Below are 72,089 nucleotides of genomic sequence, written 5' to 3'. Positions count from 1 at the left end.
CACCGCTTCTTCAGGTTCTTCCTGGGTTGTGAGAGACAATTCTTCCTGAGTTCTCAGTAGATGTGGACACAATTTTAGATGGTCCCTGGACACTGTAGCAGATGTTCTTCCTCCATCACGACTAATTACGCAGGTCTTTTTGTTGTCAAACCTTGACGGTAACACAGTGTAGGGGTCTTTTTCCCACTGGTCGTCGAGTTTGTGGTTGCGTCTTTTCCTTTTTAGTACTGTTTCACCTGGTGTGAAAGGTTCTGCGGGTGCGTTTTTGTTGTATTGAACTTCCTGCTTTTCTCTCACCCGAGTAAGACTGTCCTTGACACAAGCTTGTACCCTTCTGTACTGCTCTTGTCTGGTCTTGTCCCAGTCCTCAGTGGTCATATCAGCTTCAGGTTCAACAACACCAAGCTCCAGATCCATGGGCAGCTTTCCTGGCCTTGCCCGCATGAGATATGCCGGAGTGCAATTGGTGGAACTGACTGGTATATGATTGTACAGATCCACTAGGTCTGGTAGTAGGTCTGGCCACTGGTTTCTCTCCTCAAGTGGTATGGTCTTTAGCAGGTCGATGATGATGTTGTTCATCTTTTCGCAGAGACCGTTTGTTTGTGGGTGGTAAGGTGTAGTTCTTATCTTTTTACACCCGTAGAGATGGCAGAACTCCTTGAACAATTCAGCCTCAAAGGCCGGGCCTTGGTCAGTCAATACTTGCTCAGGATATCCATGGGGTCTGCAGAAGTACGCTTGGAACGTCTTTGCTGCTGTCTCTGCCGTCAGGTCTTTGACAGGGGCGACCACCAGGAACCTGGAGTAGTGATCCACCATGGTCAGGGCATAGGAGTATCCTGACCGACAACTGGTGACAACTTGACATGGTCCAGGGCCACGATCTCCAGGGGTCGAGTCATCTTGATGGGCTGCAGGGGTGCCTTCTGGCTGTTGAAGTCTTTCCTTCTTAGGCCGCAGGGTCCACAGTCCCGGCACCACCTCTCAATTGAGCTGCGCATTCCTACCCAGTAGAATCGACACTTCAGCAGGGTCTCTAGCTTTTTCCAGCCAAAGTGCCCCGCCTGATCGTGGTAAGCTTCTAATACCATCTGGATGTCTGTCTTCGGGACCACTATCTGCCATACCATCTCATGGGTTCTTGGATTAACGTACCTCCGGCACAGCTTCTCACGGTAGATAAACAGCCGGCTTCTCTCGTTCCACAGCTGCTTTGCTTGCAGAGACGCATCTTTCTCCAGGGAGGCACCTTCTTGGGTTATCAGCTGTTAGATGCGGCTGACAACCGGGTCGCTGTCCTGGGTCTCTTTCCAGCTGTGGTAAGGCAGGGGGTTTAACGTCTTTCCATGCTGCTTCCTGGAAGCTCGTTGCTCATAGATCATCCCACTCCGGTGAAAAGCAGGTAGCTCTATCTCTTCCAGGTCATCCACTTCTTCTTCTGTGTCTGAGTGGTGAGGCATCCTAGACAGAGCATTGGCGTTGGCGTTCTTGCTGCCCGCCCGGTATTTAATTGTAAATTGGTAGTTTGACAGCCGAGCCATCCACCGTTGTTCCAGTGCCCCCAACTTAGCTGTTTCAAGATGGGTCAAGGGGTTGTTATCAGTAAAGGCAGTGAACTTGCTGGAGGCCAGATAGTGCTTGAACCGTTCAGTGATGGCCCAGACCAAGGCCAGGAACTCCAACTTGAAGCTGCTATAGTTCTCTGGGTTCCTCTCAGTCGGACGGAGCTTCCTGCTTGCGTATGCGATGACTTTCTCTTGCCCATTCTGCTTCTGACTTAAGACAGCGCCCAGCCCTTCGTTGCTTGCATCCGTATACAGCAAGAACGGTTGGCTGTAGTCAGGGTAGGCTAGGATCTCATCACCTGTCAGGATCTCCTTCATCTCCTGAAATGACTCTGCTTGCTCCTTACCCCAGTGGAATGGAGGGTTATTGCCTTTGGGGGACTGCCCTACCAGGAGGTCTTGCAGAGGAGCTGCTTTCTTTGTGTAGTCCTTTACGAACCTCCGGTAGTATCCTACTAGTCCCAAGAACTGACGCACCTCCTTGAGGTTCTTCGGCTCCGGACACTTCTGGATGGCTGTGACTTTCTTCGGGTCTGGTGCTACGCCTTCCAGACTGACAATGTGTCCCAGTTACTGTACCTTCTTTTTGAGCAGGTGGCACTTTGAGGGCTTCAACTTCATCCCGTACCGGGACAGTGACTCAAATACCTCTGCCAGGTGTTTCAAGTGGTCCTCGTACGTTCTGGAGTACACTATTACGTCATCCAGGTAAAGTAACACAGTCTCGAAGTTCCGGTGTCCCAGGCAGCACTCCATCAATCTATGGAACGTTCCGGGGGCATTGCAGAGTCCAAACAGCATGCTGTTGAACTCGCAGAGTCCCATCGGGGTGGTGAAGGCCGTTTTCTCTCGATCCTCCTCAGCCACAGCTACTTGCCAGTATCCACTAGTGAGGTCAAGGGTGGAAAAGTAATTTGCAGACTTCAAGGCAGCTAGGGACTCCTCTATGCGTGGTAAAGGGTATGCATCTTTATGTGTAATGCGATTTACTTGACGGTAATCTACACACATTCTCATGCTCCCGTCCTTTTTCCTAACCAGCACTAGGGGAGCTGCCCAGGGGCTACAACTATCCCTTATCACTCCCGCCTTCCTCATGTCATGCAGCATTTCTTTTGCCTTCTGGTAGTGAGCTGGGGGTATAGGCCTATAACGTTCTTTGATTGGGGAATGGTTGCCTGTGGGGATATGATGTTGAACCCCCTTAATCCTCCCGAAGTCTAGTGGATGTTTACTGAACACCTGCGAGTATTCTTGTACCACCCGGTGTACACCCTGTTTTTGATGGGCAGGAGTGGTGTCCATCCCAACATGGAGCTGTTGACACCAATCCTCCACCTGGGTTGCAGGGTCATTATCCTCTACTTCATCTGGTGAGGTTAAGGACTCCGCCTCATGGATGCCGTTATTGTTGACAGCATGTAATTTGGCAACAGTGGCATAACGTGGCAGTTTGACCTCATCTTCCCCTAAGTTGAGAAGACGGACGGGCACCCTCCCATTGCGTACATCTACCAGTCCCCTGGCGGTTAAGAGCGTGGGTCTATGCTCGGAGCAAAGGGGTTCTACTACCGCCTGGTAGCTCTGTCCTCTAAGACCTATGGCAGCTCTACACCAGATGAGCATTTCACTCATTGGGGGGATGACAATGGGTACGGGGTCTGTTACCCTCATGTTACCGATTTCACCATCTGTCAACCTTACTTGCTGTTGATACATCAGGACGCGGATCTCTCTCTGCAGTGCCCTCCTTTGTCTCAGTCTGGCAGTGTCAGCGATCTGTTGGAGTAAGAACACAACCTCTCCCAAACAGTTACCAACAACATTAGTGCCTAGTACCATATATGGGTTGCTGTCATCAGGGTTAGTCTCCACTACAATTAGTCCCTGGTCCTTCAGCTCCACTCTCCCCACCTTTACAGTCACATTCTTAACCCCGAGTAGGTTAAGGGGGAGTCCATTTGAAGCATATACAGACAAATTTGGAGCTGGCAGACGTAGATCGTGCATGGACCAGAACCTCTTGTAGAGGACTTCAGGCATGATGGTTACCTGAGATCCTGTGTCCAGCAGGGCATGCGTCGGTATCTCGTCCAGTACAATGGACAGGAAAGGTCTTCCTCCGACGAACCTGTTGTACCAGTCTGATGGGCCTGGTGAGTCTACTACTGGGTGTCGGCCCTCGGACCCAGGGTTTTCTTGTTTAAAGGACACTTCTGGGCGAGGTGTCCGGTCCTGCGGCATCGGTAGCAGGTTGGTTCCCTCGGTGGGCGGCGCTGGTCACTGGTCCTTGGCGAGGGTGGTGTTGGTCTCCTCCTCCTCCTCATCCAGGGGACATCCTCAGGGCTGTCGGCTAGCAGGATCTTCCCTCCTTCCTCGGGCTCTGTCCGCAGCTGCAGAGCACTCAGCATGGTGGTCAGAGTTTTGCTCAACTGACGCACCTCAGAGCGCAGTTCTTTAGGGGACGTTGCTGGAACCTTAACTTTAGCAGTCACTGGGGAAAAGGTGGGCGTAGCAGGCACTGGAGTAGCCCCACCCTGGTAACGTTGGATGGCATTTGTTTCCAGGGGCTGCAGTCCTTTTATAGCCATGTCCTTAAGATTGTCAAAGGTGGCATCCGGATGATCCAGGGACCACCAACGCACAGTCCTGCTCTCCTCTGGAGACTTCAGTCCCCGGACAAACTGTTCCTTCAGCATTATGTTCTCATTCTCAACGCTGGTTGGACTAACCTGGTTCAGAGCCCGCAGGGCCCCTTGGAGACGCCAGGCGTAGTCCCGAACATTGTCCTCTGGTTGTTGGGAGCAGCTGTAGAACCTCATCCGGAGGTCCGCCTCAGTAAGGTCCTCAAATACAGTCTGCAGTTTTTGGAATATTGCGGACACTGACTCCTGGTCTGCGGCTGACCATGTTTCCACTTCTCGCTCCGCAGCACCGGTCAGTTGTCCTAATACAACGGCAGCTCTTTGTTTGCCGGTCATAGAGTACATGTCTAAGATACCACATATCTTCCGCTTGAATCCAGACAGGGTATCTGGTTTGCCGTTGTATTGTGGGAGCCACTTTGCTCCAGGAATGTACGGTAAAGTCATACGAATAGCAGGTGTTACAGGCGCTGCTGGTGGAGCGGCCGCTTCGGCCTGCCCATTATCGGGTGCGGGCTGAACTTCAGGGACATTGACCGGTAGGTCGGCGTTCTGCTGTTCGACGGACATCTTAGCGCCCCCCTAGGTAACCGTGGCCTACCTTCTGGTTTTTCTTCCGGCAGGCTGCAGCTCCGCAGGTGACGGTTATCTTCCGAACCTTGCGTCGCTTGCGTCCTACGTCAGAATGTTTAGCGACGCTCCGTACAGGACCTGGCGCTTCCTGCTTTGACGTCGAGGCGTGGGGCGTGTCCGAGACTTCGCGCTCTTTTGCAGGTACGCCCCTTATTTTCCCGCGGTTACGCCCTTCTTCTTGCTCAACGGCCCAACAATGACGGCTATCTTCACCACAACTTTACGTACACAGTTCAAAATAAAGGCGCACAGTACCCGGTGGCAACAGGCAAAACACTTCGTCGTTGCAGCAGGCACGCAATCCTGTTCGTGACGCCAGAAGAGAGATGACTAGCCCAGGGGATGGGGATGACTCGGTTACCCGGGCCTTTAGCCTTAAGGAGGTCGCGGTGGTCGGCTCCCGGGCCCGTACTCTGGGGTCTCTCTTTAAAAAGGCGTTGATAGATGTTAAGTTTTATTAAAAAGTTTGTGACGCCACCTATGGTTTCTGATGATATTCACCAACGCTGCGCAGTCCACTGAGGCAGGTGATAAGGCTGCTAGATGGTATGGCTCCCCACAGGTGGAGCTAGGCCTCAGGGCAGGGTACGGACGGGGTATGCAGGACGGAGAGACTCAGCCGGGTCAGAGCAAGAACAGGAACGGACACAATAGTCACTTCAGTACCTTTTACTGATGGAATTTCAGGCACTCCCCGGAGCACTGTAGGGTGAAGGGTGTATGTCCGGATCCTCCCCAATGAGCAGGTTTTGGGCCTCCTGGTTCTTGCTGCTGCGTAATAAGTTTCTGACCTGCCTGGAGCTAGGTCTAACTTTGTCTCTGTCCTGCGCTGGCTGACCTTGTGGTAGGGCCTTCTCTTGGAGTGCACGCTCCCGACCTACGGGGCCTATGTGTCTCCTGGCTCTGGTACGTATCAGCACTTTAGCGATCCTGGGACCTGTAGTTCTCCAGGGATTCCGGTTTATCTTACTGGGTCGTGGAGATCCCGGCAAGCTTCGGCCCCGGTGAGCTGCTTCTTCGGGGTGAGCTAGTTAAGCTCCTCTGCCCCCTATGAACTAACTCTCTCTACTCTTCGCCTTCAGCCTACTCGGACCCTCAATAGGCTACTCACACTAACGGCAGCGTGCCGCTCTTCACCGATCTTATGGCGCCGGCACACCTAAAGCTCACCTCTCTGAGCTACACCGAGTCTCGATCTGGATAAGCTCCACTGCAGGATAGCAATTGCAGGAGCTGAACAGGCTTTTGTCCTCTGAGGTAACTCTTCTCAGACTGCACTGGACTCACTGCTAAACCAGACTGAACTCTGACTCCAACCGACTTAGACTAACTGCTGCCTGGCTCCACCTTCCCTTATATATCTCCCTAACGGGCTCCCTCTGGTGGTCTGAGGTGGAAGGTGGAGATGTGTGAATGGTTATGGGGGCCTCTTGTGGAGGAATCCTTCAATACACCCTTCTAGGATCTGTGATACCAAGCACAGCTGGGCGTCACAATAATGTCTCTCATTGTGGTTTGTTGGAGTCCCAAAGCTTTAGAAATGGCTTTATAATCTTTTCCAGACTGATAGATCTCATTTTCTCATATGTTCCTGTATTTCTTTGGATCGCAGCATGAAGTCTATCTTCTGAGGATCTTTTGGTCTACTTCACTTGGTCAGGTAGGTCCTATTTAAGGCCTCTACCTGTGTGACACATCTGTGCCAACCGCATGCCACTCGTGTGCCGCATCAGGATGACACTTACCAGCTCCTGGGAATCAGCAGTACCGTTAGCGCTGTTCCCAAGCACCGGGTGCTGAAGTGATCACTCATCATTATCCCCTGCTTGTGCTATGATCAGCGCTAGCAAGGGACAATGTTGAGAGTAGTATTAAGCCCCCGCTGTGTCCAAAACCTGCAAAAGTAAGAATAGAATCAAAAAATCCTTCTACTCACCTGACTTGAAGCGACCGCACACGCCGAGGAGCAGAGCAGAATGACTCGCTCCAGTGAGCGGGTCCCGGACCTGCGCTGTGCTCTGAGTGGTGTCGTGTCACTCACCGAGCTCAGCCCCCTAACTATAGCTGAGGAAGCCAACGCGAAACGCGAGTTGGGGCTCTCAGCGTGGTACCACACAATTGGATAACAATGGGTAAGAGCTCTGCTGTTTGTGTATGTGTGGATGCAGGATTATTTTTAATACTATCAATGCTGAAATTATAGGGAATTCAGGATTAAGTACAAATGTAATATTAGTCCTGTCATATCTTATCATACAACAGATAAGGAAGCTTATATGTGCATTTGCATTTTATAGAATTATGAATTGAAATATATACTCACTCAGCCCTAGATACATGTGTAGTACACATGTCTTGGTACCCGAGTCTCTGTTCTAATTGATTTTGTATTGATACATGATTACTGAGATATATCTGTGTATGCCTTTTTCTATATTAAATAAAGCTTTTGGAATTTTTTATGGACTCTGACTCCATGGCTTTAGTAATTATTCCATTATAAGAGGTTCAAATAAAGATATAATGAGTAGGCCTCTTAACGAAGGTATTGGGTCTTCTATATACTTATTTTGTTAAATATGCTTTCTGTTTTGAATATACTGTTTATAGTGGTTGAAGGATGTAGCTTTATTTTTCAGCTATGAAAATGAGGCAGGACTGAAGTCCCCCATACACTTTAGATATCTGTCCCATGAACCATTATTCAGCCGACTTCTGTCTCTCAAAAGTCTCCCATACTTACGAATGCTCAGCTGGCTGGGTGCTCCTGTGTTCTCTTTGAAAGAGCTGCTTCCAGACTCCTCTGGCGGTGGCTTATGTCTTAGAGAACAAAAGGATTGTCAGTCCACATTCAGACATGTCAAATCCTTCTGACCCAACAATCCCATCATCATCTATACGGGACAGGCAGGGGACCTGACAGGTTCCCTTTAAAATAGGAAAAAATATATTGTGAGCCCCATTGTTAGCAGAAACAGGTGTGATTGGTGACAATCTCTGTACAGAGCTTCAAAATATGTTGGTGCTATATATTCGGGTAATAACAATATGTGGACAATTTCCCAGCAGTTTTGTTCACCTTCAATAATGACGGCCTACTTGTAGCTTCACTAATGATCTGTCTGACCAAGCGAGTGGTGGTAATTTACATTTACTGTATATATGTATATTTTTGTCCAGAAATAACTGCCCACACCTGGGTAGACTTTGTTCTAGATCTGGCACCCTCAGAAGAGCAATGCGTTCTCCTGGACTTTTCTGACAAATTAAGTCATTAAAACTCATTAACGAGGCCTTCAAAAAAACGACTGATTAAGTAACGCAGAACAGCACGTCCTATAATACCATGTCCAGTATTGTGGACTTCGCAGGAGGGATTGTTTGTCATTAGCGCTGAATCAAAGCTGCAGAATTTTGCTTTGAGAACAGCGATGAGGGAACCCATAGATATCGTGTGATGTTTGTGTGATCACCGGCTACAGCCTTGAAATAATTATATCATTTATCATACAATTGAAGTCAGAGAGTGTAAAAGAACTGATCCACAGCTGTTAACTACAACCAAGGGGATAAATTCCAGCTCTGATCTGGTGCAACATGTTTTGGGTCTCTATTCTTTTCCAATTTTTTTGTTGTCTCTTCAATGCCGGGAATGGATCACACAATGAATCACACGAGGAGGAAGAAGGAACAACTTCCCAAAGAATTGGAAATACATTCAGTGGCATAAATAGAAGAGGTTGCGCCCCTTGGCAAAAATGCAATACATACCAATACATGGAATAAGGGATTTTCCGGCATTAGGCTACAAGTCTACAGTCACTCTATGTGACTGCAGACTATTGAATTCTCACATTACGAGCACTGCGTGCTGTGAGGATTCTCCTGTGCCATCGCTGGTAGCCAGATGTCTTTTGATCGCAAGTTTGGGATTTACATACTTCCAGCCACATTCCGACTGTATCCGGCCTCGCTTAATTCACTTGCATTAAGTGATACTGTGCCCATCCAGGCGGCATGTGACTGCATATATGCAAATCACTTACTTGCAGTAACACCCACCTGGCTCCGGAGAATCCTTGCAGTTCGCAATGCACACAATGCGAGGAGTCACAAGTCTGTAGTCACATTGAGTGACAGCAGACTTGTAGCCTAAGGCCAGAAAACCCCTTTAAAATAGTATTTCACTGCAGGATGCAGACAAACCTCAATGGAGAAGATAGCAAAGTTGCAAAATACTGGTGAACATCCACTCAAACGTATTTACCCCCATTGTAAATTAGGGGTCTGATTCATTATTGCATTTGCACCTGTTTTTTGTTCAGTTCTTGGTTTGCACCAAATTAACCTTTCCCTTTTTTGAAGTCTATGGGGCCGATTCATCATGACGCTCACTCCAGAAATCTGGCTTAAACACCTCAATAAGTCGTAATAATTTTGTGCAACTTGGCAGTTGAGCAAAAATATTGCGGTTTTTGGCATTTTCACACCAGCCTGCTATGCCGATATGGGCGTGACATGGTAGAAACAGGCGTGGTCATACCTGCCCATCAAATTCCTGTGCAATGGCACACGCTGGTTACCAGACACCAGATTCATTAAGTGGTGCCTGCCGCTTAATGAATCAGGTCACTGTACTCCAGTGAGCGCATCATTATGGCTGATGTGTGCTAAGCCAGTCTTAATGAATGGTCCGTATGTTCTATGTGTTCGCTTGATGGATTTATTTTTAGTTTGTCACTGTGGATGAGTTTAGGGATTTCAGATGTTTTTGCCAGATTCAAAATTTTACGCAAATGTACTTCAGTCCCCACCTAAAGAGATTCTATGTAAATGAAAGATGTTTGCACATTCTTTGTAAAAATTTTGTGAGACATGCGACTTTATGCACTGAAAAGTCGCAAACCCGGTTAAAGGCAAAAAAAAAATAATTTTTTTTCTTTGTGAAAAATTCATGAACTGCATGTGCCATATAAAAAAGTCAACAAAGACCACAAGATAAAAAAAAAGTGACAACCTGCAAATGATGAATCGGGCCCTTTGTTTATTAGCAAAATTGACAAACTTTCTGCTGTCTTCAGTAATCCAATGAAACAAGAAAAATTTAAATAGTTCAACACGACTAATATATCAAGGGGTTTCTCCAAATTCACCACAAAATTACACTTTTACTGACAACTGCGTCTGAGAATTATTCATCTCTTCATGACAAGCTTCTTTAGTCCTCAGTAGAGCCTCTCTGGCTGTTATGACCTGCTACAAACGTGATGCATTGCAAGACACCAATTTTGGAGGAAGCTTACCAAATTCCTCATGGGTAATGGCCAGTTGCCAAAAATCCAACATTTTGAGACTCCCTGTTGGCAGTAGCTTACACATTGCAATGGAGCCCCATTTACTTGCATCACTGTGCTCGACAAGGTCGGCGCTCGGCGAGTATTTCCGGGTTGCTCGGGCGGGTGCTTGGGTCCCCGCCCTGCATGTTTGGTGCTCTTTAGAGAGCCAATGAACATGCAGGGATTCCTTGCCACGCACTGTAATGCTGTAGCCATGTTGGTTGTGGGCATTACAGTGATTGGCTGGCCACAGAGCGTCCTCGGGTCTATTTAAGACTCGGTGACGCTAGGCTCGGAAACAGGCAAAGTAGGGAGAGCTGCTGCTGAGTCAGGGAGAGATTTGCTTGTTTATAGTTAGTAATTGTAAAAGTATTCCACAGTATATCTATATATCCATCTGAATTAACAGTCCTTCTGAGGACTAATCCAGCTGCATATATTCAGTGGTGATTCTGACTGATCCTGCTGTTACAGATATTTGTAGACATAGCCTCAAATATCAGGGGTTAGGGCTAATTTTTTTTAGCTTAATCCTGGTTATTTGCTTAAAAAGCAAGGCAGGCAGGGTTTGTGGCAGACAGTGTATACAACACAAGAGGGTCTATTGCACGTTCTGACTGATCCTGCTGTTACAGATATTCGTAGACATAGCCCCAGGTATCAGGGGCCAGGGCTAATTTTTTTTATCTTAGGCTTGGTGTGCACGTTCAGGATTTGAAGCAGAAATTTCCTGAGCATTTCTGCATCTCCTTGTCAGGAAAAACGCTGCGGAAAAAACGCGCGGTTTTGCTGCGTTTTTAACTCCTTTTTTTATGCAGTTTTTGAAGTGTTTTTGTACATCAGTGAATGTCTTTTGGAGCTAAATAAAGTTATTTGGTGGGGCATTGTTTAAACTCTTGGATTACCGTCAGAACTGGGGTGAGTATATTGGTTAATTTATTGTTGTGTTTCAAACAAAGTGTTTGCTCTGTGTCTGTTGTGTTTATTTCAGTGAATATGAATAGCGGTACCAGAGCGCCAATAACAGGGCAAAAATATTAAAAGGACTGATTTATTAATACACACACAACGCGTTTCGGTGGACACAGCCACCTTCATCAGGTGTGACAAGCAGCAAACAATTGATCCTTATATACATTTGACTAGGTATACAATTACTTAAAAGGGGCGGGGCCAGATACAGAGTAATACCTCTATATTAACCCCTTAAGTTCATATATGCTCAATAGAGTAAAAAGGATTGTTATAAAATAATGCCTAATGAAGCATATAGGGTTCTTATAAAAAGGATTCGCTGTAAAAAAACAACAACTTGTGAATCCTATAATCTTAATACTTCATAGGATATATTGTCATCTACCACCCTATATTTTAGATTATATAAAAAAATAATAATAATAATTTTTACATACAACATAAAACAATGCATAAATATAAAGTATAAAATTACAATCAGTTTCTATCATTATAATTAGGAAAAGTAGACGAAGAAAGGAAAGAGAAAAAAAAAAAAAAAAAATTCCAAAAAAAAAATCCCCCCAAAAAATAAAAAAAATAAAAAAAAAATTTTTTTTTTATAAATTTTTTCTCCCTTCTCTCTCTCTCCTCCCTCCTCCCCTCCCTCTCTTCTTTCCCCTCTTCCCTCCTTCTCTCTCTCCTCCCCCCTCCTCCTCCATATAAAAGATATATATAATAAATTTGCTAAAATATGAAAACAATTATTTAAAAAGTTGTCTTCTCTATATTAAGGTTCAAACCTTCAGGAGACAAGGTTCCCATTTTGAAAATCCAATAATTTTCACGTGTAATGAGACGATTTAGTCTATCAGGGTGTGTATCAACTATATGATCAATGATAGTTAGTTTTAGGTTATTAGGATTTTTTTGATGTTCTTTTAAGAAATGATTAGAAACACTATGTAGGGGAAAGCCGTTTCTAATATTTTGACGATGTTTATTTAATCTGGAGTGCATTTCCTGGATAGTGCGGCCAATGTATTGCAGGCCGCAGGTGCACGGGAGCAGATAGATCACATATGAGGACTGACATGTAAGTCTAAAGCGAATGGGATATATCTCTCCAGTGACCGCAGAGACGAATGTTTTGCCTCCGTTATCAATGGATTGACAGCATAAGCATTTAGGGACATTACATTTATAACATCCATTATTGCTAATAGGAACTGAATGGTTCGGTCTTCTACCAATTGTTGTATTGCTAGGGGCTATATAGTTTCCTAGATTTTTACTCCTCCGATATATGACATGAGGAAATTCCGGTAAATGACCAGTTAATATTGGATCATTACTTAAAATGAACCAGTATTTTTTTAATAAACTGGATAACACTTGCGTAGGTTTACCATAAGTAGTGATCAGATTTAAACTGAAATCGTTGTTTGGCTCTTGGCTGGTATTCTTGGATTTGTTGCGCCTTGTTCTCTCCTCTCTTTACATGTTGTGTTTATTTAACTCTTTACTTTACTTTAATTAGGTTTGGTGATGAAAGGGTTTGATTGACACCTTGTCATCACCAAACAAAAGAGCTAGGTGTCAGCTAATCCCATTCGCCCAATGTCATTAGCATTTCCATTCATGTAATTTCTGGGTCAGCTGTGAGTTGCTATTTTTAGGCTAGGAAGGTGCCATTAGGCAAACATAGTCCCTGGCCATTATTAACAGCTCACAGCTGTTTCGTAAGCCGCTACATATCCACGAACAGCAACAAGCAACGCTTTGGACGAAGCGTATTTTTTCTTCGTCCAAAACACGGTGTTCTATTTCTGCACTTTTGTTGTCAGTACATGTGAATCCACTGCATATAATGACACTTCAATCGGTCAAAATCTGCAGCAGAGACCAGCATGTCCGTTACAGAAATTGACATGCTGTGGATGAGTTTGGATACGTGGCCACAGTCAGGAGCCACTGCAGGTTTAACGCTGCGTGTTTATACAGCATCAAACCCGCAGCATCCAGATGTTACAGCATAGTGGATGGGATTTCTAAAAATCCCATGTCCACTATGCGTGCATCAGAGGCTGCGGATCACCCGTGGGCACTGACACGCGGCGCATCTTTCAGGACCGAAGCATGTCAAAAAACAGAAATTTGACCACTAGAATGTATCGATTGCAGTGAATACACATGGTTCAAGTGAACACATGTGGATTTACCTGCGTTCAATAGAATGCAACGTTTTGTACGCAGCAAAAAGTATGCGTCCAAAGCGCTGCTACGTCCGGATCGTGAGCACAGAGTCTAAAATTTAAAAAAAAATGGCGTGGGCTCCCGCATCATTTTTATAACCAGCAGAGGGAAAGCCGACCGCTGGGGGCTGATATTAGTAGCCGGGGTAGGGGCCAGTAGCCAACAATGTTCCCTGGCTTCTAATAACAGCCCACAGCTGGAGTGAGGTCACTGGGGTTCATCAGCTGAAGATCAGTACTTTTCTTGAGAATGTTCCAATGGTGAGGTCACGTGAGCGATCAGCTGATCGCTCACGTGACTGCAGGTCCTGGCAGCGCAGTACACTGCTGGGAGCGAGTGGCCGCTGGGCTGAAGACATTGCCGGGGACCGAGGACCAGGAGGACGCCAGACAGGTGAGAATAGTTGTTTGGGTTTTTTTTACTTTTTTTTCTTTTTTTTAACCTCGTGGTACCGGGCTCGGCTGAGGAGACTACTGCTCCCCCTAGCCGCGCCGCTCTCGCTGTTATCAGCGGGAGCGACGGTCAGATGAGAGGAGTAGTAGTCCTCCTCCGCTGACCTGGGTACCACCCGCAGCGCGTTTCCACCGCAAATTTGCGCCCATTGGCTTTAATTGAAACGCAGCAAATCTGCAAGTATAGATATTATACCTGCGAATTTGCTGCGGTTCAATCACAGATAACTGCAGTCGTATCACATATAACTGGAGTCCAAATTCAGCCATTTCTGGCCTCCATTTACATTTTGTTGCAGTGTGTCAGTGAAGCTATTCACACTTGGTCGCTGTGAAGAGTAGTATTAGTAAACTACAGGCCCACTATTTAAAACCGTAGTTGTCCGTCCGACGTGTCACATATAACTGCGGTCCAAATTCAGCCATTTCTGGACTCCATTTACATTTTGTTGCAGAGAGTCAATGAAGCTAATGAAGCTATTCACACGAGGTCGCCATGAAGAATAGCATTAGTAAACTACAGGCCCACTATTTAAAACCGTAGTTGTCCGTCCGACGTATCACATATAACTGCGGTTCAAATCCAGCCATTTGTAGTGAACGTGGAAAATATTGTCCTCCATTTAAAATGGGCAAGGCACGTGGCAAGGGGCAGGGAAGTGGACGTGATGGTGATGATGCATGCAGAGGCCGAGGCCGTGGGCAAGCTGAAATTGTGCCACAACAAACACCCACATCTTGTCACTCGACCTTCCTGTCCCAATTACTAGGGGACCGCAGAACACCACTATTGAACACAGAGCAGTGTCAAAAGGTTGTTGGTTGGATAGTAGATAATGCTTCCAGTCACTTTGCCACCACCACCACCAACCTGTCTTCCAGACGGTCAAGTCTCAGTAGCAGTGAGTCTGGACCGCATGTTCCTCACTCTGATCCTCCTTCCTCCCACCATGCCGAGTGCCCGGACACAACTGATCCCACACTTGGCCACTCAGAACAGCTGTTCACTTTTCCATTTATAGATTCGCCCGGCCAGCTTCAAGCGGGTCAAGAGGAGAGCGCGTGTAGTGATGTCCAAATATTTGAGCAGCCACGGTCACACGAAGGCAACGGTGGGGAAGTGCAATTACTGTCACAAGAGGTGGATGATGATGAGACACAATTTCCAGAAAGTCAGGAGGAGGACCAGGGTGCGGAAGTGGAAGATGAGGTGGTGGATGCTATAGTAACTGACCCAACCTGGCAGCACCACAACAGGCAGGAAGAAGCAGTGTGGTGGCTGCAGACACAAGGCGGGAAAGCATTCCCCGTAACACTAACACGACGGGAGTTGCCAGTACATCTGTTAGGTCTTCCCGAGTCTGTTTGTTTTTTAAAGACACTGCAGATGACCCCAAAAAGGCCATTTGCACCACCTGCCAGGCCAGTATCAGCAGGGGTAGCAAAACTACCAGATTGACCACCACCACCAGCATGATCAGGCACATGGCAGCAAAGCACCCGACTAAGTGGGCCAACCCCAGTGTCCAGAAACAGTGTCTGCGGGTGATACCACTGCTTCTTCCGCTGTTGTTCGTGCACGCCAATCCCCTGTCCATGGCGCATGCGAAGATGCCTCCTGCCCTGCACCTGTCATTACACACTCTCAACTAGCACCATCAGCAAGCACGTCCACATCCTTGTCCCAGCGCAGCATTCAGTTGTCCCTACGCCAGTCCTTGGAACACAAGTGCAAATACGCCACCAACGCCCCACAGACCACACTACTAAATTCACACATTTTGCGAATACTTTCGCTCAAAATGTTGCCTTTTAGGCTCGTGGAGACTTAAGCTTTCCGCAACCTGATGGCGGCGGCCGTCCCTCGGTACTAAGTCCCCAGCCGCCACTATTTCTCCTGGTGTGCTGTCCCTGCATTACACAAGCACATGTCCCACAACATTAGCTGTGCCCTCAACAACACAGTTACTGGGAAAGTCCACCTAACCACGGACGCGTGGACAAGTGCTTGTGGACATGGACGGTAAATCTCGCTGACGGCACACTGGGTTAATATAATGGAATCTGGGACCCAGTCGGACCTTGGGACGGAACACGTCCTCCCGACGCCGAGGATTGCGGGCCTGGGTCAGTTAGGGTTGCCCCCACATTCTACAGCTTCTGCACCTCCTCCTCCTCTTCAGCCTCCATCTCCGAAATGACCACATCAGTCACAAGCTGGAAGCACTGCATCACTGCCTCGGCCAAGCGACAACAGGCTGTGCTGAAGCTAATATGCTTAGGTGACAAACCGCACAATGCTGAAGAGTTGTGGACAGCTCTGAAAGAGCAGGCAGATCTGTGACTGACACCGCTGAACCTACAGCTAGGCATGGTCGTGTGTGACAATGGCCGGAATCTGGTGACGGCTCTGAGGCGAGGCGAGCTCACACACGTACTATGCCTGGGCCATGTGCTTAACCTCGTGGTTCAGCAGTTTCTCAAAACCTACCCGGATCTGCTTGTCAAAGTACGCCACGTGTGTGCCTATTTTAGAAGGTAAGCTACAGCTTCCCCTGCCCTTCCCGTGCTTCAGCAGCGTTTGCAGCTTCCAGCTCACCGACTGGTGTGTGATGTCCCCACATGTTGGAACTCTACATTGCAGATGTTGGGAAGGATTTGTGAGCAGAAGAGGGAAGTTGTTGACTACCAGCAGCAACATGGCTGTGGGTATTCAGGTCAGACTCCACACATAAGACCTCAGGAGTGGACATGGATGTCAGACATCTGTACCATCCTCCAAGACTTTGATGGTGAGCGGCGATGATGCCATAATTATAGTCACCATCCCACTTCTCTGTCTTCTGAAAGGCTCTCTGCTCACTATTAAAGAGGATGCATTGCAGGCGGAGCACAATGAGATGTAGCAAGGAACCATACAGGGTGATTACATACAGCCCAGCTCATCTCATCCCAATGTGGATTGGGTGACAATGAGAAAGAGGAGGAGGAAGAAATAGAGCTAGTTTCCTGCGCTATAGACGGTACTACCTGCACAACTGTCATACCGTCTGTTCAGGGTGGATGGCCTGAGGACAGGGAGGAGGAGGAGGATGACAAGGAAAGCATGGTCAGTCGTCCTCTTGGTGAGGACATGGAAGTCTTGCCTGTTAGCAGTCTGGCACACATGGCTGAGTTTATGTTACGCTACCTTTCCCGTGACCCTCGCGTTGTCCAAATTTACTGGTTGGTGACACTTCTAGACCCATGCTACAAGGAGAACTTTCTATCTCTTATTCCTGCAGCGGACAGGCCTAATAAAATTGGGCAGTATCAGAAGGCCCTTGTTGCGGAATTATTTAAAAAATTGGAAGTGGAATTATAACTGATAGACTCATCCGCCTGTCAACTGAAAATACTGACAGGCTGACTCTTCTAAAAATGAACAAGGGCTGGATTGGGCCAGACTTTTCAACACCACCAAATGATAGCAGCGTAACATAAACTCAAATCCAGTGGTTTTTTTTTGAGAGGTCTATTTCCATGCACCTCTTCACACCCAGACATGGGTATACCCATCCTGATATTGTCTTTTTGCTCTTGCCCTCCTCCTTCTCCTCATCCTCCATCACCATATCATTCACCACCATATCTACCATATCACCTCCTCTACGTCTATTGCAAGGGATATTGGAGAAATTTTTGGCAACCATTGCATTCACTGCATAGGCAAACAATATGTGAGACCCACTTCCTAATAATGGGAACATTTTTTTCAGGGGGCCCTTCTCTTTGTCTCTTGCAAGGGGCATTGGAGTGCCTCCAAATTTTTGGCAGCCGTTGCATTCACTGCATAGGCAAACAGTATGGGAGACCCACTTCCTAATAATGGGAACATTTTTTCAGGAGGCCCTCCTCTATGTCTCTTGCAAGGGGAATTCGAGTGCCTCCAAATTTTTGGAAGCCATTGCAGTCACTGCATACACAAGAACAGTATGGGAGATCCACTCCTTTCTAATGGGAACATGTCGTTACTGAGGCACACCTCTATGTGTCTTTAAAATGTTATTGGAGTTTTTCCTAAATTTTGGCAGCCGTTGTACTCACTGCATACCCTATAACTGTATAGCAGACCCGCTCCTTTCTAATAGGAACATGTCGTACTCGTTACTGAGGCCCACCTCTATGTGTCTTTAAATTGTTATTAGGGTTTTTCCCAAATTTTGGAAACCATTGCAGTCACTGCATACGCATTACCACCATAGGAGACCCACTCCTTTTTAATGAGAACATTTTTTTTTACTGGGGCCCTCAAAGGGGTATTGTGGTGCGTCCAAATTTTTGGCAGCTCTTGCAGTCACTGCATATGCAATAACCGTGTAGGAGACCCACTCTTTAATAATGGGAACAACAAAGCCGCCGGAAAAATGCTCAAGTTTCCCATAGACTTACATTGGGCTCGTTGCTCGGATCAAGCACTGAAGCATTCCAATTTGCTCGACTCGAGCAACGAGTACCCGAGCATTTTAGTGCTCGCTCATCACTAGTTGCCACACAAATTGTTTCGAGGCCAAAATCATCATGTATCCCCATTCTGAAGCGTAATTATTGCACAATAAAAAGTAATGCAACTTTCTGTTTTATTTTGCACATCTTGCTTGCTGGCAGTAAATGAAAATTTTTTTATTTACGATCAGAGTCCAGAAACTTGGGCTGCAAATATTCACCTCGTTCAAGGCTCTTTGTGGTATAAGAGTAAAATAACACACAGATATCATTGCGAGGACGGGATGTAAGTGGGATGTGATCACTTCATGAAAGTTGCAGTAGCGTTCTACGGGATTATTAGAAATTCAGTGGAATTTTATCACATATTGTTAATTCTCATAGAATTTTCTAGTAAACTATGTAAAAGTCACTGCGATGTGGGCACATTTCCATGGGCTGACTGCCATGTGTGATCCTACCCTATCAGAGCTCTCCTAACTAGCCTTGCAGCTGAGTCAACAGGACTTAATCAGAAGAGTTTTTAATCTATAAGGGTACATTTACATGTCCGTACTTCATGGTCCAAGTACAGAATGCAATCCCTGGGCCGAGGATCCCGGGGATTGCAGTCCGTACACAGACATGTAAATGAGCCTTTATAGTAGGGTCCATTTACTCAAAATGGGGTCACTTGTGGGAGTTTTCTGCTGTTTTCGCATGTCAGGGGCTGTCCACATGGCATGCATTCACAATTTATTGCAGACAAATAGCGCTTTTTCCTAGCCCTGCCATGTGCCCAAACAGAAGTTTTTGACCACATATGGGGTATCATCTTCACATTCAGGAGAAATTGCGTAACAAATTATGGGGTCCATTTTCACCTATTATCCATTGTGAAAATTGGGGCTAAAACAACATTTTCATGAGAAAAATGAAAATTTTCCATATGATGACCTAATGTTATCAAATTCTGTTTAGTACCTGTGGGTTCAATATGCTCACTATACCCCTGGATAAAATCCTTGAGGGGTCTAGTTTCCAAAATGGGGTCAATTGTGGAGGGTTTCCACTGTTTAGGCACATCAGGGGCTCTCCAAATGCGACATGGCGTCCGCTCTCATTTCCAGCCATTTTTGCGTTCAAAAAGTCAAAATGCTGGTCTTTCCCTTCCAAGCCCTGTTGTACGCCCTAACAATAGTTTTTCCACACATATGGGGTATCAGCATACTCAGGAGATATTGCACAGCAAATTTTGGGGTCCATTTTTTCCTGTTACCCTTGTGAAAATAAAAAATTAGGGCTAAAAGTAAATTTTTGTCGGAAAAATTTGATATATTTTTTTTTTACGGCTCTACGCTATTAACTTCTGTGAAGCACCTGGGGGTTCATGGTGCTCATCACACATCTATATACATTCCTTGAGGGGTCTAGTTTCCAAAATGGGGTCACTTGTGGGGGGTTTCCACAGTTTAGGTATGTCAGGGCTCTCCAAATGCGACATGGCGTCCACTCTCAATTCCAGCCATTTTTGCATTCAAAAAAGTCAAATGGTGCTCCTTCCCTTCCGAGCCCTACCGTGCGCCCAAACAATAGTTTTCCCCTACATATGGGTTATTGGCGTACTCGGGGGGAAATTGCACAACAAATTTTGGGGTCCATTTTACTCTGTTAAAAAATTGGGGCTAAAGTAAAATTTTTGGGGAAAAAAGTAAAATGGTAATTTTTTCCTTCCACTTTCCTTTAGTTCCTGTGAAGCACCTTGAATGTGGTTTTGATGACTTTGAGGGGTGCATTTTTTAGCATGATGTCACTTTGGGGTATTTTCTGTCATATAGGCCCCCCAAAGTCACTTCAAATGTGATATGGTCCCTAAAAAATGTTTTTGTAAATTTTGTTGGAAAAATGAGAAGTCAACTTTTAACCCTTCTAACTTCCTAACAAAAAAATATGTTTAAAAAATGATGCTGATGTAAAGTAGACATGTGGGAAACATTATTTATTAACTATTTTGTGTGACATAAGTCTCTAGTTTAAGGGCATAAGAATTACAATCTGAAAATTGCGAACTTTTCACCAAATTTCTGATATTTTCACAAATAAGCGCAAGTCGTATCAAACAATTTTTACTATTATCATGAAGCACAATATGTCACGAAAAAACGTTCTCAGAATCACTGGGATCCGTTGAAGCGTTCCATAGTTATTACGTCATAAAGTGACAGTGGTCAGAATTGTAAAAATTTGGCCTGGTCATTAAGGTCAAAATTGGCTCCGTCTAGTGGGTTAAGCAAGGTCCACCTGTGTTAGCAGACTATTAATCTACCACCGATCGGTAAACATTTTCTTATCAGCGGTCATTTAATGCCACATGTCAGGTGGTGTAAATCCACCTCAACTGATGGCTTCTAGAGTAGGATAGCCCCAAAATATGATGGCGCATGACACAATTTTTTGTCAGAATCATCCTGAAACCAGCAGAAACTGGGGCATATAGGGGGTTGATCCAGGGAACTAGTCTGATTGTCGTATGGAGTCGGGAAGGAATTTTTTTCCCCAATGTGGAGCTTAGTGTTTGCCACATAGGTTTTTTTTGCCTTCCTCTGGATCAACATGTTAGGCTATGGGTTGAACTAGATGGGCTTAGTCTTCCTTCAACCTTAAAACTATGTTACTATGTTACATAGGAAGGTACAATAGGAGATACAGAAAGGCCGCGTAGAAGTCTCCCCTCTGTACAACTGTGTACTTGTGTCCCACATTTAATGCAAGAAAAAAGAAACAAAGTGCAGAAACCTGTTCACATGAGCGCACACTAGTGATGTGCAAATAAAGCACTGGAACTATATCAAAGTTTTATTTATTTTGAAAGCAACACATGTTTAATTTGTGATTGCTACATTGTATACATATATACAAGGACACAGAAAATGGATAGCACATGCATTCCCATCATCATCATCACTCAATTCTTTACTTTTAAGGTCACTTTGTTATCGGTGACATTCCTTTGACATGTGGCCAGGTCAAAAGTGACTTCCAATGAAAGAAATACACAGTGGATAAGGATTGGAATGTGAGCAAATGAGCAAAGGTCCAATCCAGTAACAACAAAACCTTTCAGCACTCGTGTCATCCTTATGAACAAGCAGAGATGCCGGGTAGCATATTTATAAAAATGTTGCTGTTGGATTTGTGGTGGAAATAGTGAAGATTTCGATAGATGTAGGATGCCATAGTCACGCTGTATGGGACTTTCTGACCCGTGTTATTTATTAATGTGGACCCACCCTAAATCATTAAAGGGGTTTTCTCATCTTAAATGGGTAAAATTGCAAAGCGCTTGTAAAAACAAGCAACTTTGCAGTTTACATATTTTTTAAAATCCTCTCCATTTTCAAGAATGGAGGGATCTGTGATTTTGTAGCGTATGGCTTGTTGCTTAGATTACTCTGCAATCTATCAGTGGTGGCTAGTCTTATATCTAAGGAGTGCAGCGCTTCCAAGTTCATTGCTATAGGCTATAGCACTTCCAAGCTCTGCTCTAAAGCTGGCATGATTGCTGCAGTCGGCCAACTTCGGTGCATCTCCGATGTTGCAGAGTTAAAACTGCCTCCACTTGCAGAATGGGAGAGCGCACAGTTCGGGCCAGTGGCACAGCCATTCTACTGGTCCGAATTGTCAGTCCCATCAGCTCTTGGTTCAAATTGCTTCTACTGAAGACAGAAGATGTGACAACCCCTTTAAAGAGATCCTCTCAATTTTCCCTTCCTAAGGTTGTTTTCACACATCCATTTTTGAGTGGAAAAAACTGATAGTTTTTTTACATGATTTTTCGTCCATGTGTCCATTTTACCATCAGTATGACATCCAATTTTTTTTCTCAAGCAAAAAAAATATATAAAATTTCCAAGCTTCTCCTACCCAATTAATGTAAAAAACTGACAGCACTCAAATGACACATGGATTGTATTCAAGTGCTGTTCGTTTTCTGTCACTGATCCATTAACTTCAATAGGTAATTTCAATCCACAAATGGGACACATACCTTTATTTTTTTAAAGGACATGTGAACACACCCATAGACTATAATGACTACATGTTCTATACATGAAAAACACAGAAAAACACCTTAAAGGAAAGGGGTCAAAAGCTAAGCTGACATGAGAGTCTTTTCGGTCAGACCTCAGATCTGTATGGAAAAAAATCGCAGCATGTAGACAGTCCGGTCTAATTTATGGATCAAACAAGTGACTGTAAATAATTGCTCTTGCACCCATTTGCTCTGTGGCCGAGCACACTGGACTGCACATGGAGCCCGTCACATCCGCAATTTGCAGCCATGAGTGGTCTGCAAAGTTCAGCGCTGATTTTAACCTGAATCTAATAATCATCTTTTTCTGGAGTGCAGTGTTTTGCTCACCTTCTGTATATCCTGATGATCCGTGTTCTTTTTTAGGAAACTGGATATTCCCCTTTAATTAATAATTTGTAATGGTTCCATTTCTTGCTATCATTTTTGGACAGAATCTAGGAAAGAAACGGAATCTGGGAGGATGAGAACATCTCAAGGTCTTATACCTTTAGCTTGGGAAATCCTCTTTAAAAAAAAGTCAGCACAGATAAGGCTACATTCCCACAATGAGCTTTTGATGTTGCAGATTTTCTGCACCCTTTCTGCACCCATTAAGTAAAGGAAGTTACTTGCATTTTTTCAAAAATATGCAGCATGAACAACTCACCAAACACTCATCGTGGGAACCTAGCCTAGGGCTACGTTCACATGATGTGCTCTTGGTGCGTTTTTGACGCTGCATATATTTGCTGTTTTAAAAATGCAGTGTCCTACAGTTTCAGTAAAGTGGATGGGATTTATAGAGATCTCCTGCCCACTGTGCTTTTTTTTTAACGCAGTATAAGCTGACCTGCGGTACGTGGTTTTAAAATTGCAGTAAGTCAATTTCTCTTGCGGGTAAGCTGAGTTTTCTGTGCAAATTTTCCCCATAGACTTGCATTAGATGCGGAAAATCCGCAGGTAAAAAACCCACATGCATTTTAAGTATATTTTCGTGGCGGAAACGCATCAAAAACGCATGTAATCCGCACCTAAGTATATCAATAAAATGTTGTCAAAGCCAAATACCATGAAGTATCAAAATCAAAGCAGCATTAGTTAAAGCATGACTTACCAAAAAGAGACAAAAACCGCAGTGTCAAAACCGAGATAAAAACGCATGTTAAAAAACGCACACAAAAACGCAATAAAAGACGCAAGTAACTTACGGTAATTGAAATAATAGGTGCAGAAATTCTGCAGCCTGTAAAGCTCATCGTGGGAACGTAGCCAAAAGAATTAAAAAAAAACTGACAACTGGTAAATGCATTTCTCATGGAGTGAATTTAATTTCTGCAAAATAACTGTCTACTTTGCTAAGGCATCTAACAAAACGGAAAAAAAGACAATTCTCTTTACAGAGAGAACAAAGCGCAAGTACAAGCATTCATGAGACAGTAGGTTACAAGGGATGAGACAGACGGAGGCACTGCCCTGGTCACAACGGTCAGTGTAGAAAGTAACACAGGAATGCGACTACAGTAAAACATATCAATAGTAAACATCAGTGGACATACAAAATACCCCATATCCCGGGTCCCATAGTCCAATCCTACAACCTCATCCTCAATTTCAGATAATGGGGACTGACCAATGTGTGGGCTAGTCCTGGTAACCACATTGAAGCAAATGTCACACATTTTTATCTATACTAAAGCCCTTGGGTAAACTATTCCTTATTATGGGGGGGCAGCCTCTAAGCTGTAAAAGTTGTTAAATGTTGTTCTGCGGAATACCATAAAGCTCCCATACCCCACCTACCAGGTGCCATTTATAATACTGGTGACATGCATTAAAGGGTTATTCCCATTTTCATAAATGGATATTGTCGGATAGTCTCTGCAAATACAAGCATTTTTGCAGTTTACTGCTTATTAAAATTTTCAACCGTTTTTGAGATATTAATACATTTCTTTTTGTTTAGAGCTTGTCGCCTTGGAGACCGACCACTGCTGCTAGACAGCAAAACAAGTGCAGTGCTTACAATATCTCTTCTACTGAGCTTTCAGCACTGTTTTGAAGCTGAAGCGCGTGGTTACCTCTTAATTCCGACCAGTGTCAGCTCATTGCTTACAAGCTAGACAACGGTGGTCAGTTTCCTAGGCAACGAGCTGTAAACAAAAGAAAATTGCTCAAGAATGGCTGCAAATTTAAATAAGCAGAAAATTGCAAAAATGATCCATCTAGGAAGATGGGAATACATCTTTAAGGCCTGTGCGGAACTGCCATTGTTACTATCTTGAAGTCAAGTAACACAGTGTTTAACATTGAGAGCAAGATATTATGAATTTCTATGATTTTCCATCAACATTGGACCCTATTTATCAAAATTATCTGACAGAAACATTGTCCTTGTTGCCCATAGCAACCAAGCACAATGAAGCTTTTCACAGTTTAAGAAATCCAATTGGTTGCTAAGGGCAACAAACCCATGTTTTTCTGTCAGACAGTGTTATAAATGAGGCCCATTGGACAAAATTATCTTTTTCTTGTAATATGGACGTCATCGAGATACTGTAAGATTTATTAGTGGTTATCGTCAAGGATTTCATTGTGTGGGGATCTGTTTAGGATTTGGGAAGGAGTCGCTACTCTAGCAGCTCATACTGGCAGTGAGCAATGTCTGGTCTTAAGGACCGACCAGCAGTCTAACCACAATCATGAGCACCACATGGCACATCACAGAACTGACTCCTTAGATTCAGGCACCGATTCGTTGGGGGGATTTGAGAGCTGGTCCCGGTGCATTACAAGGGGGGAGGTTTCCTCTTCCGACTTGCAGTTTGGCACGGCTTCGACGTAGACATCACTCAGCTCCTGCTGGTTCTTCGCTGCTTCTTTTTGATTGAGATGATGGAGGATACCTGCTCCAAGAGCGTCTCCTTCGACGTTTACCACAGTGGTGGTCCGATCCCTATACAAAAAGGAACATGTCAGACAGAGGAATTTGGAAGGTCAAGAATTTATCAACAAGACTGCACCCAGCCAACCTTATGTCTTGGGCCCCTGTGCGACTGCACATGATGCACCAATGATATGTTCACCCTTGTTCTGGAGCATATCGAAGTAGAAACCTCAGCATCACAAAAAAAGAAAATGGGACTGTAGGCCTTGCTGTAGTGTTATTTATTTTGATCCAGCAAGGAGTCAAAACAGATATGGTCCAACGTTTCGACCGAGAGTGGTCTTTATCAAGGACATCTGTGTGTAGCAAGAGCCAGGAACCAGGAAATGTGGCAGAGTATATACTTACAGGCTAGTGCATTCCTTGTTCCCGGATCTTGCTACACAAAGATGTCCTTGATAAAGACCGCTCTCGGTCGAAACATTGGACCATATCTGTTTTGACTCCTTGCTGGATCAAAATAAATAACACTACAGCAAGACCCACAGTCCCATTTTCTTTTTTTGTGGTTCTGAGGTTTCTACTTCAATTAGTCTGGACCATGAGTCCCTTCCTCGAGCACACTATAATTAAAAGGACAATGCTGCTGGTCTTTCTCCTTCACCGCTCTGGAGCATAGCCATCTACTGTATTGTGTAACTTGTACTCTGGGCCATGCTGGAGTAACCAGGACTCCTGCTATAAATATAAACTTTTATTTCTTAAAATATGAGTCTTTTGGGAGTGTAGTAAGAGTGAAGTATGTAGTTTCTCCTGATTTATTGATTAGGTAATTGCACCAGATAGTACTGGAAGTGAGAACTGTAAAAAGGGAGCAAAATTTGATATACTGCTCCGGGTCTCAGTTTGGCATTTGGGGAATTTTATTAGTAGCCCCTTAGAACTTCATCAAATGTATGTTAGACCAGGTTGACATCAAAATTTCGCGGCTTCTTGATGGCCAACAGGGCCATTGACTTTAGTGAACCAGACGGAGTCACTTGGTTCTGTGTTTGACCTCATTTTGGGCAGCGTCCGCCTTTTTGAGATAGGCACAGAAACTTGGTGGCCGTACTCTATAATCTAAATGACTGTTAGCTTCAAAGTGACTGGTAGATTTTCTTATGGTCTATTTCAGTCCATTTGTTCCTTTTATTTGTGGGACTAAACCTTCTTGCACTTGTACAACTTTGCTAACAGCCTTGGCTAAAAGCCTTCTACAGTTACAGACAACAAAAAGTCCTATGTAATCAGTTATTGCATTTATGTGTTATGGCCCCCATACCCAAGAGATAAAAGTGGCTGAAATGGGCAATTTAGACCATAATAAACTATTGTTGACTGGATCAATGAAACAAATGATTGTTCGTTTAAACTGATGACCAACTAATGAACATAGTTCCAAGACCGATTAGGTGTGTTGGATTTTTTCTGATGATAATAAGCAATGGACTGTAATTGCCCCGAAACCCCCCCCCCCAACATTTCAGATACAGTCTGAGGTTTTCTTTGACCGTTACGACTGATGAACGACCATTCATCAGCCCATATTTGTCTTTAAAAAGGTGGACATTCTCTAGAACCCCTCTTACATACTTACACTATCCAGTCAACAGCCAGTATCAATGACAAGTCATTTGTGGGAAGTCCAATGGCCTCTAGAATAATTGCTATAGTTAGAACTCCCCCTGCAGGTATTCCAGCGGCACCAACACTCGAGGCAGTGGCTGTCACACTGTGAATGAAAGAAAAATTGTTGAAATTAGTGGAAGAATATTGGAAACATACAGAAAGCATCAAAGAATTTTTTTTAGCAATATGTCAAATGTAATTTATCTTTCCCATGGAAGGAAGAAAACTTCTTCTGCTACCTGTAGGTTACTATCCTGTAAGTTATTGTCTGACCCATTAAAGATCCTTGTCTTGAGATATCAGCCAACCAGCAATACCCATGTGTAGACCAGAGTTCTTGCTGATCAAGGTACTAGTCAGATGGGTGACAGGCATATGGTACAGCTCTCAATTGGTTAAAAAATGTCAAAATGGGGCAGGAAATGAAAAATCATTTGCAGAATATGTATATGTCTAGTTTTAAGTCCCTCCTAACACATGCTATAAATGCGTGTAGGATTTTGGGTGTGCATGTATGGAGCAGGCTCAGGAGCTTAGCCTGCACTATACACAGAGAATGCTATCTGTATTATACAGATGACACCTGCATCTAATTGCTGTAGTTGAAGCTAGCTCAAATCACGGCAGTTTAACCCTTCAGATGCTGCAGTCAATAGCTATCACTGCATCTAAATGGTCAGCCAAAGGAGGACCCTCTGTCACTCAATAGGCTATAAAAAGAAAAACAATAAAAATATAATTCACTTTTAAAAAATATTAATAAAAAGATCATAACATTTCAAATCACATTTTTTTTTCAAATTCTGTAAAGAAAAACCCAACAAATAAAAATTTGGTATCACTAGATAAAAAAATAGTCTGAAATGTTAAAATATCGCATTATTTGTCTTGCATGATGAACATTGTAAAAAACTAAAGACAAATGCCGAAAAACATGAAACATTGAAAAATTATAGACGCTGGTAATTTAAATTATGTCATTCAACACTAGAACTCGTCCCCCAAAAAATGGCTTTTTATGTCAACAGAAAAATAAAAAAAAACAAAATGGCTTTTGAAAGATGGGGATTTAAAAAAAAAGTATGAAAGTGAAAGATAGCTGCGTCTGGCAGGAATTAATTGCATAATAATCTTTGTTGCATAAAAATATACGCTAAGAAGCTATAGTATAACAATTCAGTGAGATTCTGTTACAATTACTGACCTACACAGAGCGTCATTGTTCAGACATGTTAGGTTTCTGGACAGGCAGTTCATAAACTGCATTTATGGTTTCATCGTAACTCCTAAAGCGGTTGTCCACTTTCAGGAAAGTGGTCGCCAAACTATGTAAAACTCCTAAAATGACAAGCTCATCAGGTATTCACACTCCCTGGGTCCAGCTTCTGCTCCAGTCTCAATGTTTTGGGTGGAGTGGTGACCTCACATTTCCAGAAAGATAATTTGTCCTAAGCCATTTGTTATTGATCTTCTATGCCCAATATGAACAAATGTAACAGCCAATCTAGACTTCAATGTGTACGGTTGTGTCTGCTAAATGATCGTTCTGCAAACACTGATTCATTCAAAATTTTGTGACTTGACACTTTGCATGGGACCATTTGATTTACTAGCATGGTGGAAAAACTAGTATCTTACAGAATTGTGAAGATCTGTCCAGCATTTAGGTCATAGTTATTCATCTGGGCGATGAATACTGCTGCCATGCACTGGAATATAGCTGCACCATCCATATTCACTGTGGCCCCGATGGGAAGGATGAACCTGCTTATCCTTTTGTCTATTCCATTGTTTTCTTCTATACATTTGATCATGGTTGGGAGAGTTGCAGAGCTAAGAAAGAGAAAATTAAAAAAATCAGAAAATGGCTCAAAAATAGACATATCCTGAACGTGTGCATGTATACTTTTCATGGCGTCATGATGTTAGCATTGTACACAGAACAACTAATAAGATCCAGTTATTTTTAATTGAACCCATAATAAATAGACCTTAGTGGCAAATCATTTGCTTTAAAGTCTCCTCCCAATGCGGTTGATTTCTGCTAGATTTTTGGGATCCATCATTGTGTTAGAGCTTGGGCCCACTAGAGAGTCCTCTAGTAGTCTGGTGAACTAGTCTGACCTTGACTGTTGTTAGGGTGTATCACGCCAAGACTGCAGCTTCACATCTCCCTTGCTGTATATACAGACATCCAATGGGACTGAGCTACAGTACCAGGTACAGCTGCCAAATGGGACTAGGCTGCAATACCAGGCACAGTTTCCAAATCGGACTAAGCTACAGTACCAGGCACAGTTGCAAAGTGAGACTAAGCTGCAGTACTAGGCACAGTGCCAAAAGGGACTAAGCTACAGTACCAGGCACAGCTGCCAATTGGGACTAAGCTACAGTACCAGACACAGCTGCAAAGTGAGACTAAGCTGCAGTACCAGCCACAGTGCCAAATGGGACTAAGCTACAGTACCAGGCACAGATGCCAATTGGGACTAAGCTACGTTAACAGGCTTAGCAGTAAAGTGAGCCTAAGCTGCAGTACCAAGGGAAAGAGCTCATTAAATTTATTTTTTAGCCCTAAAAAATTTTTCACCTCTAGTGTTCATTCTTTTAGCGCCCTATAGACCGCTTTTTTATTTTATTCAATTTGGACCACTTTAAGCTGCAGTACCAGGCACAGTGCCAAATGGGACTACGCTACAGTACCAGGCACAGCTGCAAAGTGAGCCTAAGCTGCAGTACCAGGCACAGTGCCAAATGGGACTACGCTACAGTACCAGGCACAGCTGCAAAATGAGACTAAGCTGCAGTACTAGGCACAGTGCCAAAAGGGACTAAGCTAAAGTACCATACACAGATGCAAAGTGTGCCTAAGCTGCAGTATTAGGCACAGTGCCAAATGGGACTAGGCTACAGTACCAGGCACAATGCCAAATGGGACTAAGCTCCAGCTCCAGGCACAGCTGCCAATTGGGACTAAGCTACAGTAACATGCATAGCTGCAAAATGGGACTACGCTGCAGTAACAGGCATAGCTGCAAAATGGGACTAAGCTGCAGTACCAAACACAGTTGCTAAATGAAACTAAGCTGCAGGCACTTTATGAATGGGAGACTATGCCTGTGTAAAGAATCTAGGGAACATGGTGGTCCCTTTGGGGTTGGACGTATACTTATCAAATTTTCAGTACCAGAAGATCAGTTTAACAAAATAGACTTGCAGCAAATAACGAAAAGGTTCATAGGTTCAATACTTGCTTACCTTGAACATGTTGCAAATGCTGTTGCAAAAGGGGTTATCAATCCTAACAGGAATGTGTAGGGATTCTTGCGAGTAAAAGCAAAATAAATAAGAGGAAGCACAATCCCTCCGTGGATAATATGACCCAAAATAGATGCCATTATGTATTTCCCCAGACTGGTCACCAAGAGCACAATGTTTCCCATTTCAACAAGCTTGCTTCCAACAAGAAACATGATTCCAATAGGAACGTACCTAAATCACAAAAATACAATGTGACCGCTGTCAATATGGCAAGAATCAACACTCACATTTCATAAGATAATAGAACATCTGGGGTTCAGATAAGACTTTTCATACTTGAAGATTCAATTATATTGTACTGTATCTATGGTTATTTAAGACAGACAGAGAAATGATCACTGGGGCATATCTCATTACTGCACCTGATATTAAAGTGGACCAAGAACGTAATATGTCAAATATTAATGGCGCTATATAAGTGAGTAAATATTACATGATCAGATAATTGATTTTCAAAGGCACCATGTAATACATAATTTCACCAGTGGTGGCAATGCATGGGGATTAGAACATTTGCTGCTAGGTTTCCCTACAGATTACGGCTCCTGTGGGAATGATGGAGCCAGACTATATATGATCATCTTATTCTTGAGGCATCCTTCTGACAATAAAGGAAAACATTTCATTAGTTTTTCTACTATATATCATGATGACTTGCAGGCCAACCTGAGGATGTAGCAGCCTAAGCCACTGATCTGAGTCTGACTGATAATGGGTCATAGGGGCAATGGGAACTTCATAGGAGCAAAACTTCAGGAACAATCGTTTTCTTAAAAAAGTCGGCTTGCTGCACTTACCACATAATCCAAGAAACAATAACCATTGTGGCCTCATTAAACGCGTTGAAAAATTTTATCAGTTCTTCCCCTTCTGGACCCAACTTTTTTAAGGCTACTCCCAATATAAGAGCGAAGAGAACGAGTCCCAGAATGTTCATTCCTTCAACTTCCATCCCCACAGGCACCTGAAAAATCAACATAACACTGTTATCCTTGTATTCCCAGCATAAAGGGATGCACCCAATCTGGGCTGGGTTTTAGGCTATCTCTCTGGTACATACACCCTTGGAAAGAAACTTAAGGTACCATTTCATTTTAGATTGCTATCGGTAGTGGCCAGCAGCTTTATCTTTTGACTCCACCATATACATAAACTCTAGGATTGATGGAATATTCATGTTTTTTCAATGCGTAGAAAGTAGTAAGCTGCTGCCAGACTCTTCTAATGGCGGCTCATCTCCTGGTATAACAAAGGATTGGGCATTTGGATTCACACTATTCGAATCTCATCTCTCCAGACATCATCTGTCCAGAGGGACAGTCTGAAGACCCCGGCGTTACAGTACATGGTCGGGCATTCCAACCCAAGTCATAGGGTTCAGTTGATTTTAAACTAATGTGTATAGGGGCCTTTAATAAATAAATGTATAGTTGTCTTCATGTTGATCAAACATGGAATAAGTGGACATCTTGCACTCTGTTTGGAGAACTATGATATACAGTGGTGGCCAAAAGTATTGGCACCCCTGCAATTCTGTCAGATAATACTCAGTTTCTTCCTGAAAATGATTGCAATCACAAATTCTTTGGTATTATTATCTTCATTTAATTAGTCTTCAATGAAAAAACACAAAAGAGAATGAAGTAAAAATGAAATCATTGATCATTTCACACAAAACTCCAAAAATGGGCCAGACAAAAGTATTGGCACCCTCAGCCTAATACTTGGTTGCACAACCTTTTGCCAAAATAACTGCGAACAACCGCTTCCGGTAACCATCAATGAGTTTCTTACAATGCTCTGCTGGAATTGTAGACCATTCTTCTTTGGCAAACTGCTCCAGGTCCCTGATATTTGAAGGGTGCCTTCTCCAAACTGCCATTTTGAGATCTCTCCACAGGTGTTCTATGGGATTCAGGTCAGGACTCATTGCTGGCCACCTTAGAAGTCTCCAGTGCTTTCTCTCAAACCATTTTATAGTGCTTTTGGAAGTGTGTTTTGGGTCATTGTCCTGCTGGAAGACCCATGACCTCTGAGGGAGACCCATCTTTCTCACACTGGGCCCTACATTATGCTGCAAAATTTATTGGTAGTCTTCAGACTTCATAATGCCATGCACACGGTCAAGCAGTCCAGTGCCAGAGGCAGCAAAGCAACCCCAAAACATCAGGGAACCTCCGCCATGTTTGACTGTAGGGACCGTGCTCTTTTCTTTGAATGCCTCTTTTTTTTTCCTGTACACTCTATGTTGATGATTTTTCCCAAAAAGCTCGACTTTTGTCTCATCTGACCATAGAACATTCTTCCAAAACGTTTTAGGCTTTCTCAGGTAAGTTTTGGCAAACTCCAGCCTGGCTTTTTTATGTCTCGGGATAAGAAGTGGGGTCTTCCTGGGTATCCTACCATACAGTCCCTTTTCATTCAGACGCCGACGGATAGTACGGGTTGACACTGTTGTACCCTCGGACTGCAGGGCAGCTTGAACTTGTTTGGATGTTAGTCGAGGTTCTTTATCCACCATCCGCACAATCTTGCGTTGAAATCTCTCGTCAATTTTTCTTTTCCGTCCACATCTAGGGAGGTTAGCCACAGTGCCATGGGCTTTAAACTTCTTGATGACACTGCGCACGGAAGACACAGGAACATTCAGGCCTTTGGAGATGGACTTGTAGCCTTGAGATTGCTCATGCTTCCTCACAATTTGGTTTCTCAAGTCCTCAGACAGTTCTTTGGTCTTCTTTCTTTTCTCCAAGCTCAATGTGGTACACACAAGGACACAGGACAGAGGTTGAGTCAACTTTAATCCATGTTAATTGGCTGCAAGTGTGATTTAGTTATTGCCAACACCTGTTAGGTGCCACAGGTAAGTTATAGGTGCTGTTAATTACACGAATTAGAGAAGCATCACATGATTTTTCAAACAGTGCCAATACTTTTGTCCACCCCCTTTTTTAGGTTTGGTGTGGAATTATATCCAATTTGGGTTTAGGACAATTCTTTTTGTGTTTTTTCATTGAAGACAAATTAAATGAAGATAATAATACCAAAGAATTTGTGATTGCAATCATTTTCAGGAAGAAACTGAGTATTATCTGACAGAATTGCAGGGGTGCCAATACTTTTGGCCACCACTGTATATATATGTATATACAGTGGGGAAAAAAGTATTTAGTCAGCCACCAATTGTGCAAGTTCTCCCACTTAAAAAGATGAGAGAGGCCTGTAATTGACATCATAGGTAGACCTCAACTATGAGAGACAAAATGAGAAAACAAATCCTGAAAATCACATTGTCTGATTTGGAAATACATTTTTTCAAATTTTGGTGGAAAATACTGTAAGTATTTGGTCAATTACAAAAATTCATCTTAATACTTTATTATATATCCTTTGTTGGCAATGACAGAGGTCAAATGTTTTCTGTAAGTCTTCACAAGGTTGGCACACACTGTTGATGGTATGTTGGCCCATTCCTCCATGCAGATCTCCTCTAGAGCAGTGATGTTTTGGGGCTGTCGCTGGGCAACACGGATTTTCAACTCCCTGCAAAGGTTTTCTATAGGGTTTAGATCTGGAGACTGGCTAGGCCACTCCAGGACCTTGAAATGCTTCTTATGAAGCCACTCCTTCGTTGCCCTGATGGTGTGCTTGGGATGATTGTCATGCTGAAAGACCCAGCCACGTTTCATCTTCAATGCCCTTGCTGATGGAAGGAGGTTTGCACTCAAAATCTCACAATACATGGCCCGATTCATTCTTTCATGTACATGGATCAGTCATCCTGGTCCCTTAGCAGAGAAACAGCCCCAAAGCATGATGTTGCCACCCCCATGCTTCACAGTAGGTATGGTGTTCTTTGGATGCAACTCAGCATTCACAACACGCCGAGTTGTGTTTCTACCAAACAATTCTACTTTGGTTTCATCAGACCATATGACATTCTCCCAGTACTCTTCTGGATCATCCAAATGCTCCCTAGCACACTTCAGACGGGCCCGGACATGTAATGGCTTAAGCAGGGGGACACGTCTGGCACTGCAGGATCTGAGTCCCTGGCGGCGTAGTGTGTTACTGATGGCAGCCTATGTAACGTTGGTCCCAGCTCTCTGCAGGTCATTCACTATGTCCCCCCATGTGGTTCTGGGATTTTTGCTCACCGTTCTTGAGATCATTTTGACCCCACGGGGTGACATCTTGTGTGGAGCCCCAGATCGAGGGAGATTATCAGTGGTCTTGTAAGTCTTCCATTTTCTAATTATTGCTTCCACAGTTGATTTCTTCACACCAAGCTGCTTGCCTATTGCAGATTCAGTCTTCCCAGCCTGGTGCAGGGCTACAATTTTGTTTCTGGTGTCCTTTGACAGCTCTTTGGCCTTCACCATAGTGGAGTTTGGAGTGTGACTGTTTGAGGTTGCGGACAGGTGTCTTTTATACTGATAACAACTTCGGTACAGGTAATGAGTGGGGGACAGAGGAGCCTCTTAAAGAAGAAGTTACAGGTCTGTGAGAGGCAGAAATCTTGCTTGTTTGTAATTGACCAAATACTTATTTTCCACCAAAATTAGAAAAAAATTTTTTCCAAATCAGACAATGTGATTTTCAGGATTTGTTTTCTCATTTTGTCTCTCATAGTTGAGGTCTACATATGATGTCAATTACAGGCCTCTCTCATCTTTTTATGTGGGAGAACTTGCACAATTGGTGGCTGACTAAATAATTTTTTTCCCACTGTATGTACATTTGCTAAGAGTGCAGTTTGATTATGTAAGACTCATTGGATCTCCTGGACATATGGATACTATGGCATCCACTCCAGTCCATTGCTGATCAGAATTATGCATGCAACAGTCAAAAAGACATTTTCCCAACCATAATGCACCGCTGTAATAAACAGCCAACTAACACAGCCAGTGTCCAATGTTTCCCCTATGCTATGTTTTAGTAAACCACTTCTGAGTGGTAATGAGTGAATATGAAGAAGTTATCATTATCACTCGTTATCATTGGCACATAGATATTGTGCCTTGTATGGTTACTTTTCAAACTTCAAAGTCCGATAGATAAATCTGTCTTCTGTCAGAAATTGGAATTCTTAAGAAACTCCAAGTGATGAAATAGCCTGGACAATCAGCAGAAGAACAACTGATCCTGTGCGGTAATTAAGTCTGCGGTTTACTTGAACTCTTTTAGTTATCACAAATATGAAAATGACTGGCTAATCTCTAATGACGGAAATACAAGAACATCAGTATCAAATTCATGTTAATTCCCAGTTTCCTGTAACAAGACAGACACTGGCTCATTAGATGTGGCTTTAATGAGATATTTGTGATGTCGGTCTGCACTCCAAAGTAGTCATTAGTATGCAGATACAAGGAAACTACTGGGATCAGGAGGTGACTTGAGGGACACATGAGTTTTAAGATATTTTTATTGGAGGATGACTTATATCTACATGCTGTTCTCTAAATTAATGAGCAGGAACCATCTCAGATAATGAAGGGATTGTATGCATTCAATCTTAGATATTAAATATCATCCAGGGGAAGTATTATATCATATAGTGTAATAATTAATTAACATGTTCATAAGCACTTGTATTTATTATATGGGTGACCCACCAATACACCATGATGGTGACCTGACTGCTGGGGATCTGTTATTGTGGCATTTTGCCTGTAGTAATAACTCTAGAGACCAGAGCAACTCCCCATTTTAGCTCATAAGAGAGAAGCCCATGGGTACCCCCAAATCATATGCTATATTAGGACATATAGACAGGGGTTGTCCAGTTGGCTCAACTTTGTTAGGTAATTCCCTAATATTTTAGATATGAGAACTGTGTTATTTCAACAGTGCATGGTGATTTTTCTATATCTACATATATGGGGACCGATTCCAAGCTTTTAAGCCAGAAATTTTGGTAAAAGACTTGAAAAGTTGCACATTTTTGGCTCAAGGGGAATTGTGCAAAAATTCTGAGACTTTTAGTGTTTCCACGCCAGTTTAAATCAGCTCCGCCAAAATGGGCAAACCTGGGGGAAGGACGTGGCCATGCCCCAACCGCTCATCAAATTAATCACAAATGCCAGCATTTTGTAGGCCAGAAATGCTACTGGCTACTGCATTTTTGGCACAGTGCACGCCACAGATTTAAAGTGGTTATTTATTTTTTTCTATTCTTGAAGAACCCCTTTAATGAATTCAGCTTTGTGTACTACAGCAATACTGGTGTAGTTCGAGTGTGCGCTTGCTCAAGTCTTGATAAATCGGCCCCATGGTTTGTAGCTTATAGAATTCACTAAGCTCAGAACCTCACCCGCTCCATGGTGATGTTTCCATCAGTTGTGTTCCTTGTGAACGTCACGTACTCAGTTGCATACTGCAATAAAAATGATAAAAATTAATTATATAAATAGATAACTGTTTATTTTGCAAATGAACTTTTTTATGTGCACATTACAGAAAAGGTGGCGATCAGTGCAGGAAAAGAAAAATGGAGGTCTGATTGGAGATGGTACCTAGCCTGCTATCAGCCAACTAATCATGTGGCCAACTGCTTTCTAAAGCCAATCCACTATGCAAATTGCCTCTTCAGAGAAAAAGAGGACTTGAACTCTATAGTGCCACCTATTGGAAGCAGCAATCCTACAAGTCACAAGCCAGTGTGTCACGCTCCACAAGGAGAAACGTTACCTCTTAGACCTAAAGCCAATCCATACACTTTAGATAGCTGTCAGCCAAATGAATCTCCTCCAACTCTCCCATACACAAGAGCGCTCAGCTAGCTAGTGCCCTTGTATTCTCTGTGAGACAGTGGCTGCCAGACATCTCTGGCAATGGCTTATCTCTTAGAAAATAAAAGAATTAGAAGTCTGAAAGTGGACATGATGGATCATCCTGTCGGGAGACAGTCGGCCAACTTTAAACTGTTGGCCAAACCTGTCGATATTGGCCAGTCCGCTTGACGTTAGCCAAATGTGTATGGTGGCCTTGAAATGTATAGCTAGCTTCAAGATTATTATTATTATTTATTATTATAGCGCCATTAATTCCATGCATTTGCATGTGAAAAAGGGGTATACATAGCAAACAACAAGTACAATAATTTGAACAAAAACAAGTCACCGACTGGTACATGAGGAGAGAGGACCCTGCCCGCGAGGGCTAAGATGGTCTGTTACTTCTCCTGACAAAATAACAAATCAAAAAATTTCTTAGAATTCTGACACTGGCAAACGCTATTGAGTTGGGGGGATTGGGTACTGCCATTGTCAATTTATTCATACATTTCCAGGAGAAATAACAGAGAAACAACAAAACACAGAATTCTAATAAATGTTCTTGTGAGATTATTAATCCATCATGAGTACAAGTAATAATTAAAACAGTCATGTCAGGAGAACCAATAGATTCTATTTTAGACCTTATGTACATGGCAGAGATGAATGCACTGTTCTTGTATAGAGGCACACACGGTCACCGGACTATAGAACGACACAGGCTCCATATAGGGGTGTAACAATCGCAGTCAAAAAGGGTGTGACCTTGATAGGGTCCATCCATGTGGGGGGGGGAGGCCCGCCAACACTAGCGCCAGTTTCACCAGGATGTGCGTCCTCTGATGAAAATTCAGCTGAAATGTATTGCAGAGCAGAAACCCGCCGCCTTCCTGTGCTGCAATACACACTGCCGGCCAATCAGAGACCGACAACAGTTGTCGACTCGCCAGTGATGGGGGGCGCATGACATTCACATCATGTGCTGCCTGTGCCGGAATGCTGACGTCAGCTGCCGACTTCTGTGCCGGCTACAGAGAAGGAAGCCACATGTCATGGGTGGGAGTGGAAAAGGTAAAAATAATGGTTTGTTTATTTTTAAAATGTGCTGGAGAAGAATGGAAGGAGCCCAGGATGGAGGCATTATTCCAGGAAGGAGACCAGGATGGGGGGCATTGTTATAGCATGGAACCAGAATGGAGGACATTATTCCTGGAAAGGGCCCATGATGGGGGACATTATTACAGAAAGGGGCCAGGATGGGGCAGATTATTACAGGAAACAGCAAGGACAGGGGTCATTATTACATGGGGGGTAAACACACATGTCTTTATAGGGTCAATACATCTAACCAACATGGAGGTGGAGGCCCAGGTCCAAATTTTACACCGGGGCCCATTGTACTTTAGTTACGCCACTGGCTCTATAAGTGTCACCATATGGTACATCTGTATTGGCTTTATATAGCCTCTGGATGCCATAAAAACTTTGCCATACAACTTGTTCTCCTTGTCTTTGTATGTGTATTTTACTCCTCCTGTTACAATCCATGACCTAAGGAAGAAACTTCCTGAAATGTTTGTCTGAGCATCACTGAGCTTGTCAAATCTTTCTGTGCGAACACATTGGAAGACAATGTTCTCATTATATTCAGAAGACCTAAGATGGTACATTTGTGGGAATCTGAATATCTCAGCACAGGCTGCAGGTTCCTGCTGCATCTTATGTTCAAGCTACAATACTGTATTTGTCTCACCGATCGGAAGGCTGCAGCCACAAGATTTGCAGGCATCAGGTTTCTGAAAATGAAAGAAAGAAGAATTTTTAACTGCAAGTTTATATTATCATGTGAAAATAGTGGGAGTTTTCATTCATTTTTTTATACGATCATATTGTAACAGTTTTCCAATAATTATAACATTTAATCATATTATTAAAAGTCAATCCATACAAAAAAAAAACAAAAGTGCAAAGTAATGACTATAAAAGTATGCAATAATTGCTACGTTTCTTACCTGAATTCCTATAATGTAGACTGAGATCTCTAATAGTACAATTAGAACAGTCTAATGGCAGTGCTGACCCTGTGGGTGCACGGGCATAAGCCACATTACCATAGGTGGCAGAATGAACGCAGCTACGGACCTCTATTCCCTTATACCAGGGCTTCTCAGACTTCTACGGAGACCACACCAAATAGTTGAAGGCGATACCTGAGCTTCCCTATTTGTGGCCAAAAACCATAACAAAATGAAGAATATTGCTCAATTAACTTTTTGTCTTCTAAATGCTATATAACATAAGAATAAGCAAAAATGTTCTCTTGTTTAAACGGGAACCTGTCACCCTGAGAATCGCAATTTACCTGCAGATATTGGGGTAATCTGGGCCATTTTACTGAAGCAGCTGCAGGGGAAAATGAAGTTTTACTTTCCTTGCAGCCGCTTGCTTGTAATCATAGGGAAGGTGCAGAAAGGTATGACATTTACTGCTCGCTACACATTGGGCGCAGTTGTAGACACTCTCCAGAACTTTGATTGACAGCCTGGTCTGCAGTGTGTTTGTGTATGTATAGCAGAAATCACGGTCTCCTATGAACGTCAACCATGGCGTTCACAGAATTATCATAATGGCAGGCACAGGGGTCTTCAGCAAACTCCTGGCTGTCATGATGACCTATCAGCGCCCTACGATCACGTCACAGATGTGCCAATAGGAGCTTGCAATGACAGGCCCCTCCAGCAGGCGCATGTTAAATGCCGCTGTCAGAGATTGTTGACAGCAGGATTTAACAGGTTAACAGCCATTGGGGAAGCTCTGCTCCAACCATGACTGTTAGAGGCACATGATGGCTGATTAAATCAGTCATCATGTGCAGGGAAAAATGCAGGCTCGGCGTGCGAAGGCAGGGACACGACTTTGTCATTCAAGTTCGTCAAAGGGGTGAACATAGATAGTGATATGAAAAATTAAAAAGCAAAAAACAAAAACAATAAATTTAACCTAAAAACCTGATTTAAACAATAGGTCATTTTGTGATTGCACATTCCCTCTAAGTTTCTTGTGTTTGAATAGTTTCTGACTTTTGATTCATGTTTTATTTATAGCTCTTTTTGTGGAAAAAGTATCACAGCTATGAAAGAAATGCTACACTTGGTTCATTTGTAACCTCTAAGGTTATACGTGTCCACAGCTTCAACTAGGAGTGAATGAAGCCGTCAGAGCAACTGAAGTTCAACTTTACATTCTTGTCGATGCAAGTTCAAGAGCGCACCACAGTAAGCGAGAGAAGAGAGAGATTCTGCAAAGTAGGAGACGTTTTTTTGTGCTTTCTGCATTATAATTGCGCCTCCATTTGGGAAACCAATAAATAATAAAAAAAAAAAAAACAAGTTATTTAAAATCCAGCATACTCAGGTCATACTCCAGAAAGCGCAGTGACATTGGTCTGCCCCTTACACATTCTCATCATGACATGCATTATTACCAACTACCTTACAGAACTCAAAATGATAAATACAGAACTGTTAATATATAATTGCTCCAGGATTCCTGTAGAATTCTTTTTCAATTTTCTATGAGACTCCTACTTTATCTATAATTTTTCTTTTCCCAGTGTGTGTGGTTTGCACAGTCCCAGCACTATTCTGGGCGGCTATTCATACAGTAGCAGTTTGCTTTCTAGTGAACAAAGACTGAGGGCTTTGGCGCGATCTGGCACGTTTCCCACTCTTTGAAAGGCTCTTTATCAGTTGCCTGGCTCTCGCTGAGTTATAACTTGGAAGCATTTGTGTTCCTCTGCAGCAGTTGTCATGAGTCTCCTTTATACACATTTTCTTCTTAAGAGATCTAAAATATTCCAAGGTTTCTCCCCTCCCTACACATTATTTTTGCACAAGTATTCAGAGAGCCTAAGACGCTAATGTAACATCAACATGGCGTGAAAACTTTTGGTTGGGGTTTCTTTCACATAAATATCTTTACATTATTAGAATTTAAAATTATTGATAGGGTTTAGTCAATGATTTAAACTTTTTTTTCAGATATCAATAGAAACTTCCCTTTTAGGGTCAGTACTTCACAGGTCTTAAAAGAGTTGAGAGTTGACATTTAAAGAATGTCAGCAAGGTCAAACATGCCATAGAAGTAGTCCAAACAGTTGCTATGGGTTCATATGATGGGGGGGGGGGGTCCAGCTCTGACTATACTTTTATCTTTTCCTATGGGCTACGAGAACCTACACATGGCTTTCCTGTGTTTTGGGGCAGAGTGGAGGCAGTTTGAAAGTTTGCGCTAAAGACCTCTCTATATTGTAAGAGAAGTATATTAGAGAGAGTCCGTCGGCACGTTTCATCCACGTGAACTGCTACTAACACTGCTGGATAGATGACATTAAAAAAAGATAGTAGAAAAAGGAGATTGACGTTTCAAAGTAGACCGCGCTGCTGTAGAAAAGAAGCCGTTACAGAACAGAAAAGTAATTTCGCAGTTTTCATTTTTAGATGTTTCGTGCTCACACCGAGACCTTTTTCAAATACAAACTTCATAGAACAAAATAAAGAAAGAAACAAAGAAATTTGTTCTATGTGGTTTGTTTTTTAAAGGGTCTGAGTGAGAGCGCGAAACGCGTGAAAATAAAAACTATGATATTACTATTCCATTATGGAACTCTTACCTCTCTTCATCAGCGCGGTCTACTTTGAAACCTCAATCTCATTTTTCTACTAATTGATATACAAAAGAAGGTTTACCTTCATTTGCTGACGGGACTGCAGCAGCTGTAATATTCATGGGCAATTATAATTGGAGTTGTGACAATCACAACCTTTTCAGGTGAGCAACTCCATAACTCCCTTCTCATCTGTAACTTTCAATATCACCCCATCTGCACTTGTCTCCCCACCTTTTTTTCATAAAAAAAAAAGTTAGGATAACTGAAAAAAATGAAGTTTAATTCTTTCTCGTATGCAAATTAGTTGGCACAGTGCAGCTCCGTCAACAGAATAGTGTCCTCGGCCGGGTACTGCACATTCGTCCCTTATTGATTTGAATACTGAGCGGATGTGCAGTACCCAGCCGCGGCCACTATAGAGTTGATGGAGCTGTGCTGTTCAACTGAGCAGTTCCGACCGACACTGGGAACAGCTGATCGGCAAGGCAACCGGGTGTTGCTCCCCCACCAATCAGACATTGATGATCTATCCTAAGGATAGGCAAACAATGTAAAAGTAGTGGACAACCTCTTTAAAGGTATCATTTGGCTATTCTGCTGCTATTAATGTTCTTCTGGACTTTTTGAGCCCTGTTGTGTTAAAGGTCCATTATTGTGTGGGTATACTGGAGGTTGATATATTCATATAATAAATGATCAATGTGAATACAAAAGACATGGGATTACAAGGCAAAAATAATACATAAATCACATGCTAATCACAGATTAGCTATTAAATCTGTCATGAAACACAAGTGTTCTTTTCCAGCCACATATTTTTCTAAGGAAAAACAAACAATGTATTCACTTTCTAAGTCCCCCATATTGATTTTCATAGCAGGGGTGGACAGAATGAAGATCTGCTACAAAAGTGATTCATGCTGTGGTAGATTTTGCCTGGCCGCGCAATGATTTTTGCTCTGAGGGTCACAGTGGACATATCCCCTTAAGCAAGAAAATATCATGTTCCTCATTACTAAGCTAGGAACAAAATATTCTTGTAGTATTTGGTACAGGATCATAAGCTCAGTATGATGGGACCATCAGATGGAACTAATATTTGGAAAACCTTGTGTGGTCTTACAATAACATATCAAGCCTGAAAGGAAGAAAAACGCTCTCATGAAGAATTTATAACATTCCAGAGTAATAAAAAGTTATATAACTTAACTTGTATTGATCCTGAGTTACAGGATCACTTATTGTGGGACCCTCACAGGCAGGGTAGCGATGGGGTCTTCAGTTGTTGGGGTCTTCAGTAGTTGTCTGTCATGCTAACCTAACAGCAGTGATCGGAGCTAGTTATACAGCTCCCACCATGTATGGCACGGGCTCAGCTATTGAGCCTGCTCCATACACCCGCACTTGACATATAGTTGTACTCAAAAGTTTACATACCCCGGCAGAATTTTTCCTTTCTTGGCCTTGTTTCAGGGAATATAAATGACAACAAAAAAACTTTTTCTCCACTCATTGTTATTGGTTGGGTGAAGCCATTTATTGTCAAACTACTGTGTTTTCTCTTTTTAAATCTTAATGACAACCAAACACATCCAAATAACCCTGATAAAAAGTTCACATACCCTGGTGATTTTGGCCTGATAACATGCACAGAATTTTACACAAATGGGTTTGAATGGCTACTAAAGGTAACATCCTCACTTGCAACCTGTTTGCTTGTAATCAGTGTGTGTGCATAAAAGCTGAGTGAGTTTCTGGGATCCAGACAGACTCTTGCATCTGTCATCCAGCCACTGACATATCTGGATTGTGAGTCATGGGGAAAGCAAAAGAATTGTCAACAAATTTAGGAAATACTTGTACTGCCTTTGAAAGATCAATTCTTTATCATCTTTTCTATGAATCATGTATTGTGTCATTCCTATGTTATTCCTCCTGGAAATATATCAATTAATAGACAACTGGTATCTTACTATTCTTACTGTTTTTGAGGTGTGTCCCTATACCCCTATAATATATAGTCCCTATAAGTTTCATATTGTTGACACTATCATACAGTATAGGCCACACCAAGGCTTTAAATAGCATCATCAATTCATCTGACTGCAAATCTAGAGATCCATTATTGTTCTCAACCCGGCCCAGACTGCTATGACGACTTCTCCTGACCATCCGGAAGTGTCTGATGATACAAATGTGGCTCCTTACTCTTCAGCCATACTTTACCTTTATTATTAACACAAATAAATTCTGACACCAGACCAGACACCAAAACATGTGCAGTGGTGTGAAAAAGTGTTTGCTCACTTCCCGATTTCTTATTCTTTTGCATGTTTGTCACACTTAAATGTTTCAAATCACAAAACAAATTTAAATATTAGACAAAGATAACACAAGTAAACCCAAAATGCAGTTTTTAAATGAAGGTCTTTATTATTAAGGGAAAAAGAAATCCAAACCTACAGGGACCTGTGTGGAAAAGTGATTGCCCCCAAAACCTAATAACTGGTTGGGCTACCCTTAGCAGCAAGAACTGCAATCAAGCGTGTGATCAACACTTTTTCACAGCACTGTATATTAATTGGAGGCCCCTACTGCAGTGGGTGCATGGACTGGTTCATTGCTCACCTATTTTAGAATAATTACATCTGTTGCTTACTCAATAGTGCAAATGCATGAGGTAGGTGCTTCCACAGGCATTGATACTGTCTAAACCTGGTAAGCAGGCAAGCAAGAGCAGCGGGTCTCTTAGCAGCTCCATACAATGCAGTGTGTATATGGTACCCATTTATTATCCAGCCATATGCGTAAGGTTATCTATACTTTATAATTTACTGAAAAGTTTCTTGTGTTATTGTAAAGGTAGTGTGATGAGACGCTATAGTTTTGATCAAAGAGGTTGTCCAGGTTTGACACGAATGTCTGCAGACTTATGAATCCTCACAGTGCGTGCATTTGAGTCAGCGGCGAGACCAGATAGTCATGTGACTACAAGTATGTGATATGCTATTAATATGACCCTTATACAGCTATATTGGCGTACGTGGTATAAGATACTTCCCACAGACGCCAAATAATGCCAACTCATAATACATATGCTCAATGAGAAGCAAGAGTTTTGACGGCATAAAAAATTTCTGTATATTTTATTGACAACATTAATCAATATAAAATGCAAACAGTGATTAAGATAAAGTGCACAGAGATAGCAGCAATAACCACTGGCATTGAGGCCAATGGTCCCATCAGTAAATGGAACGCATAAACCATATCAAGGCAAAAAGGAAAAAAGTATAACATAACCACATTTTGAAGCCGGCAATTGAGTCTGTCTTAAGATAGAATTAATAAATAGTACCATATTGAGTGAGTAATTTAGTGACAGAGCCAATTGCATTGCATATATTTACAGAGGATACTATATGTATACCAGGACAAAGTGTCTGCTATTAATGTGCATATAATATGTACGTGCAGTTAATCCTTCTTACCCAGAAGGGGGCCAGATGGAAGCCAGTAGTAAGAGAGCGCAATGGCGTGCCCCGACGCGCGTTTCACGGCCACTTGCGGCCGCTTCCTCAAGGGGTGCTCTCTTACTACTGGCTTCCATCTGGTCCCCTTCTGGGTAAGAAGGATTAACTGCACTTACATATTATATGCACATTAATTGCAGCAGACACTTTGTCCTGATATACAGTCATGGCCAAAAGTTTTGAGAATGACACCAAAATTATATTTTCACATGATCTGCTGGCCTCTGGTTTTTATTAGTGTTTGTATGATGTTTATATCACATACAGAAATATAATTGCAAGCATATTATGAGTACCAATAGGTTATATTGACAGTTAGAATGAGTTAATGCAGCAAGTCAATATTTGCAGTGTTGCCCCTTCTTCTTCAAGACCTCTGTAATTCTCCCTGGCATGCTCTCAATCAAATTTTGGACCAAATCCTGACTGATAGCAGTCCATTCTTGCATAATCAATGCTTGCATTTTGCCAGAATTTGTTGGTTTTTGTTTGTCCACCCGTCTCTTGATGATTGACCACAAGTTCTCAATGGGATTAAGATCTGGGGAGTTTCCAGGCCATGGACCCAAAATCTCTATGTTTTGTTCCATGAGCCATTTAGTTATCACCTTTGCTTTATGGCAAGGTGCTCCCTCATGCTGGAAAAGGCATTGTTGGGCACCAAACTGCTCTTGGACGATTGGGAGAAGTTGCTCTTGGAGGACATTCTGGTACCATTCTTTATTCATGGCTGTGTTTTTAGGCAAGACTGTGAGTGAGCCGATTCCCTTGGCTGAGAAGCAACCCCACACATGAATGGTTTCAGGATGCTTTACAGTTGGCATGAGACAAGACTGGTGGTAGCGCTCACCTCTTCTTCTCCGAATAAGCTGTTTTCCAGATGTCCCAAACAATCGAAAAGGGGCTTCATCAGAGAAAATGACTTTGCCCCAGTCCTCAGCAGTCCACTCCCTGTACCTTTTGCAGAATATCAGTCGGTCCCTGATGTTTTTTCTGGAGAGAAGTGGCTTCTTTGCTGCCCTTCTTGAAACCAGCCCTTGCTCAAAGAGTTTCCGCCTCACAGAGCGTGCAGAAGCACTCACACCAGCCTGCTGCCATTCCTGAGCAAGCTCGGCACTGCTGGTAGTACGATCCCGCAGCTGAAACAGTTTTAAGATACGGTCCTGGCGCTTGCTGGTCTTTCTTGGGCGCCCTGGAGCCTTTTTGACAACAATGGAAGTTCTCTCCTTGATGTTCTTGATGATGCGATAGATTGTTGACTGAGGTGCAATCTTTGTAGCTGCGATACTCTTCCCTGTTAGGCCATTTTTGTGCAGTGCAATGATGGCTGCACGTGTTTCTTTAGAGATAACCATGGTTAACTGAAGAGAAACAATGATACCAAGAACCAGCCTCCTTTTAAAGTGTCCAGTGATGTCATTCTTACTTAATCATGACTGATTGATCGCCAGCCCTGTCCTCATCAACACCCACACCTGTGTTAATGGATCAATCACTAAAACGATGTTAGCTGCTCCTTTTAAGGCAGGACTGCAATGATGTTGAAATGTGTTTTGGGGGTTAAAGTTCATTTTCTGGGCAAATATTGACTTTGCAAGTACAGTAATTGCTGTTAAGCTGATCACTCTTTGAAATTCAGGAGTATATGCAAATTGCCATTACAAAAAATGAAGCAGTAAACTTTGGAAAAATTACTATTTGTCTCATTCTCAATACTTTTGGCCATGACTGTACATATAGTATCCTCTGTAAATATATGCAATGCAATTGGCTCTGTCTCTAAATTACTCACTCAATATGGTACTATTTATTAATTCTATCTTAAGACAGACTCAATTGCCGGCTTCAAAATGTGGTTATGTTATACTTTTTTCCTTTTTGCCTTGATATGGTTTATGGGTTCCATTTACTGATGGGACTATTGGCCTCAATGCCAGTGGTTATTGCTGCTATCTCTGTGCACTTTATCTTAATCACTGTTTGCATTTTTATATTGATTAATGTTGTCAATAAAATATACAGAATTTTTTTATGCCGTCAAAACTCTTGTTTCTCATTGAGCACAAGTATGTGATATGTATACTTCTTGCCACATTCCGTTTGGATATGTGTAGTCTCACTCAATACAAAGAAATTGAGTGAGGCTGAGCACGTGTAGCCAGAATGTTGCCGGGAAAATGCATATCGCATACTTGTGATCACATGACCATCCGGTCTCATCACCGACATCGGAGAATCCTGACAGCGTGCACTGTGCGCACAACATAGATGTCTAAGAACGAATAATCTAGAATTGGAATGTTTAGAATTTATTAAAAAGTAATTTCCGGAGAACTGATTTCAATGTGTCAGTGCAATGTGGGAGGATTTTAGACCACTGCCATATTGTCATTGGAAGCGGTAAATATAAAGTCAATGAACGCTATAATATATCTATATATAACTCTGCTTTAAAGGGAACTGATGGAGATGTGCTGTACATGCATTTCAGTTTCTAGCAGTAAGAAACACTTTATGGGAAATCTGGCCAGTGATTGCTGGGAGCTGATAAATAATGTAATATTACTGAATGCGACACTTCATGGGATTCCTGCTTCCCCTCCAAGATCCTGGTTCTAGTCCACAGAGAAAATCAATTACTGCACATTACTGTACGCCGGGTATTGTCAATTAACACAAAAGACCATCGCCATTACACTTCCAGCCAGTCATTATGAGAATGTGCAGAACACCGTAAAAACCATAGACGGGGACATGCTGAATCTTAATAGAGATAAGATTTGTATCTCGCATATAATATCATATTCTGGGATTTTCACTGGATCTGGCTCTGTGTACTCCTACACTAAGACTTCCATTACTGCAGGAACCATGATGGAGCTGATGGATCCCATCACTTTATAATGGATATATCTGGTTTCCATAATAGAATAGAATAGCATCTTATGATATTGTTGGCCATATGGACTATAGCAGTGGTGGCAAACCAATGGCACACGTGCCAGAGGGGTCACCTAGAGCCCTCTCTGTGGGCATGCATGCAAGGCCTGGGAGACTCGCTCCCTTCTTCCCATCTTCAAATGCATTCGCGTGATGTCAGCACCAGCCACAATGCCTCCTGTGATGTCTGCACCAGCCCCAATGCCTCCTGTGATGTCCGCACCAGCCCCAATGCCTCCTGTGATGTCTGTTCCAGCCCCAATGCCTCCTGTGATATCAGCTCCAACCCCAATGCCTCCTGTTATGTCCACTCCAGCCCCACTGTCTCCTGCGATGTCTGCACCACCCCCAATTCCTCCTGTGATGTCCGCTCCAGCCCCACTGTCTCCTGCGATGTCTGCACTAGCCCCAATGACTCCTGTGATGTCCGTTCCAGCCCCAATGCCTCCTGTGATGTCTACTACAGCCCCAATGCCTCCTGTGATGTCTGCTTCAGCCCTACTGTCTCTTGCGATGTCCGCACAAGCCCCAATGCCTCCTGTGATGTCCACTCCAGCCCAATTGTCTCCTGTGATGTCTGCACTAGCCCCAATGTCTCTTGTAATGTTCACACCAGCCCTAGGTTAAATTGCTGTCTTGCCACTTTGTGATAAATAAGTGGGCTTTGGGTTGCCATTTGGGCACACAGTCTCTAAAAAGTTTGCCATCACTGGACTATAGCATCAGTATGACCATATTCTAATCTAAACATTTTATTATTGCTGAAGAATTAAAATCCCCCATACACATTAGATGAAAGTTAGCCAAACCCACCAATTTTTGGGGACAGCTCACCATCTGATACATATGGGATCTAATTGACTCTCACCCAATAGATGATGTCAGGGAGAAAAAGATGGAGCAGTTGGAATGCTTTTGTTTTCCTGTCGGCCAATCCAATCTCTTGCATTGGGGAATCGGGAGAGATGGCCGTCTGCCGGATGAACAGCATGAGTGTGTCAGCTTCCATCCAGAAGGCCATCGGAGATTGGATTTATGGACAATTGGTTACTCCTTTTACCCTCATTTTGAAGCGTTTGCTGTGATTGAAGTCCAGAGTCATGTCTAGCAGTTACTTTCACAAGAAACTTGTAAAAACATTTTTTACAGGCTTTGATTTTTGTACAAGGACATTATCATGCTGATACAGGTAAATCTGTGGGCAACAGATTGGGCACCAGATTGGAGGCACAAATTGTAAAGAATCTAAACTATTCTGTATTTTTACATTTCCATTAACTTGAATAAGAGGCATACTAACTATTCCGGCAATATAACGGTGTACAAGTGCCCAAGGCTAGTGCTCCTTAGTCTATAACTAAACTGTTTAAATCGCGTCAGACCTGCAAAAAATGCAATTTATAAGTGCAATATTAAAACATATTTTAAAGTAATTGTATCCCAGCTATAATGGTGGGCAGTCCATGACCTTTAAAATGGAACTATAGTTTCAAGTAACTTTTTAGAATAAACTGTCCTGTATGATGAATAACATTATTTTTGTCCATGATATGACTTGTATTCTGCATTTTCACCATTTTTCCCTTCTGCAGGCTCTATTTCTTAATTTGCAATTCACCCTTAGCTGGTGAGAAGAGACTAGCAGTTATGATCTCTCTCATACCCAGCACACAAAGACATGACAAATTCCTGCTCTTCATTCCTTAGCTAGCACACAGACAGAATCAGGAGCAGCTTGGAGGATATTATAGCGTAATGGTAATCACACACGCCCCCTGAGGAAGCAGGGTGAAACGCGGGTTGGGGCTCGGCGCTGCACTGGGTAAGTTTACCTACTTTACTTACATGTATAGAACCTGTCAGTTCAAACTTTAACCATGCTTGCAATTGGATTCCTCTGTGTCAACAGTATGTATGCTTGATTGATCACACTATGCACTTTTTGAATTTTTCATAAGTTGTGGATGCAAGAAAGTGCCAATGATTCCGCGCTCCTCCGGGTCAAACGAAGTGATGCAATACCAAGTGCTTGGTTAAGAATCCATTTATTTAGAAGCTTATTTATTTTAGCTTCTAAATAAATGGATTCTTAACCAAGCACTTGGTATTGCATCACTTCGTTTGACCCGGAGGAGCGCGGAATCATTGGCACTTTCTTGCATCCACAACTTATGGTACATGGACCCTTGAGGTTTGGTGTCTCCTGCAGCACTCCACTATACCATCATATGAGTTGTGCAATTCACAACTCACCAAGGTAAGCATCCTTTTTCCTTTATACCACTACTTGTCTGGGTAACAGCGATATTGGCGCCCCCTCTCCATCTTATTTATGCTTTTTGAATTTTTGAAATTTCTGAATTTTTTGAACTGATGAATAGGCAATCGGTTTAATTATCTTGTTCTCTCATAAGAGACAATTATCCACCGGTATGTTGTTGTGATATACTGATTATCTGTGAGGTAGATCAAGTGATGTGTATATATATATATATATATATATATATATATATATATATATATATAATGTCGGGGTAAAAGAGAATATATATATTTGTAACTTTTATACTTTTGTAACTTTTATACGCTTTTTTGCTAATGTACTAACCACCATTTTGTATCATATAACAATAAGCTTTCCTTGCTACGTAATACTCAAATCGAAACTTAAACTAAGACAGTTCCAGTGTTGCCAAGACTTATTTCAGAGAAACGAAACAAGATTATAAGCTGACGGCTGCAATATCTGCCCAGAGACTGAGATAAGGAGATGTGGACCAATCAGGAGTGGCCAGACACTGGACTTTCATGGCTTACCCCGCCCCGGACAACCCCTTTTCCCTCCCCATTATGTAGTGTATTTAGGTTTGTGCATGTAAAAAATAAAAACAGAACATTGCTGAGGACGTTGTCTGTAGTAGCCTTCTGAGCATGCTCTGAGCTTGAACCAGCTTGTTGTCTGACTCATTCTTTGAATGGTTGACCCATGCTCATAGTTTGAATTTGGAGTGACTGGAGGACAAGTGGAATGTCATCACGACCCCCACAAATGGCGCCCAACGTGGGGCGTGGCTAGCGGTACGCCGCCCTCCCGGACCCATATTGCTGACTTCCCTGGTGGTGACCGCGGTGGCTGAATTTGAGGCCTGATCAACCTCCATCGAACACGGTAAGTTGAGATGTATTTTATATGTCTCACTTGCCTGTGTGTCAGCCGCAGCGGTTCCTGTGGGATTGTCAGATTGGATCTGGGTGGGTGACCGGTCGAGTGGTGAGACCTTGGGCGTCCCGCACCACGTCCTGAACCAGCAAGTGTTAAAACGAGTGACGTCGCATGCCTGCGCGTGCTCGTGTGCACACCACCTCCTCCTCCTCCGGTCACTGAACTTTCTTTAGATAGCTGCCTCCCGTAACTGATAGTCGAAGTTTCAAAGCATTCCTGAATTGTAGTGTAAGGGAGAAAGGATCTGTGACGAATTGAGAGGTGCTCTTCGTCTACACAGAGACTGCTGTAAAGTCAAGGTTAGGAAAGGAGATAGATTGAGAGGTGTACTCTCTATCTCATCAGTGTATTGAGAGGTACTCTACACTGACGGGTGGTGCCGTGGTAGGAAAGAAGACGGATTGAGAGGTGCTCTTCGTCTTATACAGAGAAACCTCATAAGGAGGGGTTCTGCTGTCAGTCAGGGTGCCGTGGTGAGTCGTACTGTAAAGTCGCCATTCAAGGTTAGGGAAGGGATAGATTGAGAGGTGACTCTCTATCTCATCAGTGTATGGAGAGGTACTCTACACTGACGAGTGGCGACCTGTCGGCTGCACCAGTGATCTGAGTCGCGACAGATCATTGCATTCTATAAGAAAATGTTGTGTATATTCAAATTTGAAAGATTTCGTAAGTTGCGGAATGCTGCTGTGGGAGTTAAGCCAATTAGTGGAGTTACGGGAAGGCAAGAAGGCAAGAAGAATGTTAGGAATTTGTATAACATGATAAGCTTATCCAGTACAGGCAGGCTTTAGTTTTCAGTGTAGAATGAATGTGTTACACAGAAGTTGGGAAAGTTGGGTGAGGATTTCTACACCAGGCTCATGCACATCTTAGAGTAGATGGTGCAGGGGGGAACAGAGAATGCCGAGCCTTTGTTCGGATACATGAAAGCTGCAGAATGTGATTTGTTATCTGCCCCCAAAATGGCCGTTGCACCTTTGATGCCTGTCACTACACTGAGCCCTCAGTCACCACCCTATAATGGCGCCGACGCCAAATCACCGGAAGGGTGGACGTGTCGGGTGTGTGGAGAGCAAAACCCACTCTGGGTGGGCCGCCCATGGCACGAAGCCCAGCCTGCCTCCAAGAACATTCCCACTTCCACTCTAACTCCTCCCTCCAACGGCCATCTTACTACACCTTTTCCTGCCTCCAAGAACATTCCCACTTCCACTCTAACTCCTCCCTCCAACGGCCATCTTACTACACCTTTTCCTGCCTCCAAGAACATTCCCACTTCCACTCTAACTCCTCCCTCCAACGGCCATCTTACTACACCTTTTCCTGCCTCCAAGAACTATCCCATTTCCACTCCAACTCCTCCCTCCCACGGCCATCTTGCTACACCTCTTACTTGTTGTGGGAGGCCCGGAAAGCCCCAATCCGGCCTTTATCCACTACTAGATCCGTCCGGTGCATATTACCAGCCACCAGCACAGGTGGAAAAGCCCGCAGTCCCAGAGCACCCATCTGAAACTAATGTGACACCCTCTGCTCCAGTCCACGATGCTGAGACGCTTCCCCTGTTTCCTATGGGAGTCACCCACAACCCTGGGGATATCCTCCTCAACCCCCCCAGAATTTCAGGCCAGACTGCTCTCCCTCCGCCAACATACTGTTACTCAAGACGATACGGAGCCAGATGAGGGATGGGCTCAAGATACTCCAGCCCCCCCCCCTCCTTTACCCCATACGTCTCCTATGGCATCCTCCACCCCATATCCATTACCCGTACTCCGGCCCTTGCTCCAAGCAACTGCTGACAGAACACCACCCCCCAGTCTCTCAGAAGTCTGGGACCCCTGCCGCTCCCGGAATCTAGTAGACCCATCAGGACGCCCTGTCACTCTGTCAATAGGCTATGGTGACATCCTTACACATCGGGTGGGGGCCATGGTCAACCCTGCAAACACCTGTATGAGCCATGTTGGAGGATTGGCTCGCAAAATTTCCCTTGCTGCTGGTTCTACTCTGGCTGCAGAATGCCAGGCTCACTTAGCCAAAAACGGAGAGCTTTCAAAAGGCCATGGATTCCACAAAAGCAGGATCCCTTAGTACGTATGAATCCGGCCTAGAATACATGAAACAGTTAAAGGCCTGGGCTCAGAATCGCTTGTCAGATCAAGCTGGGTCTATACAAGATGTTCAACAAGACCCTGATGAATCTGTGGAAAGATACGCTGCAAGACTCAGCATGCATTTTGAGGATCTCGGATACAGTTTTCACGTCAAGGTTCAGGCCCTAGTAGATGGCCTACAAGACGCTCTCAGAGATGAAGTCCTGAGAGTACGGCCCGAGATTCGTTCTTCTTCTTTCAATGACGCGGTGGACTTCGTTAAAGTTTTCCAAAAATCAATGCTAAAAATGGAAAAAGATATTAAGCCAAAGAAGAAAGCCGCTCCTGCCATGGTATATCAAGCTCAAGAAAGCTACCCACTCCCTGGCAACCAACATGGAATCAAGTGGGTAATGGTTAAAGGCACAGGTGATGATACTCCTCCCACATATAGAAGACGAGACAGAAGAGATGACAAGGGACCATCCAGAAACAGAAGACAATCTCGTGATTCTGGAGGACGAATGTTGTGTTGGAAGTGTGGTAGCCTTGACCACATCCTCAGAGACTGTCCAACCCGCAGATAGTACCATGACCGGTCGTTCCGTGATGGTCCACACAACCAGGTGGACCATCAACCACTGGAGTTCCTGGTGGACACTGGGGCGGCCACATCTGTCATTTCCTCTGCACAGCTCCCTCCTTCTGTATCCCTATCACCGGATACCCTCACCTGTGTTGGGGTGGAAGGCCAACATATTTCCTCTCCACTCACAGTCCCTGTGTCTGCAGGACCGTTCACCGGAGTACTCACAAGATTCTTGGTCTCTGAAACTTGCCCTATCAATCTGTTGGGAGCCGATCTCTTAGAGCGGATGAAGGCAACAATTACCTTCGGAAACCATGGTATGGAGCTTCTTTTGCGGGACCCTCATTCAGAACAAGGGACTGAAGACCGCTGTGTTCTTAAAGCCTTCCCTCTCATGATGATGACCATACAACCTCACAGTTCCCTCACTCTCTGTGGTCCAGTGGGCCAGAGGACGTCGGCCTCCTGCAGGTTCCCCCGGTCCGAGTACACCTCAAGCCTGGACATAGGTACCCACGGTTGCCACAATACCCCCTCAAGGCTGCACAAGAACAAAGCTTGAGTACCCAAGTCGCTTCCCTCCTGGAATCAGGAGTCCTTGTCAGATGTGTATCTCCATGCAATACACCCCTTTTTTCTGTAAAAAAGAAAACCGCTCCGGGAGAGCCTCCAAGATACCGGTTGGTTCAGGATCTCAGAGCCGTCAATGCAGCTACCATTTTAGAAACTCCAGTGGTACCCAACCCAAACACCCTTTTGTCTCAGGTGCCTCCAACGGCCACCTTGTTTACGGTGTTAGATCTGGCCAACGCCTTCTTCAGTATACCCTTACACGAAGATTCGTGGTTTCTTTCTGCCTTCACCTTTCAAGGAGCACAGCTTACATGGACCAGGACTCCACAAGGAGCCCAGAACTCTCCTAACCAATTCACTCATTCTATGAAGTCTATACTGGAGCCATGGGTTCAAGAGAACCCTCAGGTCACCTTTCTACAGTATGTGAATGATCCTTTACTCTGTGGCACTGAAGAAAATTTGCCAGAGATGTCAGCATCCCTTCTCTGGTTTCTTCACTCAGCTAACTGTAAAGTCTTGAAAGGCAAAGTCCAATGGTGTCTGCCCAAGGTCATTTTCCTCGGACATTGTATATCACAAAGTGCTAGATATCTGACTGAAGAAAGAAAACAAGCCATCATGGATATCACCTTCCCAACTACCTATTCCGCTATGCAGACTTTCCTTGGTCTCATCACTTACTGCAGGCAATGGATCCCTGATGTCTCAAAGCTCATGCAACCTCTGTACGACTGTCTCAAAAATGAAGGCTCGGTTTGGCTTCATGCTGAAGATCCACGTGTTTCTCTTCAACACAGACTATGTTTTGACCGCCTTAAACAGGCTGTTGTCTCTGCTCCGGCCTTGGGCTTACCAGACTATACTCAGCCATTTCATTTTTTTGTCTCGGAATCGGAAGGTCATGCCTCTGGAGTTCTAGCACAACGTTATGATCATAAGTATCGGCCTTTGGGCTACTACTCAGCCCGCCTGGACCCTGTCGCCCGAACTGCCCCCACGTGCCTTAAGGCGGTCCACGCTGCTCACATCTTCCTTGACAAGTCAGCTGATATCGTCCTTGGACATGATCTAGTTATACAGGCTGGCCATGATCTCTCAGCCGTTCTGCAACAAACATCTCCGAAACATCTAACCAACCAAAGACACCTGCGGCTGCAGTGTTCCCTATTGTTGCCCTCCAATATAACATTTACCAGATGTCTGACTATCAATCCTGCCACTTTGTTTCCACCTTCTAGGGGGGAAGGTGAGGAGGGTGAAGGTCCATTGGTAGAACCTCATGATTGTATAAAAATTTTGCAGGAAGAGACTTCTGCTCCAGAGAATATGGTGGCACATCCGCTCGCAGACCCTCAAGGGAAGTTCCACACGGGATATGCTGTCACAACGGACCTAACAGTCCTCAAGGCTGAAGCTCTACCACCATACATGTCTGCACAAGAGGCTGAACTTGTGGCTCTCACAGAGGCCTTCCACCTGGCAGCAGGAACAAAGGCGAATATATATATATACCGATTCCAGGTATGGACATGGAATTTGCAATGATTCTGGACTCTTGTGAAAGTCTAGAGGATTCATCACAGCTGCAGGTACACCAGTGAAACATGCCTCATGGATTAAGGCCCTAATGAAGGCCCTGGAACTACCCATTCAGGTTGCTGTTATGAAGGTCAAGGCTCATGGAAGACTAGAATCCAGAGAAGCCAGGGGCAACCACCTAGCTGACCAAGCAGCCAAGACTGCAGCAGTGGAGAATGTGTCATCAAAGTGGCAGGAAAAGGAAGAAGAGATGGGAGAAACCCTGCAAACCGTAGCTGTGGCGCTCACTAGAGCAAGAGCCAAAAAACAGCCGGCGGAAGACCATACGAGTCCAGCGGAGACACGAGTGGAATCCAGAAGGGTCAGGATGCCTGAAGAAAAATTGTGTGAGGAACAAAGGAAGACCCCCACTGAAGAAGTCAAGCAATGGAAAGCGGCGGGAGCCGTGCTGGCAGGTCGCAAAGATTCAAAGGTCAACTCGACTCTTTACCAAGTGGATGGGAAGCCTTGCTTGCCTAGACGCATGTACTCAGCTGTGGCAGCATGGGCTCACGGGCCTACACACAGAGGAAAGAATCAAGCTTTGGAATGTATCAAGAAACTGTACTTTGCACCCGGAATCTCTTCCACTGTGACTGCATACTCAAAATCCTGCTCTGTCTGCGCTACCTGCAACCCAACGTGTACGGCACGGGTCCCTCTCCAACACCTGGCTAAACCAGACTACCCTTGGCAGAGAATACAAGTCGACCATATCCAAATGCCTAAAGCAGGAAAATAGGAGTACGTTTTGGTAGCCGTGGATATGTTCTCAGCCTGGCCCGAGGCCTACCCGGTTGTCAACATGACTGCTAAAGTCACAGCCAAGAAACTGATCACCGAAATTGCCTGCAGATTTGGAGTTCCCCAAGTCATAGAATCGGATCAAGGACCAGCTTTCACAGCAAATATCTACGAAGAACTCTGGAACATGTTGGGAACAGATTTGGGCCTCCACACTCCATACCATCCTGCCAGTTCAGGCAAAGTGGAGAGAATGAATTCCACACTCAAGACCCAGCTCTTGAAAATGACCTAAGATCATCCCCTCCCCTGGCCCGACCTACTCCCCATAGTATTGTATCATATCACACACACTCCTCAGGCCAAACATAGGCTGACTCCCTATAAAATTTTGTTTAGGACCCCACCCAAGATAGGAGAGATTAGGCCCCAAGAGTTGTCTGAAACACATGATAGAGTGGTAAAATTTGTGATTGCTCTGTCTAAAGAATTGACTAACACCCGCTCTCCAGTATCTGCTTCTCTCCCAGAATCTACAGGTGATGCAGTACATGATTTCATCCCAGGCGATCTAGTGAATGTGAAGAAGTTTGTCCGGAAAGACTGCCTCCAGCCGCGGTTCGAGGGACCGTACACTGTGCTTCTCACCACCCCGACGGCTCTGAAGCTTGAGGGCAAGAGCACCTGGATTCACGTCTCCCACTGCAAGAGAGACAGAACGAGTCTATAAAAGATGACTACCTTCTTCTATATCCTTTCCATATGCTTACTGTCTGTCCCAGGGTAGATAGCTACCACACAGGGGTAGATACCTCCTTTTTCTCAGGTTGGTTGGGAGGGCTCAAGGGATTCCTCCAACAAGTTTGTCTAGTAATGGGAGGTCTATTAGTATTGGGCCTGGTGGTCCTGTGCTGCATAGTCCCCTTATACAGGAAAAATATAACCAATGCTGTCCCAACCTCCGGGACCTTTCTGAATCAAGAGAAGATATGGAGAAATACACTCCTTTGAACAAGCTTGACCAGCCCCCCATGATAAAGTTCAATTGAAAGATTCAGTTTAGGATCAGTTAGGAGAACTCCATGTGTCATTAAGGATAGGGCTCGATTGTCTGGGGGCGTCCCATAAGGGGGCAGCTTCTAAGATGATTGGGTGAAGAAATCCACCTCCCCTCTCCCCACACATGGACAGTCTCAAAGGCCCCGAAGCAAAGGAAAGCTTAGTGTTTAGGGGGGAATGTCGGGGTAAAAGAGAATATATATATTTGTAACTTTTATACTTTTGTAACTTTTATACGCTTTTTTGCTAATGTACTAACCACCATTTTGTATCATATAACAATAAGCTTTCCTTGCTACGTAATACTCAAATCGAAACTTAAACTAAGACAGTTCCAGTGTTGCCAAGACTTATTTCAGAGAAACGAAACAAGATTATAAGCTGACGGCTGCAATATCTGCCCAGAGACTGAGATAAGGAGATGTGGACCAATCAGGAGTGGCCAGACACTGGACTTTCATGGCTTACCCCGCCCCGGACAACCCCTTTTCCCTCCCCATTATGTAGTGTATTTAGGTTTGTGCATGTAAAAAATAAAAACAGAACATTGCTGAGGACGTTGTCTGTAGTAGCCTTCTGAGCATGCTCTGAGCTTGAACCAGCTTGTTGTCTGACTCATTCTTTGAATGGTTGACCCATGCTCATAGTTTGAATTTGGAGTGACTGGAGGACAAGTGGAATGTCATCACGACCCCCACATATATATATATATATATATATATATATATATATACAGCTGTGCACCACCCAGGTTTGGCATACATTGGGCTTACTCTTATACCTGTGAACAGATTACTACTACCTTGGTTTTTACAGCCATGTGTGCCACCCCTGGGGATGCAAGTTATATACACAGTTTGAATACTTACCATTGTATGATATTGTCCATGTAAGGTGGTCCCCTACATAGTGTAGCTCATCGTGGCAGTCATGCTTTTTCATTGTTTTTATTGTTCTTTTAGACACATCTAAATAAAAAAATGATTTTATCTCTTTCTGGCATAGTATTTGCACCAGTTTACATCCCTAAGACCTTGGTCCATTGGGAGTTGGCATGTGGTTTACCTGTAGAGGTGCATCTGATATATATATGTATAGGTTGATGTAAGGAACACTTTTGGTAATGGTAATCAGTGTAGATATGAATTCAGCTCTGGATAAGGTAAAAGACTTGTTAAAGAGATCAGCTTCATCTTTCTGTGTCTCACTCTGCCTGTTTCCGCATCCTGCTCCTCACTCCTCCTTCCCTCCATAGAGTATAAGGGACAGTGTTACACCTGCAATCCGTCTCGTCTGAGCAAGATGGATTTGAGCTGTTTTATTTTTTTTTTAGAGTTGATGACAAGTTCAGGAGGAAGGGGGAGGAAGAAGTGGTTCGTCAGTGGGAAAGGAAGCTGATTTCTCTGATACGATTCAAAGTTTCTCACATTGACCAGTATCATTGAGTTATGCAAAGTTTATTGAAAGTACAGTCCCCATTTAACGAGAATCTGCCACTGATTCATGGGTCATGTGCTACGAGCATTATTAGTAAAGGACGGGATTCCTCATTGCGGGCATTTTTGTTTCACTCTGAAACGCTGTGACAATTTTGAAAAAACATAAAGCATCAAGGTTTGTCTCCCTATTTGTGTATAGAGGCAGGTTGCCTTTTTCAAAAGAACTAAAGCTTTCTGTTCAACCTAGAGAGCTAGTTGTGAGATAGACAGCCACGGTTGACCCCATTTTTAAACTCAGCTCGGCCCTATGGTGGTGATGCAGTGGAATTCAACATTTATTGCCGGGTTTCCCCACAGATCACAACCGATCACTGTGGTATCCAGCAGGGGACACTTTGTGATCAGTTTATTGTCAAGTGCATTTAGGCAGTGCCATCTTTGAGTCTAGGAGGACCGAATGAGTTATCTTACTATGATTTAGTCCAGCTGCAAAGATCTAATAATCACCCCTCAGTTGTTATATCCATGCTAAAAAAAGCTATACCTTTGCATAAAATTTTCATTATTTCTTTGAAGACTTTCCAAAAGTGTATGTTTTGAAAAATGTCTGTAGAAATAGCAGCAGCCAGACCAGGGCGTTAAAAGTTTTTATTATCTAGATAAAACTTTCTTCAGCCGTTTCAACACATGACAAAATCGTTATCACCTCTCACACAGCTGTATCTAAGGCTTATGTTCCCTTTTCCTGATAAAAATAACCTCTTTCCTCACTAAAGAGCATCTATCTTCCTTCACTTAGAAATAATCAAGAATGTCCGCTATGACATATTGGCGATGGAACCGTGTCATTACAACAATTATGGGCTTATAAGATAGGTGTTCCCATTTGGTAACTTATTTTCAAATGTCTTATGAACACATATGGATGTAATAGATGGAGGTTTCCCTACGTATGAGCCTAGACAACGAATGACTCTCACTTTGGTGGACTTAGGGCACCATGTTCTCCATGGTTTTTCATTAATTTCAATGACCATTGTGGACTACTACTTTCTCTTAGCAAAATATAAACAAAGCCCATGGAGCTTCCACCAAAGATTACAGATGATCACCGGTGATTAGAAAAGCGACATTCAGGTAATTGGGTAAGCTTCATTGGGCAGACAGGTAACTGAGGTAGCGAAAGCAGCAGGCAGACAGGCAACTGAGATACTGGAAGCCACAGGCAGACGGGCAACTGAGGTACTGGAAGCCGCAGGCAGAAGGGTAACTAAGGTACTGGAAGCTGCAGGCAGGCGGGTAGCTGAGGTACTGAAAGCGTGGGCAGACAGGTAACTGAGGTACTGGAAGCCACAGGCAGGCAGGTAACTGAGGTACTGGAAGCCACAGGCAGACGGGCAACTGAGGTACTGGAAGCCGCAGGCAGACGGGTAACTGAGGTACTGGAAGCTGCAGGCAGGCGGGTAGCTGAGGTACTGGAAGCAGTGGGCAGACAGGTAACTGAGGTATTGGAAGCCACAGGCAGGTGGGTAACTGAGGTACTGGAAGCAGCTGGCAGACGGGTAACGGAGAAACTGGAAGCCGCAGGGAGACGGCTGACTGAGGTACCAGAAGCCGCAGGCAGACGGGTGACTGAGGTACTGGAAGCCGCAGGCAGACAGGTAACTGAGGTACTGGAAGCAGTGGGCAGACAGGTAACTGAGGTACTGGAAGCCACAGGCAGGCGGGTAACTGAGGTACTGGAAGCCGCAGGCAGATGGGTAACAGAGAAACTGGAAGCTACAGACAGACGGGTGACTGAGGTACTGGAAGCCACAGGCAGACGGGTGACTGAGGTACTGGAAGCCCCAGGCAGACGGGTAACTGAGGTACTGGAAGCAGTGGGCAGACAATAACTGAGGTACTGGAAGTCGCAGGCAGACAGGTGACTGAGGTACTGGAAGCCGCAGGCCAATGGGTGACTGAGGTACTGGAAGCCGCAGGCAGATTGGTAACTGAGGTACTGGAAGCCGCAGGCAGACGGATAACTGAGGTAGTGGAAGCCATAGGCAGACAAGTAACGGAAGTACTGGAAGCCACAGGCAGATGGGTGACTGAGGTACTGGAAGAAGCAGGCAGACAGGTGACTGAGGTACTGGAAGCCGCAGGCAGTCGGGTAAGTGAGGTACTGGAAGCCACAGGCAGATGGGTGACTGAGGTACTGGAAGCCACAGGCAGATGGATAACTAAGGTACTGGAAGCCGCAGGAAGACGGGTAACTGAGCTACTGGAAGCAGTGGGCAGACGGGTAACTGAGGTAGTGGAAGACACAGGCAGATGGGTAACTGAGGTACAGGAAGCCACAGGCAGATGGGTAACTGAGGTACAGGAAGTCACAGGCAGATGGGTAACTGAGGTACTGGAAGCTGCAGGCAGACGGGTAACTGAGGTACTGGAAGCCGCAGGCAGATGGGTTACTGAGGTAATGGAAGCTGCAGGCAGATGGGTAACTGAGGTACTGGAAGCCGCAGGCAGACAGGTAACTGAGGTACTGGTGTCCGCAGGCAGGTAACTGAGGTAATGATATCCGCATGATGTTCTCCATGGTTTTTCATTCATTTCAATGACCATTGTGGACTACTACTTTCTCTTAGCAAAATATAATCAAAGCCCATGGAGCTTCCACCAAAGATTACAGATGATCACCGGTGATTAGAAAAGCGACATTCAGGTAATTGGGTAAGCTTCATTGGGCAGACAGGTAACTGAGGTAGCGAAAGCAGCAGGCAGACAGGCAACTGAGATACTGGAAGCCACAGGCAGACGGGCAACTGAGGTACTGGAAGCCGCAGGCAGAAGGGTAACTGAGGTACTGGAAGCTGCAGGCAGGCGGGTAGCTGAGGTACTGAAAGCGTGGGCAGACAGGTAACTGAGGTACTGGAAGCCACAGGCAGGCAGGTAACTGAGGTACTGGAAGCCACAGGCAGACGGGCAACTGAGGTACTGGAAGCCGCAGGCAGACGGGTAACTGAGGTACTGGAAGCTGCAGGCAGGCGGGTAGCTGAGGTACTGGAAGCAGTGGGCAGACAGGTAACTGAGGTATTGGAAGCCACAGGCAGGCGGGTAACTGAGGTACTGGAAGCAGCTGGCAGACGGGTAACGGGTAAGTGAGGTACTGGAAGCCACAGGCAGATGGGTGACTGAGGTACTGGAAGCCACAGGCAGATGGATAACTAAGGTACTGGAAGCCGCAGGAAGACGGGTAACTAAGCTACTGGAAGCAGTGGGCAGACGGGTAACTGAGGTAGTGGAAGACACAGGCAGATGGGTAACTGAGGTACAGGAAGCCACAGGCAGATGGGTAACTGAGGTACAGGAAGCCACAGGCAGATGGGTAACTGAGGTACTGGAAGCTGCAGGCAGACGGGTAACTGAGGTACTGGAAGCCGCAGGCAGATGGGTTACTGAGGTAATGGAAGCTGCAGGCAGACGGGTAACTGAGGTACTGGAAGCCGCAGGCAGACAGGTAACTGAGGTACTGGTGTCCGCAGGCAGGTAACTGAGGTAATGATATCCGCAGGCAGACAGGTAACTTCGGCACTGAAAGCCACAGACAGACAGGTAACTGAGGCACTGGAAGCCACAGGCAAACAGGTAACTGAGGTACTGGAAGCCACAGGCAGACAGGAGACATCGTGGAGACTACAGACAGGGCACTGTGCTCAGACAAACTAAAAGTTTAAATACCAAGACACAGGCGTGTGTCTTGGTAAGCCTTATATAGGCCCAGGCAGATGATAACATGGGATCACGCTGGACCATCTGCAAAGCCCAATGTGTAGCACAGAGTTTTACAGACCAGGGTGAGGGAAGCAACACCCGGATCCGATACACGTGCATAACAGTTTATCAGTCTATTGCTGGCTGCAGAATGAATCAACTGAGAATCCATCACTGAGCTCGTTATGACATTCTGACAGTGTGTTTGTAACTCTTTCATCTGTATGTTTCATCTGTATTCTCTCAGCTGATTTCTGACCACACACCACATCAAAGTTAAATGTGTAGGGTAACAAAGAGCCTACAAAACCCAAACGGTAAAAAATGTTTAATGAAACCAAATTGCCATAATGATTTTTGGCCACCAATAAATGCGTGTAAGTTAAAAAAAAAAAAAAAAAAAAAAATTGCCCCTCGAGGTGAACAGAACTCCCAAAACTGTGACTACATGGAGTCTTTGGCCGCAACACAGTTTTCCCTTCCAAAGATTGTTGAATGCCGTTGCTACATCGCAGCATATTGCAGGTGAATGGAGTCATATTGAGACCCGCAAAGTATGATGACTATCACAAGCAAGTGACATAAAATACAAATAATTTCCGACTTTCTGACTTGCTTGCCGTGTAGCCCCAGCCTAACAAAGGGTTGTCTAAAAGTCCTTTCTTTTGGTACCAAAATAGGTTCTTTGCTCCATCATTAAATGATGGGGAAAATAAGTAAAACAAGTAGTAAATATGACAAGTCAAACTGCCAATTAAAGGTTGGAGGGAAATACTTTACTTATTGTTACTTATTTTATAGTCGCTGTGTATTCAGAATATTAGAACGTTTTTATACCGCCACGTGGGTGGTCAAAACTCTGAAATCATTAGTGACTGTGTGGAGCTGTCATAAAATATGCCCATCTCTGGGGACATTCCAATAATTGATACTATATTGATACTTATTAGGTAAAAGTGTGGAAAATCATTGCCCCCATTTCCCTTCAGCGCTGATTTCCATGTTAATGGATACAATCCTAATATTAATTACTTAGGCTGAGTTTTCACAGGGCGTTTGAGAGGTAACGGAATGGTGAGCGTCTGAGAACCACAAGGTTCGGCAACATGTGTCACACAAAAATCATGTATTTCATCTGACTTGCAGAGGATCCATGGCAAGTGCAGGTCAAGCGCATGGAACTTCAAAGGGATTTCTTACAAAACCTCACGGTTCTGCTGTGCCGCTCTAGACCTCTCCAGACCAGCAAATGCCATGTGAAAACCCAGAATGACTACTCAGATTTTTTTTTTTGACCAGGGCAAATACTTATTTCAATTGATTTATATTGGATGGGACAACCTCTAGCTACATAGATAGAATTATTATGGACATCATTATTTCTATGGCCAGATTTAGAGTTTCTGCTAAGACCACATCAAGTCTACTAAAAAAAAAGTTACAACTTTGCATAAAATCTTCATTATTGTCTTTTTAAGACATTTCAAAAATTGTAATGTTTTGTCTAGATACCAGCAGAGGATGTATGGAAACTACCTATAACCGCTGCGTAAATGCCTAGTGGCCACACAATGGGCATGTAAATGTCTCCTGGTATTGCATCATATGAGAGAGACTGCACATGCCAGCTAAGATAATGTTCTTTATATAGTAGCACTAAATGCAGGAGTGTGCAGCACCATGTGTAGGGCTGAACTGCTCTATAAGGTAATACTGTATATTTAACTGCTAAGTATCCCTTATGTGAAGGGATCATTGTTGAATTGGAGAATATGTTCATGATGAAAAAAAAAGAGATCTATATAAATTATAAGGAATAATATCTCAAAAGTGTAAGGAAGAATTGATTGTTAATGTGGCTGACAGATGGAATATAGCAAATCAAAACTTGTCATTTGTCACAACTCATCACGGCATTAGTGTTATCAAAATTTATTGCAGCCAGGTATCACCAAACAATGCGGCTTCAGGGGTTGATGAAACGTCAGGTCCAGTACGCCTTACAGGTGACTGTACTACAACATTATTCTTACTTTCCACTGACTGTACTAGTAAGCTACAGAAAGCATTCATCCTTGATCAATGCCCCCAAACTGGCATCATTGTCATAAATGATCCACTAAGGCTATGTTCCCACGATGAGCTTTTGGTGAGTTTTTGATGTAGCAGAATTTCTACACCCATTAAGTAAAATTGGTTCAAAAATATGCAGCGTCAAAAACTCATCAAAAACTCATCATGGGAACGTAGCCTAAAAGGAAAAAACGTACCTGGCCAGATCCAAGAATGAGTCCACGGTCTCTTTATTAGTAGTGATGGTGGTTTCTATGCCCAGGGCATTAGAGTTCAGGGCACCTGCACCAGCTCCTGGTTTAATGATGAATCCCAGAGCAATTGCTAAACCTGAAGCCATAAGAGTGGTCACAAGAAAGTAGGCTACAGCAATAGCACCCAACTTGCCCAATGATCTGGTATCCAAACTAGCAGCGCCAGAAATCAAGCTGCACACCACCAGGGGAAGGATGATCATCTTCAGCATCCTTAGTAGCAGTTCTCCAGGGAAGGCAAAATAAGTCATCTGGGCTTTGGTCAAGTTCATGTTCCTCACTGCTGTGCCCAAGCCAACTCCGACCAGCACCCCAGACACTGTGAGGATCACTATGGCATTCTTTCGCAGGAATTGGGCACATTTTTGTCCTCTTTTATTTTTGACAGATTTGCCAGCATCTTCCACTTGGTACTCAGTGTAGTCAGGGTACTTGTCAATGTGACCATTGGTCTCGCAGGGTTTCTCCATAATGACTTGGTTTGGTATTTTCCCACAGTGGTGATGATGAGTGGGTATTCAGGTCCAGCTGTGCCCACAGTTGGGTGTGGGATGCTCCGCAGAGTGGCAGAGCGCGCGGCTGTCGGGGCTTTGTGAGGTCTCCAGCTCCAGACACTCTGCTCAACTCATGAGGCTCTCACAACCACTAAGAGCTGCAGCTGAGGCTGATGCAACAGAGCTTCCTCCTCTCCCTCCCTCCCATCTCTGTCTGAATATCCCTCCCTCCCTCCAGATCCCTGTCTGAGCCAAGTCCTCCCCATCAGCCCCTTATTTTCTGTGCATGGTCTAACTACATTAAGCCATATAATAGGATGGATGAGCATGGCGAATACGGCTACGCCAGACAAAGGATGTGATCTATAGGGTAAATATAGAGATAAAAAAACATGAAAACACACTATAAATAATCATAGGATCCTAATAATAATCATTTATCGGCCCCCGAAAACTGCACAATATACACAATGTCAAATCAATTAGGGTAACCCGTTATTAGTGTACATGGGTAATATTTCACCTGCTGTGACCCTATCGTGATTAAGTAATGGTCTCCAAATATCTAATATTACTACAATCACCCTACTTGTACGTAGGGTTGCGAATCGTCTAAAAATTCCAGGACAATCCATAAAAATAGGACACTTTTTTGCCATGTTTGTAAAAAAAATATGATGTGTCCGTGATTTTTTCAAGTTGAAAAAACTTAAATAGACTATTTTGGCTGTAATGGGCTGTAGACATGGATCACTTATAATCAGAATGATTTGTTATGGTTTCCAATGTATCTGTAAAAAATATTATCATAAAGGAGAAGCATGAGTATTTACGGCATAAAATAGATTTTATTTGAAAATATTCTTTTTAAAATGACAATAGTGTAAAGTACATAGTAGAAACAACAAGACATGGGAAAAATGGATCAGGTCAAGCGACACCATGTCCATACACAAGGGGCCCCAATATATCCAATATATCCAATATGGATGACACAGGTATATATGTGTATGAGTTACTATATTTGGGTAAGATTTAACAGCATCAGTAGGAAGTATGCACCAACATTAGGGTTACAATAGAAATGAATAATACCCATAGAGACTCACCACAAGACAGGAGGGGGCCCGAGAGGTAGGGCAGGGTGTCACCGAGGGCTACTGAGGTAAAAGGTCGCACCCCAACGCGCGTTTCGCCTGGGAGCACAAGGGCTTTTTCAAGAGACAAAAATACTGTCTGTCCGTGACTTTCTATTATTTCATTATCTATTATTATATATTATACCTAAGCTATCACTGACAATATCTATTATTATATATTATACCTATGCTATCACTGACAATATCTATTATTATATATTATACCTAGGCTATCACTGACAATATCTATTATTATATATTATACCTAGGCTATCACTGACAATATCTATTATTATATATTATACCTAGACTATTATTGACATTGACATATAGCACTGACATTGCAGGGCCGAACTGGAATTGACATTCAGCCCTGGCATTTGAGAGCACATAGGCTCAGGCCCACCCAATGTGTGGTGAATGTGAAAAATGATTGTGAACTTATGGGTTATGGCTGATTTGTTTATATATGACACATTTGTAAAAATAAATTGCTGCAAACGGCACTTTATCATCGACAGACAAAACTGAATTGACATAAAATAGAATATAAATTTCCCTCCATGAAAAGGTTATTTTCTTTCAATTGGAGGGATGGACATATTTGTAATATGATCCCAAAAAACGATGTTTGATAGTACCAGAAAAGTGAATGAGATGTCTGAAATCTCATGGAAAACAGCTTATTTTCTCCTTGCAAATTTGAAGCAGTTTCATGTCTGCAGCGTCGATTCTTTCAGCATTTATCATCCATTCTAAAGAACGGGAAAAAATCTATTAAAAAACACAGCAATATCAAGACGATTTTCCTGCCAAGAGATACATTTTTTGGTGCAGAAATGTCTGCAGCAAACACTTATTGTATGCACATACCTGCGCCATTTCATTACCAGTAAACATTGCAGACTATGGGCTGTTATCTTTACTAGATACTGACTTCAACAATTATCTTTAACAGGAGAAAGTGCATTTACACCGACTGCAGCTGTTATAACGGCTTTCTACCGTTTCTACCATGCAACTTATCTCAATGTTCTGTTGAGTAAAGCCGATTAGAATCTCGTCAGAACATGACCACAATTTAGCACAAATCACATTCCTGCAGTGACGTGACAACCGACTGACGAGCAGAGCCGAATCCTAACAGTGTATATACTGCGCACTGTCAGCTATTCCATAAGCTGTATTGCTCTCTGAAAGTTTCCTTTGAGGTGAAATAACCCTTTAACAGCTGTAACTATTTTTAAAAGAATGGTTACAATACGTCCAAGAATAGATGTGTCAGCCATTCTTCCCTTACTTTTTTGCTTATATTTTATGTTCTATAGAGTTCCTCAGTATATTTATGTCATCCCCCATTACCTTTTTCATCTCTCCCTACAAGTATGTCTTGTATCTTAGCTAAAACATGGTAGTACGTAGCACATTAGACACTTTTATAATGGGTAGTGTATAATCACTGCATATTTCAGGGTTATGTGCTCCTGAGGACTAATTTTGGCAGCTAAACAGGAAAGGGTTCTTTACAGTTAGAGCAGTCAGAATGTGGAATGCCCGACCACATGAGGTAGTGATGGCAGACACTATAGCAGCATTTAAAAAAGGGCTGGATACATTAACAAAACATGACATTGTGAGTTATAAATAATCTAGCAATAGAAAATGTATAACTTTGAAGAGATAGTTTGAACTTTATGGTCCTAGGTATTTTTTCAGCCTATACATCTATGTAGAATGTACGTTAAGAAAATGCTTGAAATACAATTCCCTATCATATTATTTTACAAGTAATTTCATCTTCATTTTTTTCTTTGTAAGTTGCTAGTTAGAAGCCCAATCTCTAGATCTAAAAATGCAAAACAGTCCAGAAACACTTAATGTAATCTGTATTTCTTATGGTACCTTAAGGAAGCCATACTGATAAGCAGCCTGCTTGGTAATAAGTGCAGTTATTTGCCTCTATAATAAAAGTGAATTACCAATAATGAAATGGTTAATACTTTGGTCCTGCATCAGTAATAACCCCTGTAGTAACCATGACAACTGTCATGAGGTCATAAACATGAGTCATAAAGAAGATTCCATAAAAGAATGCTGCGCTGCCACGATCAGTGCCATTACTGATGCGCCTGAGGACCTTGAGCTTGACCACCCCACGTAATGTGCCGACCTTGGTGTAACTTGGAGGTTCTAGCAGGGAAAGGGGTTGTCTGCTTTATACACCAAAAGGGCATGGGAAGGTAACAGAGGGGGGGTCCCCAGACCAGGATTCCCTTCTGTTACCCTCTACATAGAGCAGCTATCCTTTGGGAGTTGATGGACGGATCTATGACTTCAATGGGTGATAAATTGGGAGGGGATATTTATCCTATTATGGGTTATCCATAATGAACTGTAACTGAGTGTCCACCTTCTTGAGAGGCGGACCTGGATCTGTAAGGGAGGAATGGTACATCCACCTGAGCAACCAGATCAGCTAAATTCATTCTATCAATCAATGTGGTGACAGATATCGCAGCCGGATCTCTCCCACATCCAGTTTATCATAGTCTTTACTTATGTCGTTCTCTGTAAATCTGGTAAAATGTACAAATTCTAAAACTCTGTATTATATCGGCACTAACTCTCTAAGCCCAAGGGAAGGGCAGCCCTCCAGCCATGGTTCCCTAGAGGTTTCCTCCACAAGGGGTTTTCCTCTCCTGAGTGCTGGAGGGTGACTCTTCGTGAGTCGGGGGTTGTGCTATTTTTGGTGTCATGTAAATTTAAATAAAGTTGAGAACGTTTGACACATGATTGCAGTGCTTCGTGTATTTATTTTGTGTGCTTCTGTCTGATTCATTTTATTTGGGAGTCAGGGTCCATCACATATCACTGAGTCATATGTCTGGACATCTGCTGACCACAGTTTTGCCCCAGGGTTTGCCCCTGCTCTGGTGAATATGATGGAGCAGAGAAGACGAGCATTACTACAGCACCGGCAAGTGTGCACTCATCTTCAGAATAAGGAATAATATTACTGCAGTATTACAAGCAGCTTCCTCACATCATTTACACAGTGAGTATTTTGTACGGTAATTTACATCAGTATTTGTAAGCTAAAAACCAGAGGGGAACAAACACAAAGAAAAATAATAACTGAATCACTTTCACCTCTTATGTGTTTTGGATCCTCTCCTGACGTCTGTTATCAAATACTGATGCAAAATATCGCCAAGTAAAAGTGCCCTAAATCCTCACTGCCTGATTTGACAGATTGAGTTGCAGTGAAGCAGCAGAGGTTGCAAGCGATAAAGGAGTTTTCCGGTTTCAAAAAACCCTGTCCCCCGATTGCCATACTGTACTTTCCTCACCCTCCCCAGGAAAGACTGTGCAGCATATAGTCACTATAATAACCGCCTCCCTATCCTCATAGAATCATAGAATCATAGAATGGTAGAGTTGGAAGGGACCTCCTGGCCTCACCTGACTCACCTCTCCTCACCTGACTTACAACCTGCTACTGCATCTGAGTATGAGACACACTTATTTAAGATAAGTTCTGCTGAATATTTTCATGCAAAAAGAAAACAAAAACGTAATACAGCGTATTACAGTTCCAGTAAAGTGGGTGACATGTATATACTGTATTTTTCAGACTATAAGACGCACCGGACCATAAGATGCACCTAGGTTTTAGAGGAGGAAAATAGAAAAAAAATGTAAGCAAAAAATGTGGTCATGATGCACTGTTATTGGGGAGGGGGTCTGCTGCTGATACTGTTATAGGGGTAATGTCCCCCAATTCTGTTAATATCCTCCATACGTGGCCCTCATCCCCATCCTGGTATACGTGGCCCTCATCACCATCCTGGTGTGCATGGCATCCCAATCCCCCATCCTGGTATGTATGGAACCCCTTGATCCCCCATCCTGGCATCCATGGCACCCCTTGATCCCCCATCCTGGCATGCATGGCACCCCTGATCTCTCACACCCATCCTGGTATGCATGGCACCCCTTGATCCTGATATGCATGGCACCCCTCTATCCTGGTATGCATGGCACCCCTTGATTTCCCCATCCTGGTATGCTTGGCACCCCTCGAGTCCCCATCACACTGCCACAAAAAATATAAACAATCATACTCATCTCCTCTCTCCTTCAGCGCTGCGTCCCACTCTGCTGCCGACACTCTCACTGTGTGAGCCACGTGGCAGGGCGTGCATGGCGTCCCTGCCATGCGCCCTCACACAGTGAAGTGCTGTGCCGGAATAGTCACTGCTCCCCACGCCGGGACTGTATGCAGCAGTGACCATTCACTCTCTTCAATAGCGCATACACTGTAGCCGCAGCGCGGCTCCTGCTGCTCTCGGCGGTCAGTGTGCCCGCTATTAAAGACCATGAATATTTACTACAACCCATGGGAGTGTGGCACCCCTGCGGGTTCAGTCGCCACAGAGGTACTACATCTCACCCAGAGGTGTGGTATCCCATTCTCAGATAAGGATGGAGTACTGCCCGGGACCCACACACTTCCATCCATTACACTTCAGGAGGGAATGGCGAGATTGCTCCTAAGGGAGAGCACAGTCCCTGGTCCCTAGCTGGAGGGTGGAACCATGTAGTGGGTGTGGGTGGAGGAAGAAGTACAGGGGAGCACTTCAGCAGTAATATAAATAGGGGAGCCATCTTGGGAGTGGTCAGAACAGTGAGGAGAGAGTGTGTGGAGCAGGAGCTCTGTAGGAGCTCTGCTCAGGAGGAGTGGGCCTGAGTTGAGAGGCCCAGGAGGAAAAGCTGAAGAGGAAGGGAGCAGAGGAAGGCTCCAGAAATGAGGGGATCCCAGGGGCACAGGAAGTGCGGATGCCACCCGTGCACCCGAATCTACCAGGACGTGGAGGGAT

At 43.8% G+C, this 72,089-nt stretch overlaps 1 protein-coding gene across 1 annotated transcript; it reads right to left on the bottom strand.

Moving 5' to 3' along the window:
* Positions 1-23,687: 23,687 nt before the first annotated feature.
* SLC1A4 (solute carrier family 1 member 4) lies at positions 23,688-66,260 on the bottom strand. Its single transcript, XM_073672168.1, has 8 exons — positions 65,520-66,260; positions 38,795-38,837; positions 36,579-36,641; positions 31,057-31,223; positions 30,197-30,430; positions 28,577-28,771; positions 26,907-27,041; positions 23,688-25,336 (listed from the first exon to the last, which is right to left on the bottom strand). The coding sequence occupies exons 1-8, from the start codon at positions 66,044-66,046 to the stop codon at positions 25,102-25,104; spliced, it is 1,599 nt and encodes a 532-aa protein (XP_073528269.1). The 5' UTR covers positions 66,047-66,260; the 3' UTR covers positions 23,688-25,101.
* Positions 66,261-72,089: the final 5,829 nt, after the last annotated feature.

The sequence above is a fragment of the Phyllobates terribilis genome, unplaced genomic scaffold (assembly GCF_046119375.1).
Source record: "Phyllobates terribilis strain yellow unplaced genomic scaffold, ASM4611937v1 Scaffold_3__8_contigs__length_932513732, whole genome shotgun sequence".
NCBI classification, from domain to species: domain Eukaryota; kingdom Metazoa; phylum Chordata; class Amphibia; order Anura; family Dendrobatidae; genus Phyllobates; species Phyllobates terribilis.
This window is presented reverse-complemented; position numbering and strand designations above follow the sequence as displayed.

Bases quoted from the DNA above. Each gene is read 5' to 3' on its own strand.
- SLC1A4 (XM_073672168.1), bottom strand. From the start codon at position 66,046: ATGGAGAAACCCTGCGAGACCAATGGTCACATTGACAAGTACCCTGAC. The intron at 31,224-36,578 runs GTGAGGTTCTGA...TTGATTTTTCAG, and splicing joins GAAACATCACCATGGAGCGG to GTGCCTGTGGGGATGGAAGT. The intron at 30,431-31,056 runs GTAAGTGCAGCA...TTTGTGATTTAG, and splicing joins ATTGTTTCTTGGATTATGTG to GTACGTTCCTATTGGAATCA.